Raw genomic sequence first — 61,345 nt, 5'->3', positions numbered from 1 at the left:
TGCTGAAATAAACAGCTACGCAGCGAGCTAGCAGCGGTGCCTGAAGTGTGGCAATATTTTCCTAAAAATGAGACCGGTAGCATGGTCACTTGCAAAATTTACAAGGCTATCCTAAAAATATTTTTTAAAAAGCAAATGCACTACATATGCACACACCTCTGAAATAGCCAATGCTAGCTAACAAGCAGCCCTGAATCCTCATGTCAGTCGTCAGCGATTTCAACAAACACCCTCCTGTAACAGTGAAAAGACACAATATACTGTAGTTGTGGCTCAATAACCTCTTTATTGTAAAACTCACGACAAAAATATCCAACTAGTCTTTCTGTCAACTGTCAAACTGCCTCCAGCAGACACGCTCGCAATCCTCTTCCTTCATCCCCTGGCCCCACCCCCGATTTACTCATCAGTGGAATTGGGGTTGTATCAAAGACTGCATCCCAGGACAGAGGAGAGCGAGCATTCGTGTGTTTGGAGGCTGGCATAGCGAGTTGACGACTGAAAAAAATTAATGGCGTCATCAATTAGTCGAAGTCGACTATTGTCACCTTAGCATCGACTACAAAAAATTGGAAGTTGTTCAACTCCTAGTGCATCCCCCGCTTAGTAAGGTATCACTCTGTTTCACATCACAGTCATGGAGTCCAGGGTTCAACCCAACTCAGTGTTGACCACACACATAAGGATTTTGGAATCTCGATAATCTGGCCTTTACTGACTTGATCGCAAGTAGGACATTGGGACTCAAAATCTGCCCGATCATCGGTGTCCCCTGCTTAAGACGAGTTTTATTTTGCTGCATCAGATAATCGGGCCTTTGCTGACTTTGATCACAACGGCGAAATTGGACTCAACTTCACCTTGATTATCGGTATGTGTGTACCCCCGCTGAAGACAAGACAAAGGCTCCTCAGCCACATTTATTCTGGACTGCGTAATTGGAAGTGGCTTGCTTGCTTTTTTTATTTAAAATAACATGCTTGCATGGTTTTCTGGGTTTAGTCTCCATGTCTGAACTTTTGGTTAAGAAGAGGAAAAAGAAGGAGAAGAAGAAATGTGTTTGTCCACGTCCCCTGAAGAGCGGACAAAATGACATGCTGGCAGGGGCAGATTGCAGGGTTGCCATCGGCCTGGAACTGTAAACACGGCAGCACGGCCTCGTTAGGACATTCCAGAAAGGTCCTCAACTGTGGATTCTTGGAAGAGTTTCCCGCTTGTTTGCATTCCTCCTGTGGGACAGCAGCAGTGCTAACAGAGTGTAGCCTGTGATCAAGGCTGTAGCTTGCAGGCCACTCGCAATTAGACCAGAGAGGAAACCGAGGCCAGCAGATGTCGAGCATTCCAACAAAACTGTCAAATGGGCCCGGCTGATCCTTTTACGGATAAAACACAAGCTCTTATTTCTTGCTGTTTTGAGGTGAAATTTTATGTAATCATATCATTCATGGAAGATTAAACGTGTTAATTGCCACTAGACCAGTGTTTCTCAACCTTTGTTGAGCCTACATAGTAGACATTTTTATGTAAGAAAATTTTCATCGCAACCCATGACACAAAAAATATCACAAAAAATATAAAATGTAAGGGTGTGCACACCACTCAGATTTTCATACATAGAAGTGTACTCCCTTTTGTTGCCAGTAGTTTAAACGTTTAAACAGATTACAATTTAAAAGTTTAATTAATGGCTGTGTGTTGAGTTATTTTGATAAGACAGTAAATTTAGACTGCTATACAAACTGTACACTGACTTTCTTTACATTGTAGCAGTGTAATTTCTTAAGGATTGTCCCATCAAGATGTGAGTGGTGCATTCACTTTTGTGAGATACTGTACATTGGTACCTTGACTTACGAGTTTAATTCGTTACGTGACCAAACTAAATTTACTTGTCTATCCAATCCATTTTCTCCAATAAAATGAATTGAAACGCCATTAATCTATTCCAGTAATAATACGTTTTTGTATAAAACATAAGACATGAGAGAATGTAACAAAATAAACGGGTTTTATAAAGTGTAATTACTTGACATCTTGTTGTAATTGTGTGTTGAAGTGTGCCTTTAAGGGGCGTGGCCTCTTGAGTAACATCAGGAGATGGAGTCGGAGTCAGTCGTTGTGAGCGTTCTTATGGCTGAAAGTGTATCAGCAACTGTGGCTCTCCTTACCCACAATTCTTTTCCACTTCAATACGGCAGCGTATTTGAAGGTTGCTCATAACTCAAATTCTGGCTCACGACAGAAAATCAACAAGTGACAGCTTGTAAGACAAAAAAAATGGTGAATTGGGGCACTCATAAGTCAAGGTACCACTGCATACTGAAATGATGATCTCATCTCAATTTGCTCACACATACGTACTTACTTTGTGTGAAATGCGGGCCTATTTAGTTGAACACAAAGCTATGACTCTCTTTTATGAACAGCATCAGGTGGATACACAGGTTAATTGTACCTTCTACCATCTAGCAGAAGGCATTTAATTGCTCTTTTATATATATTTATTTATTTTATTCAAAGCTACTTGGCCCTGTGTGAAAAAATAATCCCCCCCCCCGTCTTGTTAAATCATGAATTAACTGTGGCTAATCACATTTTTTTGGGAAGCTAATGTCACGATTTGATTTTGACTGGACCCAGAAGCAAGCGGAGGCTGAGAGGGTTGTGGTGAAAGGTTTATTGAAGAGAATATTAAGGTGGATCCTTGGGGCGTATTGGCAGGTCGTCGAGATGGGGAACGTGCGGCAGGCAGTGGCGTGAGCAGGTGGATGGCTTGGCGGCATGGTGGATGAGGTCAGCACAGCGGGGAACATGGAAGGAGCACTGAGGAGAAGGAAGAACACGGAGGTCAGAAGGATATCTAAGACTGGCGTAGCTTACGTGCAAGTTTGAGAGCCGTTGTACCACAGGAGAACATTAATACTCGGGCGAGGATTTCCGGGATCTGGCAGGCTTTAATGCAGGTGGTAATGAAGGCTGATTGGTGACAGGTGCCCGGCTGAGTAGGTGTTGATTACTGGGAAGAGAGAGGGGAAGGGAGAGAGAGAGAGGGCGAGAGGGGCGTAAAGCGCCACCCAAGCTCCTACAAAAGTACTGCAGGGCACAGCTCATGACAGCTAAGTTCAATTTCGCTGACCACATTCAAGCCTGATTGCCTCCAGACCTGTTCAATCAAGTAATCACATAGAATGTCTCTGACAAAATGAAGTCCGCCAAAAGATCTCAAGAAGCTGCAACAAAACGTCACGATTCAAATAAATTCAAGAACAGATAATTTAAAAAACGTAATCAGAATCATCTTTATTTGCCAAGTATGTCCAAAAAACACACAAGGAATTTGGAGCCGCTCTAGTACGACAACAGACAATTGACAGAGAACACTTTTGAGACACAACTATCAGACTGGAAAAGGGTACAAAGCCATTTCTAAAGCTTTAGGACTCCAGCAAACCACAGTGAGAGCCATTATCCACAAATGGAGAAAACGTGGAACAGTGGTGAACCTTCCCAGGAGTAGCTGGCCTACAAAAAATACCCCAAGAGCACAGCGACAACTCATCCAGGAGCTCACAAAGGACAACATCTAAAGAACTGCAGGCATCCTTTGCCCCAGTTAAGGTCAGTGTTTATGACTCAACAATAAGGAAGAGACTGGGCAAAAATGTCATCCATGGCAGAGTTCCAAGACAAAAACCACTGCTGACCAAAGAGAACATCAAGGCTTGTCTTGAAAAAAATACACAAATTTTAATATTTCCCAAGGTTTTTGGGAGAATATTCTGTGGACTGATGAGACGAAAGTTTAACTTTTTGGAAGGTGTGTGTCTTGTTACATCTGGTGTAAATGTAAAGCAGCATTTCAGAAAAAAACATAATTCCAACAGTCAAACACTGTGGTGGTAGTGTGATGGTCTGGGCCTGCTTTGCTTATTCAGGACCTGGACGACTTGCTGTGATAAATGGAACCATGAATTGTGTTCTTTACCAGAAAATGTTGAAGTAGAATGTTTGGCCATCAGTTTATGACCTCAACTTTAAGCGCACATGTGGGTTCTGCAGCAGGACACCGACCCAAAACACACCAGTAAGTTAACTTCTGAATGGCTTAAAAATATATATGAAGGTTTTGGACTGGCTTATTCAAAGTCTAAACTTGTATCCGATTGAAACACTGTGGCATGACCTTAAAAAGGCTGTTTGCGTGCGAAAACCCTCCAGTGTTGCCGAATTAAAACCATCCTGCAAAGAAGAATGAGCCAAAATATCTCCACAGAGATGTGAAAGACTCATTGCGAGTTTTAAAAAATGCTCGATTTCAGTTGTTGCTGCTGAGGTTGGCCCACAGTTATTAGGTTTAGGGGTCCATTACTTTTTCACAAAGAGCGATGTAGCTTTGACTAGTTTTATTTTCCCCTAATAAATAAAATCACCATTTAAAAACTGCATTTTATGTTTACTTGGGTTATCTTTGTCTGATATTTACATTTGTTTGATGTTCTTCAACATTAAAGGAGGGAAACGATGCAAAAAAATATATAATAATCTGATAAAGGGGTAAATACAATTTCAAAGCACTGAGCATCACTGGCATAGATAATGAACAAAGATTACATTATTTTTAGTGAATAAATAATCATTTTCTAGCCATTTAAGTAAAATTGCATAATTATCCGCAGTGTTGGGGAATGACTGCACTAGACGTAGTCGCCAAAACTAATGCTAACGCTAGCTGTCTCAAAACCACAGATTTGTCAGCATAAATCATTGTTTTGATTGATTTTACCAGTATCTTATGCTTCCAGAGTCATGTTGCAGAGGGAATAGCTTAAAAATGTTCAAGTGTAGTGGCTAGAAATGTCACTGTGTCCAGCCTTGGTTGACAAATAGGTTGTAGTAAGGCTCTATTTTCTTTTTTTTTTGTTTTTTTTTGTTTGTTTTTTTTTACATGTAAGACATGTTAACTGTATATCAGTAATTATACAATTCCGCTAAAGACATCCGCTAAGCTACATGTGATGCTATCTATGTCAAACCACAAAGTTATTAGAGCATAATTTAGTGTTTTCTTTGCTTTTGTGAGTACCCGTCACTCGGCGGATTGTGGTCATGTTGCAGAGGTAAGAAATGTACAATACATGACTGTCATTAGGTTAAGAATTGAGGTTAAAAAAAAGGTTGAGAAAATAATTTCTCACCATTAGCTGTAAAATTGGCTATAGAGAGCCACATTCTTACAGATAAAACAGAGGTATGTTATGTTAGTTTGTTGTGTTATGTTATAACTGTATTATCAGTATGACAGTGTGTCTAATCTACTTTTCTGCATTGTTTTTTTAAACATCAGATTAAGCTTGTAAATCTCCACTAAACTAATTTAACTAAGCTTACAGTGAAGCACCCTGGATGTTATCGCAAACAACTGTTTTCCATTTCTATAGCTGAGATTAGCATTATTTACTGTTTTGATTAAATTCCTGAGTATCGTATCGTGTGGGTCAAGAAATCGGGTTGCAGAGGAAAACATTTGTCAGTTTGTTTAATATGAACTGTTAGCTTCAATTGTGGTGATGGAAGAAGTCGAGCTAGAATTACTTAAATGTTGACATCAGCATTTATTTTGCATTGTAATGAATATTTTAACGCTTGACTCATTTGTTCACTATTTTGTAATAGTGGACCAGAATTCCAAGAAAATCCTCGTTGGAGGTATGTTAACATGCTGATTATTTAGGATAAGTTATCCTGTTCTTGATAAGGTTGAAAGATACCTTGACATGCATCAGAGAACATCACAACAACATTTGGGTCATTTGTGTTGAAATGTCATTAAAAGAGTCAACATGTTACTGATTGAACACGCACAAATCTATGTGGGTCATTGCACAACAGTGCTTTTCTCCTCCTATGTGATGTATTTTTGGCATTTGGATAGACCTCAGATTATTCCCCCTTTTTTTTTGCCCTTTCGTTTTTTTAAAATAGACAAAATAAGACAATGCTCTTCTTTTAGTCCACACAATTCCCGCTTTGTGTAGTTGTGTGCGGGCCCTAACATATCTTACAGCTGAATCATCAGCAGTTCTAGACGTTAATGCTGGGGGTCGTCTGGAAGATAATGCATTTTTACACTTGACACTTTTGGCAATGTGTCCAGTAAGTTAATGCAAAACATACTGAGTGCTGACACAGGAGTTTTTATTTATTTATTTATTTTATTGAGCAACACAGTGTGGGTAATGCGGGTGTGGAAGGTTCTCTTTTCTTTTCTTTTCTTTTTTTGTGTGGAAGGTTTTCTGGCATTCCTGGACAGAAAAGAGGCTGAAAAATGCAGTTTTGAATCGTCAGTGCAGGCAAAGTGACAGGACCCCTCCGCCTCCCATTTTGGTGCGAGCAAGGTTACATTGATATATTACTATAATGCTATCTTGAAATGAACGTTTGCAACCAGCTACGAGAGCTAACGTGTCTACAGTTGGTGAAATAAATACTACAGACTCGTCAACCAGGCAGATAAGTACTTACACACAGTATTTAGAAACATTCAAGTGTTTGTTTGCTACCGGTATGTACCAACAAAGCGCATTCACTCGAAAAAAGGTTCTTATTTACCCAAAATAATACATTTTAGAACTGGTTTTCTGGACCTCCTGTCCCAAATAGTGGTCATGGCAGCACTCTGGAAACCAAGTCAAAAATTGAACTACAACCCCAATTACAATGAAGTTGGGACGTTGTGTAACAGAATACAGAATACAGAATACAATGATTTGCACATCATGTTCAACCTATATTTACTTGAATACACTACAAAGACAAGCTATTTAATGTTCAAACTGATGAACTTTGTTGTTTTTAGCAAATAATCATTAACTTAGAATTTTACGGCTGCAACAGGCTGGGACAGGTGGCAAAAAGACTGAGAAAGTTGAGGAATGCTCATCAAACACCTGTTTGGAACATCCCAGATGTGAACAGCCTAATTGGGACCATGTGGGTGCCATGATTGGGTATAAAAGGAGCTTCCCTGAATTGTTCAGTCATTCACAAGCAAAGATGGGGCGAGGTTCAACTCTTTGTGAACAAGTGCGTGAGAAAATAGTCGAACAGTTTGAGGACAATGTTCCTCAACGTACAATTTAAAGGAATTTAGGGATTTCATCATCTATGGTCCATAATATCATCAAAAGGTTCAGAGAATCTGCCGAAATCACTGCATGGAAGCGGCAAGGCCGAAAACCAACATTGAATGCCCGTGACCTTCGATCTCTTTGGCGGCACTGCATCAAAAACCGACATCAATGTGTAAAGGATATCACCACATGGGCTCAGGAACACTTCAGAAAACCAATGTCAGTAAATACAGTTCGGCGCTACATCTGTAAGTCCAACTTGAAACTCTACTATGCAAAGCAAAAGCCATTTATCAACAACACCCAGAAACGCCGCTGGCTTCTCTGGGCCAGAGCTCATCTAAGATGGATTGAGCCAAAGTGGAAAAGTGTTCTGTGGTCCGACGAGTCCACATTTCAAATTGTTTTGGGAAATTGTGGACATTGTGTCCTCCGGGCCAAAGAGGAAAAGAACCATCCGGACTGTTATGGATGAAAAGTTCAAAAGCCAGCATCTGTGATGGTATGGGGCTGTGTTAGTGCCAATGGCATGGGTAACTTACACATCTGTGAAGGCACCATTAATGCTGAAAGGTACATACAGGTTTTGGAGAAACATATGCTGCCATCCAAGCAACGTCTTTTTCATGGACGCCCCTGCTTATTTCAGCAAGACAATGCCAAACCACATTCTGCACGTCTTACAACAGCATAGCTTCGTAGTAAAAGAGTGCGGGTACTAGACTGGCCTGCCTGCAGTCCAGACCTGTCTCCCATTGAAAATGTGTGGCGCATTATGAAGCGTAAAATACGATAACGGAGAACCCGGACTATTGAACAGCTGAAGCTGTACATCAAGCAAGAATGGGAAAGAATTCCACCTACATAGCTGTACTCAGTTCCCAAACGTTTATTGAATGTTTTTAAAAGGAAAGGTAAACATGACCATGTCCCAGCTTTTTTGGAACGTGTTGCAGCCATAAAATTTAAAGTTAATGATTATTTGCTAAAAACAATCAAGTTTATCAGTTTGAACCTTAAATATCTTGTCTTTGTAGTGTATTCAATTAAATATAGGTCAAACATAATTTGCAAATCATTGTATTCTGTTTTTATTTCTGTTTAACATAACGTCCCAACTTCAGTGGAATTGGGGTTGTACATTAGGCTAGTTTTACAGCCAGATTTAAAAAAAATGATGCCTTACAAAAAGGACAAAAGCTTAAATGTTAAGCAATTTTTGGGTGTGAAGGGTTTCCCAGGCTTCCTGGCGAGAAAAGCAGTTGAAAAACAGAGCAGTGCCTGTCCTTACACAAAAAAAAAAAAAAAATTAAAAAAACATTTTAGGCAATTTTCCTGGACCTCTTTGGGGCCTTGGAAACACCCTTGAAATATAAACAGACAAAAATCGAACCGTTTTAGATCCTTTTTGCAGCAAAAGAACAATAATATGTGATGTCCCTTACGAAAGGGACAAAAGTCAGTGAGGATGGTTGCCTGGACCTCTAGGCTGAAGGCATTGCCAGTGCCCTGGAAAAACTGGAAATTGATTTTACGCCAGTGTACAAAACCGCCCCAAAACAATAAAACAATTTTAGTCCATTTTTGAAACCGAATAACAGGGTTATGTGACAGTGAAAATCAACATTCTTGACTGTGGAACATTTTCAGGCCTGACTGGCCCAATAGCCACCCAAAAGTAGCATTTTAGGCCCGTTTTGGGCCGGGTTTGGTCGAACTCCAAATGCAGGTGTGAATGGTTTCCTGGACCTCCTGGCTCAAATAGGGGCTGTGGCAGTGCCCGAAAAGAAAAAAAAGCACTTGAAAATATGGATTTTCTGCTAGTGTATAAAACAGCCAAAAGTCTAACCATTTTAGGCCATTTTTTGCAACTAAAGCACAGGATTATATGATAGTGCTAATAATACAATACAATATACCTGTATGCATACAGCTACTATCATAGCTCAGTTATTGTATTGCACAATTACCGCTTAACATTCAATGGTCACCAGTGTTACTCTATCTGACATCCCTAGTAGTACAGGAAATAAATAGCTTTAGTCCATAGAAAAGCCTCCAATACATTTTCAGAGCTCATTTACAAACTAGGAACACGCTCCCTTTCTCTCGCTTTGCATCACATGGCGTGCCAAAGCCGGCCATGGGATAACATGCTATGTGCAAGCTCAGCAACAGAGGGGCACAGATAGTTATTTGCCGGGGGTGGGGGGGTCCACATGCATGCCTGGGGGGGGGGGGGGGGGGGCCCGAATGAATGGCTGGCATTCTAGTGACCTCCTGGACAGCCGCAGGGGTGGGAGGCTGTTTTTGGGACATGGCTGTCATGTCTTGTTGCTGTGTCATTGGTCTGCGGTATGCATGTTGTCTCCAGGGCAAAAGATAGAAGCACAACCCTTAATATAGCTGTTTTATATATAAACGCCTTATTTTCCAACATTTGCCCTAGAGCTTGGAACCACTTTAGTCTTTGAATGGATCACTTTTATATAAGAGCAGTTGTTCTATTCTGGGAGCATGTAAAAACATGAAATATTAGCTTGAATTGTATTTTTTAAATTTCTTTTTTAACTTGAGCTGTTCAGATCAGATGCCTAAGCGGGGTACACACATACCAGTAATCCAGTGGTGGTCAAAGGGGGAGGGTAGGGGCATCTACCCAGAGGGGGGCATCCAAGCAGTCTAAATGCTGCTCCTTTTCAATCTTCCTACGTGCAAACACCAGGAATGCAGTGAGAAGTCATTTTCAGTTTGGCGGGAATGGAGGTCAAAGACAACAGCAAAAACATCATTACAGTGACGCTCAGCTATTCGCCCCCAGCGCCTTATGACTAATATGTCTGAGAGTGGAGTCCACATATTCTGTTTGGAGAGGAAAAAAATAATTGAGTTGCTATGACAGTCTGTAAATATGTTGGCTTGGAGGGGAAATTTACATCAGTTAACGGACGTCATGAGCTCTAGGAGTCAAGTCGATGAATGTACGTGCTAACAAAGTCCATATGTGTCTGAACAGTACCGTTAAAGCTGATGCTAGTGCTAACACACAACATTAGAGGTGTTTGGTTTGGTTCAATGATACATTTGAACTTCAAAAGTGGAACATAATCTGTTTCATGACTTTGGTTGACTATCAAGTTTTTTTTTTTTTTTAATTATGTATGTTCCACTTAGTCGCTAATGCTGAGACCGCTGTTACTATTTCGCTAATCTGTACTAACACTGCTTACCTTTCCATACCTTCCGATAGTGCTGTAGACCGGCTGTCGCTTGAAAGTGGCTCTGTAATTTTGGATCCCTTGATCTCTAGTGACTATTACTGAAAAAATACATTCTGTTGTTGTGTTATTGAAGACTACTAGAGATTTCTAAGACTCCCTCCAGAGCAGATGTTCTTCCCCCCGCACCTTTTGTTACCTTCCGTTTATGCTTCTCTCTCACCTGGCTGTTGTTGAAAGTGGCTCTGGATCATCACTGTGGCCTTTCTGACCACTCTAGTGATTTATTTATTTTTTTACAGGAAAAGCAATTAGCATCAAATGTATCAACTTTGTTTGTGGCGGTATTGGAAATTTCTGGAGACTTTGGACTCCCTCCAGAGGAGCAGACATTCACCCTTCTGTGTCCAGACTGCAAATGAATGGCTAATGCGCAAAGAAGCCACCAGTGGCTAATTTAACCAAGAACTCGAGAGACCCAACTATTTGTATACAAGTAATTTAAAAAGTCACTTTTCCATAATGTCCCCTTTAAGTGATAGGTTGAATTTGATACTGTAGTTACCAACGGGTGTGAAACGCATTCTTTTGATAACTGTGACTCTTCAACAAACAAAGCACTTCTCAAGTATCATGGCCAGAGAGAGAAAAATGTGGATAGACCAGTCAGGCGGACAGGGTACATGTGGTCGGGTTTAAACAAACCTAGACACTGTACATTGTTCCAACATGATATACAATACTCTTGAATGCCTTGAAGGTTTTGACATTTCATTTTACCCTGCACAGATTCAAGACGAACTGTGCCGCATCTAGAAAAGCAGCCCCAGAACATAACCCAGGAAAAGCTTTCTGACACTTGACAATATAGTTCTCTCCCAAATATCTTAATAGCCTTAAGATTTCATTGTACCGTGCACAGATTTAAGATATCCTGTGCCGGATGTAGCAAAAGACACATTTTCGCCATTTTCTGACACAGCACAACACATTTGTCTCACAAATGCCTTGATAATCTTGAGATTTCACTGTAGCCCTGCACAGATTCAAGACAAGCTGTGCCAGATCTAGCAAAGCAACCCCAGAACAGAACCGCGACCAAGCTTTCTGACACTGGACAGTACATTTTCTCCTGAATGCCTTGATAGTTTTGAGTTTTCATTTTACCCAGGAGAGATTGAATTCGCCCCCATGCACCATGCTAAAGTAAGTGGCTAAGTGACTCATAAATGTGTCTACATCTTTTGAAGCGTACTGGTTTCTTGAGCAGGGAATGACGGGTCTATTCATCAAGACCTGTCCTCATTACGACCGCACATCTGTTTTATTTTCACACACACACTCAACACTTGTGAGTCATTATCTGAAGTCTGCAAATGTCTGGAAATTCCCTCCGAATACTTGGAAGTTGACTTGCTGCGACACGCAGACGTTCCTTAACTTCTCTCCACTCTCCTTATAACACTTTATGTCACCCCCCCCCCCCCCCCCCCCCCCCCCCCGCTTCCGATTCTAAAAAGCACTTAAACGTACACAGTACACACACACGGACAAGAATCAGAGCTGTTGTGAAATATGAACACATGGGAAGCTCACTCAACCGCCGTTTCCTGAGAACAGGATACGGGCCTGGCTTTAAAACACCTTGATTCCCCCCTTCATTGTGTATTGTGTGAATGACTAAGTCCTACATAGATGTGAGAGCAAAAGAAAGGAATCCATCCCACTCCTTCCAACACTATCAGTTACATTCCTCACCAATCCGGCTGCATCAAGTGGCCTCGCTGTCTATTTTGCCTGGATCTTTCCCACACAAAGCCACCGCTTCGGTATCTCCCCAATGCTCCCATCCTCAAAGGCATAAAAGAGATCAACCAAAAGAAGCGAAACTACTGAGCCGAAAGGAACAGAAACAAATGTGAGCAAGATTAGGAGAGAGACATCTTGGTTTGGTCTGGTTTTCTACTGCTTTTTAATTCATGTGACTTATCTAAAAGCAGTTAAGAATTGTTTTCGCTCAAAACAATTCGAGAAAGATACGTTTCAACTTTGATGAACAACATGGGTTGAAAGTGAGACAGCTGGGTTTTAATTTTTTACATCTTTGCAATGAATTAAAGGAATTCCGTAATCAACGTTTTTGATCATCATACATCCTTATTTAATTTTATTATTATTATTATTTTAATAAAAATGTCACTACCCTTCAAATGGGTACCATGGGCCTAAAATGACCCATACCCATTTCCATGTTATTTAACGTACGTCTGGTTGGATTTTAAATAAATGCATTTCATCATTTACTACTCTATGGGTACAGTAAATATATTGGGCAATAAAGCTTTACAATGGTCGGGCATGTACGTAAACATGTAAAAACTGTTCACTTTTTGTGGCTTTGGTGGAAAACACGAGCACAACTGAGACAACAGTGAGTGCAGTCAAAGTACATGTTACACAATTGGAAACGCGCTGCTTCCAGCCCTGTGGTCAACTTTCTCTTCCTCATATAGAAGGAGGATGCCATGACTCCACTTTTACACTTTAGAAGGGACAACAGTAGGATATTTTAGACATTTCTCAAAAACATTTTTTGTATGCATTTGTCTTAGTCTTTTTAGGGCCTCAACATGCTCTAAAACTCACCATTTTTTGTATTTCTTTTTTTTTTTTTTGCTTTGTTATATCCCCGTCACATGGTACCTGGAATCTGTACAACATCTCAAGACTATCAAAGCATCCTGGAGTGAAATGTGCTTTCCAGGTATCAGAAAGCTTGGTTTCAGTTGAATCTGTGCAGGGACAATGAAGACTTAAGACGATCAAGGGATTCTGGACCAAAATGTGCTTGCTGCCCCGGTGTCAGAAAGCCTCGTCTCGGTTATGTTCTGGGGCTGCTTTGTACATCAGGCACTCGGTGTTTTGAATCTATGCAAGGTACAATGAAAACTTGTGCAGTCGAGTGACAGAAAGCTTGGTCTTGGTTATGTTCTGGCACTGCTTTGCTACATCAGTCAAAAGCTCTCTTGAATCTGAAAGGATAAATGACCCAAAAGACTCTGCTAAAAATAGTCAAGAATGCTTCACAGTGTGAAGTATAAATGTTAATTTTACAGTTATGCTCCAGTACAAAGTTTTATTTATATAAGGTGCCAAATTCATCTTTTTTCACACGGTTAAAAACGACATTTATCCTAGTCTGGGGATTTAATATGGGAAATTAGACAAAAGGGGAATTTTTGTGTGACACACAAGTTTGGATATTAGAGCTCATGTAATGACTTTTTAAAAGGCTCCAAAATGAAGAGTCAGCCTTTGCATTCCTTTGGAAGTTCACAGGAAGCATGGCACAATGGAGGACAAAATGGCCCAGAGGCGTAGTCCACCAGCAGAGACAAGGCCAAGAGTACACATGCACACACACGCGCACACACACACACACGCACACAAGCTGCTTCAATACTTTTCTCGTTAGGAGCATAGATTTTTGATAATCAGCCGTGGGCTGGCAATCACATACTGTAAAACAATCAATTCAAGTGGCCTACTTTGCACCACTTTTAAGTAGGACTGGGTCATCAATTTTATCTATTAATTCTTTTTTTTTTTTAAAGAAAAAAGTTTTTTTGCAATTTCCATGGTTCAAAACATGTCTCGCTGATGTACACTGCTTACACTAACAACATAGCTGCGAACAAAGCGAATCTTGTTCACAAAAGCAGAGTCCGTGTTGGCAACTTAGATTTGGTCACTATATTTAGCAACTTTTCTGAACCCCTAGCAACTTTTTTTTATTTTTTAGGCGATTTGCACTTTCAAGTTCACACTAAGAAACAGACAAGAAGGGCCAAATCAGTGTAACATGAATTCAGGACAGAATTGTGAGGCAAATTTTCAAATATACCTATTTTATTTTACGTCTTAATATGTTTCACAGTTTATTCTTTTTTTCAGAATTTGATGAGTTAGGGAACACATGTTCAATGTGTGTGATTGTTTTGTAAAACAGATGTCACTTAAATTTGCAGCGTTAATAAACAATTTGATGCGTTAATTAAATGTGTACTTTTGTGTAATTACCATATTTTGGTAATGAATTTATGACTGTACATTGGAACCTCTGATTTCGTATGTGCTAGTATTCATCCGATTTGGTCTTCAAAGATTTTTTTACTGTATGCTTAGATTTTGTCCCAGTTTTGACTAAAGGGTCATGTTTCCAAGCAAAAGCACTTATTGTTACATTGTCTATAATGGGAATATATATCTTGTTTCTCAAGGGAAAAAACAGTTTCAAGCTCGTTTGGTATAAGGAGAAATAAAGCAAACCCCAGAGGAGGAAACCAAAACCAATAGCAAAACTTGATTTCAATGATGTCATTATCTTTTAGCATTTTGGAGGAATTAAGGAGGAAAAACATCTTTTAAAATCACATCATAATTTTGTGACACACACAAAAAAAAAAATACATTTGAATTGTTTTATCTGTGAATGACCCTCCTTCCTTCTTTCACGCTTATTCAGCTCATGTGACTGACTTGTCTGTTATGACAAACATCTTAGCTATTTTCACGCCCCACGCTTAAAAGCCCGTCATAAAGGACTTAGCGCCAATCAAGCAGTAAAGTAGTAAATAGCTCTGTGTTGTTTTCTCTGCACTTCAAGTGAAATATAGACAGTCATAAACATGCGCCTTCTTTCTTCCGCAAGGCCCTTCGAGGAGCAAAAACACACACAAAAAGGACACTAAAGGCCTGTAATTGACACTTGCCAATCACTGTAGGGAAGATGTGAGGAATGCTTGTGCCCGAGAAGCATTCGGTGTTATACACGTCTAACATATGCATGATTTCTCAGGTTGAAGCTCTGTGTTTGGACGAAGGATTTGACACGCTTTGAGATGGTCACACGCACACACAAACGCACAATAAGAAGACTCAAACCACGTTTTTCAAGCAGACATCTCCAGTGGATATAGAAAGTCTACACAACCCTGTTCAAATGCCAGGTTTTTGTACTATTAAAAAAATGAAACCAATAAATATTTTCATGTGTGTGTGTGTTTGCGGGGGCTATTTGTCTTTGCGTGGGGCGGGAGGGGCGTTTCTTTTTACATTGTTCTATTGCTGTAATTTGTCTTCTTGTGAAGCACACTGTTGCATTTTTTTATGTATGAAATGTGCTATACAAATAACGTTTGATTTGATTTGATAGGGAGGGAAAATGCTCCAATTTGGCCAGAGTGTCGGAATGTGCGTACCCTGCTTTACATGCATGCATATGTGAAACATCTCTTTAATTACTTTACCTTAACCTTATCCGGATTACCTTTGATTACACAATCAAATCCCAATTCCAATTTAGTTGGGATGTTGTGTAAAATGTAAATAAAAACAGAATACAATGATTTGCAAATCCTTTTCAACCTATGTTCAACTGAGTCGACTACAAAGTAAAGATATTTAATGTTTAAACTGATTAACTATTTTTTGCAACTATTCACTCATTTTGAATTTGATGCCTGCAACACGTTCCGATAAAACTGGGACAAGTGCACGTTTACCACTTTGTTACATCACCTTTCCTTTTAACAACACTCAGTAAGCGTTTCAAAACCGAGGACACTAATTGTTGAAGCTTTGTAGGTGGAATTTTTTCCCATTCCTGCTCAACAGTCTGGAGTCTCCGTTTTCGTATTTGGCACATCATAATCCGCCACACATTTTCAATGGGAGACAGGTCTGAACTGCTAGCAGACCAGTCTAGTACTCGCGCGCTTTTACTATGAAGCCATGCTGTTGTAACACAAGCAGAATGTGGCTTGGCATTTCATTTCTGAAATAAGCAGGCATGTCCCTGAAAAAGACATTGTTTGGATGGCAGCATATGTTACTCCAAAACGTGTACGTACCTTTCAGCATTAATGGTGCCTTCAGATATGTGCAAGCTACCCATGCCACGGGCACTAACACACCCCCATAACGTCACAAATGCTGGCTTTGTAGTTTTGCACTAATAGCAATCCGGATTGTCCTTCTCCTCTTTGGCCTGGAGGACACAATGTCGAGGATTTCCAAAAACAATTTGAAATGTGGAGTCGTCAGACCACAGAACACATTTCCACTTTGCGTCAGTCCATCTCAGATGAGTTCGGCCAAGAGAAGCCAGTGGCGTTTCAGGCTGTTGCTGATATTTGGCTTTTGCTTTGCATGGTAGAGTTTTAACTTGCATTTGCAGATGTAGCGACGTGCTGTATTAACTGACAATGGTTTTCTGAAGTGTTCCTGAGCCCACGTGGAAATATCCCTTACACAGTGATGCCGGTTTTTCATGCAGTGCCACCGAAGATCACAGGTATTCAATGCTGGTTTTTAGACTTGCTGCTCACATGCAGAGATTTCTCCAGATTCTCTAAAGCTTTTGATTATATTATGAACCGCAGATGATGAAATCCCTAAATTCCTTGCAAATATACATTGAGTAACGTTGTCCTTAAACTTTTGGACTATTTACTCACGCAGTTACTCACAAAGCGGGGAATCTCATGCCATCTTTGCTCGTGAACAACTGAGCCTTTTGGGGATGCTCCTTTTACAGCCAATCATGACACCCATCTGTCTCCAATTAACCTGTTCATCTGTGGAATGTTCTTAACAGGTGTTTTATTTAGCATTCCTTAACTTTCTCATTCTTTTGTTGACGTGTTGCAGGCATCAAATTCAAAATGAGAGAATATTTACCAAAAACAATAACGTTCAAAAAATATATGGTCTATGTAGTGTATTCCTATTCAATATAGCTTCAAAAGGATTTGCAAATCACTGTTCCAAGAGTGTTATCAAGAAAAAAAAACACCTTTGTTCAGTTCTATTTTTCTTCCAACACTTTGATTGCCTTATTGAGTTAGATAAGACCAAACATTTTGATTTATTTATTTGCTTTGAATCCTTTGAGGTTCTTCGAATTTACATAAGCATTCCACACATTCCATTGTAAAAGGGAAGTGGAATGCAGGGGAGGATCGAAGATGCGCCCCTTTTCTTGTGAAACAGAGGTGGGAAGTAACTAGTAAGTAAGTACTTTGTTACTGTATTTAAGTACCAGTACCTTTTTCAAGTATGTGGAAATGCACTTGTATTATTATTTAGTACTTATTACACACGGGTAATTTGTGTTGTTGTTCATGAGCTATTTTAGCTTTTTTTTTTTTTTTTGGTCAGTTCACAACGTTAGCAAAGAAGAACACATTGTTTTGACAGCATTAAAGCTGGCCTATGCCTCCATGGGGCCCTAAATTAAATTTGATTGTGTATGAAGGAATTTCATTTTTCTATTTCTGCCAATCATATTGATAATTGATCATTGTTGAATTTCCCTTTAAAAGGTGTTTGCAATTTTAAAACAAAAATCGCTTTTTGTCATGTTTGTCGAAACAGTCATTAATGACTTGACAGTCGTACATGATAAATATGATCCTTGAAAAAAAATCTGCTAACTTTGGATTTTTAAGGAAAAACACAATGAGGGAAAACACAAATCAGAGGCAGAAGGCATGACGTCAATCATTTGTCATGCAATCACGTGCACATTCATCGCTGGCACCCACCCAGCCCCCCTTACCTTGTTAACCCTGAAAAACACCTTATACATGAAGTGTTACTATAACACTAAGGGCTCTATTTCTATAGACTGCACAACATGCGTCTGACTGCAAATGGTGGTGTATCTTGGTTTTCATGCAAGCACAGCCTGACAGACACACTTCATTCCGAAATATGTGAAGAGCACGCATTGATCCCTCTATATCATTGTAGAAAGCAATTCATTGAACGCATTATTAATGTTATCATTTTTTTTTTAAATCATCTCAGATATTGGCTGGCACGTAGCTCTATGGGTCAGGGGTGGACAATCATTGGAGGGGATTCAGATCAATGAGGTCCGCGGACATACAGTATGTAAGTTGCCAGAGGTTTTTCACCCGCACATTCTGTATCATAAGGGTACCTGCCATCGTTCAATGCTCCAGTCCCGCACATCACGCATATAGAGAGACTATTTGTGCCGTTTTTAAAGGGGATGAAATAAGCGGGTTCGATTGGACAGGGTTGAAGTCATCTGTCCCATTTTAAAAGGGGTGGGGGACGCCGTTCCACAAAATTACCAAAACCGGGTCTAGCCCGACTCCTCACTGTTACGCCAAGTGCAGCGTTGGATTTGCGGTGGTCATGAAAATAAAGCCCAATATATTATCGGTTCGAAGGCTGACCTACAGTTAAGTCAATGACTCGTTCGACAAATATGACAATGTGATTTTTTTAATTTATTTTTTTGAATTGCAATAATCCCCTTTAACGAACTGTAATTAGTATAATGAATACTTTTTTTAAAAAATACACTGCAAGTGCAGATGGATTTACACAACATTCCTGGTGGCAAAGCATTTAGTGGGATACTGAATATCATCTAGGCATAACAGCAAGAACAATAATGTGCAATACCAAATAAAATAACTTATATAAGATATATGAGTGAATGATATATGATAACCTAACATGTAACAAAACAATTTATTAGATAAAACAACCTAAATTTAAATTAAATACTTAAATAATCATTTAGCTGAACATTGGTGGGATGACAAAAATCTAAAGTTGAATAGTTATGTCTTAAAACTATGTAGAATTGAGCAAAGGCTGTAGTTAAAAATAAAAAATAAAAAAAATAAAAACTTGCCTTTTTATGTTCTTCCTCAATGGAACTTGAAGAAATTAAAAACAAAAATAAAACAAACGACTAAACAGGTGCTTATTTGGCTTCTGCCTTGGCCAGGCAGTAGATAGCATTAAACAAATGAATGAATAAAAGAGGAAAATTATTTTGTGTGCACAGGTTGTGTTTTTTTTGTAGGAAGTTATCAAACTGGATATTGTGTATACTAAAAATACATTCTTAGTCTGCGCTTTTTTTTATTTTCTTTTTTTACTTAAGTAAAGGAGTTGAATCATTACTTGTACTTTTACTACAATCTTTTATTTATTTTTATTTGTTTTAAATAAGTATCTGCACTTCAACTTAGGTACGGTACAGGGTGTGAGTACTTTTGCTACCTCCCATGTGAACCCACAGCTTTATAAACAAATGGCCAAATCGTTCACCTTGTTTTGTTTTGTGCTCCATGTTAAACGATAAAGCCCAGCAAGCCCTTCCTCCTCGTTCTTCCCCCGCTGGCTGCTTTTTACACGTCTGATCCCCCGAGGGAGCTTCAGTTGAACATTCTTGGCATTCCCGGTTGGGTCCCTCCTCCCTGCTGGCTTATTATCGGCCCGCCTGCTTTCCCCCAGCACAAGCAGCATTTCACACAGCAGCAGCAAAAGGGGAGGACGCGCGTTTTGGTTCCTCAAAGTCAACCAAAAAAAAAAAAGAAGGAAAAAAGAAAAGAAAACGACGCACACAGGGTTGGAATTAATACAAAAACTTGGATTTCCACACATTAGAGCGAACACGTCTAGTTGTTAGGATGAGAGCCTGAGCTGGTAAGACTGACTTTTGTCTTTTTCTTTTCAAATTACAAACACGGTCAACCAACACGTAAAGTATCTTTTTAACGCCTACAGGCGGTTTCAAAGCGAAGATGGAAGAAGTAAATGAGTCCCCCAGGCCAGGTTTGCTTTTATGCGCTTTTGCCTCCCTACGTGAGATTGGAATTGTTTTCTTGTTTGCCGTGGGGAAAGCCTCCCCAGTTTTATGTTGTCGCTGGTGGGAAACTGTAGAAACAGATACTCTTGTTTTTGTTTTGTTTTTTAAACAAAATGTTTTAAAAAGCTGTGTTGAAGCCCTTACGAATCATGAATGCCTCGTTTTGAGCCATACATGAGTAGATACTTTATTGATGCATAAGCCAAACTCAAGAGGGACTCCTTTCTCTGTTGGGGCTCATGGCAAATTCATTTGAAAGAGGACTCAAGGCAAAGTGAACCTGATTCACTTTGTGTTCACATAGTGCATTGAAACCACTTCTGCAGATTGCCTGAGTCCAGTTTACCTTAGCGGTGTCTGATCAGTCCCTAATGCCCTTCCGTTTGAATGCTATCCTCAAAAAGTGACTGCATTATTTTGGGGGTTTCACATTACAAGTTCATTTGAGAGAAGACTCGAGGCAAAGTGAACCTGATTCACTTTGTGTTCACATAGCGCATTGAAACCACTTCTGCAGATTGCCTGAGTCCAGTTTACCTTAGAGGTGTCTGATCAGTCCCTAATGCCCTTCCGTTTGAATGCTATTCTCAAAAATTGACTGCATTATTTTGGGGGTTTCACATTACAAGTTCATTTGAGAGAAGACTCGAGGCAAAGTGAACCTCGGGCGACTTTCCGTTTACATTGCGGCACTGCAACCAAATTGAAACCACTTCTAGTGGTGGTCCGAGTCTAGTTTCCTCTCGGAGGTTCTGATCAGTTCTCATAGCGTATAGTATTCACATATACACATGGTAGGCCTTAGAACCAAACTGAAACCACCTGTGGTAAGAGGCAAGACAAAGTGAGCTTAGGCCACTTTGTGTATGTTAAGCCTTGAAACTGGATTGAGATCACTTCTGTTTTAGCCTGTCTTAGTCTTAGCCCAGCTTGCTTTAGGGTGGTCTGTTCAGTTGTCATGGCGTGTCCGCTGATTTAAGTTTGGTACCCGGAGCTGATCTGTTTTGAGTATTATTTGAGACTCTCAAAAGGGACTTCCTGTTTTCAGACAAGGCAAAGTGGACCTGGACCACTTTATATTCACATTGTTAAGCCTTGAAATCCAATAGAGACTTCTTCTGGAGGTGGTAATAGTCTGATTTGCTTCAGTTGTGATGGAGTGTTCACTGATTTAGTTTGGGGCCCTGGTGTGAAAACACCCTTCTGCTTGAATACTATTTGCATGTGTCATGATGTGTGTTTCATCAGCCATGCTAATACAACCACATCCACCCCCTGTCGGTAGGTTTCACAGCCACTTCAGTGAAATCCAGAGAAACAGAACAGAATCCACAGTGAGAATCAGAATGACATCCACCGAGGAGCCGTCCGGTACAGTCTTGCACCGGCTCATCCAGGAGCAGCTTCGCTACGGAAACCCCACCGACACCCGCACCTTACTCGCCATCCAGCAGCAGGCCCTGCGGGGGGGCAGCGGGAGCAACAGTGGGCCCAGCAGCGGGGGCGACATGGGCAGGAGCCCCAGGTCCTCTCTGGAGAGCCTCACCCAGGAGGAGCCTCCGTTCCCCCAGCTCTCTGCCAGACAAGAGCCCCAGGGCCAAGAGCACCAAGGCGACTTCCACCACTCGGAAAGCGCCTTTCAACTCTACCAGCTCCACGGTGAGGAGCTGCCCACCTACGAGCAAGCCAAGGCACATTCTCAGTACCTGGCCACCCACTGGGCGCCGCCGAGCCCTGGCAGGCAGCCCCACGAGGGCGCCTTCCACGAGGAGGTGGATGAGATGGAGCGGAAGTGTGCCCACGCTCGCTCCCTCAGCGAGCACCGCATGCAAATCTCTCTGGAGAGGAACGACACAGTTGCCAAGGCAGAGGTGGTCAAGAGCACCTCTCACAGCTACCCCGAGCTGGCGTACTACACCCAGTGGGGCCCCCAGAGCCCAGAGAAACGCAACCCTCCACCTGAGTACTCAGCTCCCCTCCAGGGACAAGGATTTATCCCACACCAGGCCCAGGAGCCGGCACAAGCCCCACAGCACAGGTACAAATTGAGCTTAATTGCATCTATTCACTAAACGCGGCATGACATCACACTCCGTGGTGTGGCTCCTTGTTGAGTTTCACATGCATAAACACAAACCTGAGTCATACTTTCCTTCTTTTCAAAGCAGCGCCGGTCCAAAGGTATTTGTAATAGTTGGCATGCTGTGGCTGGAACTCCTCACATGCTAGCTTTGGCCTTTCGGAAATAGTATAGTTCCTCACAGTGGCGGAACGTCAGGGCCAGCAAGACCTTCTCGGCTGGCCGAAACATTATCAGAAGCACTGACCGACATTTACAACCTAAATCGAAATACTTGTTCTATGAACTGGTATGAATTCATTCCCAATAGTCTATTCTCTTTGTTGGCCGTGTTTCTATTGGCTGCACTGCTTTCAGTACATGCATATGGATGTGAAATCTCTTGTCCAATCACATTTCAGCCTCTATGTGTTGCCCTGTTAATCTTATTTCCCCAGGGCCTTAAGAATCACTAGTACTAGCCGATGTAACAAACAATAGAGTTAACCCCTGCATATTAGCTGTTTGGTATACACGATTTCACGTTTGCAGATTTTATTTTGGAACTTATATTTCAGCTTCATTTAGAAAAAAGTAGTGCTTTGCCACCATCATGTGGCAGCTATCGGCAATCATGATCCTTTTTAGGGGCGCATCAATTTCTCACGGATTTTCGCTCTTCATAGCAGGGCTCGTTATCCCCCCGTGAATAGGGACTATATTAGCAATGGGACTATTTCTTTAAGAAGCCAGATTTCAAATTCACCTCCCAGGCTGATTGGTTGGTCAGCGCAAAACTGTTTGATGAGCAAAACACACTTGTTGCGATCTGCATGCATCAATACATTTAGAAATGAGCATCTCTGTGGAGTATGGATGTGTTTTATGTAAATTCCTTTATGCTTGGGTCATGTTGTTAGATAAATATTGATTCTGAAGTGCTCCAGATGAATATGGCACAGTTCCATGCTGTTATATTTACTTTTTGCATAGTATTTTTGCAAGGTTTTTATAATTGCAACATGATGGTGGTGGTATTAAGAGGTGGACAAAGTCAAGTAGGTCCCCACTGACGCCAAGGTACCAAATGCACGGGCCGCCACGGTATAAACATATGATCGAGTCATACTTTCCTTCTTTTTAAAGCAGTGTCCATCCAAAGTTATTTGTAATACTTGGCATGTTGCAGCTGGAACACCTTACGTGCTTACTTTGGCCTTTAAAAATAGTATAGTTCCTCACTTTGCATTCTTTACTGGAGCCAGAGCGTCTGATGGCCAAGGAGCTGGAATAGAGACTTTATTGTACAAGCCTTCACGTCTTTAGACTGGCCCCAACGCTCGTTCAAGGGGTTGGGTTGGCTCCGATTCACGACTTAACAACGTCTCGCCCTCCAGGTACATCCAGTCCGGGCCGCCAGCTGACGTCTCTTGCTACAATGCTTTCACCGGCTTGCCCCCTGCTGGCTTGGAGGAGCCCAACCAAGTGGAGTTGCTGTTGATGGAGAATGAGAGGCTGAGGCACGAGCTGGAAGCTCACCGGGAGAAAACTGGTCGTATTCAGAAGGTGAGGCCAGAGAGAAACTCATACTCTTTTATTTCCCCACTTAATTGGCTATCGTTCCATTTTACGTCACAATCACAGAGTCCGTGGCTTGGCCAAACTCCCGCAAACATGAGGATTTACCATTGTAAATCATGAACAGGTTTTGCGACTTTCATCGCACGGGAGCAAAAATGCTCAAAATTCGGTCAGCCAATCAATAGACTGCCACGTGTCTTGCTTCAGCCTTTATGGTTGTCACGTCAAGGAAAAGATGGTACAGTGGAGATCAGCATTTCTCGGTATCATTCTTGATTTTTGAACTGAGAACTGAACAGTAACAAATTGTACTACTTGATAAAAATGAGCCTTTGGTCATTAGTTTATCAATAATGAACAGAACACAAGAAACCTTTTGGATTAAAAGGTGAAAGCCTATTTGCTTTTGATGAAAATTCTTTGGTTTACCATAATGACAGTAAAACAGGTTCCCATACGTTTTCACCTTTTTTGGACCTGAAAGGAAATTCTCTTCTTAATTATAGTGGGTAGAGTCCATGCTCAAGAGCACCTCAAAAAGCAAACTGGTATTACTTTCCAATTCAAATTTTACAGACATGAGTTTCTGCCACCCAATGGAGGGGGGAAAAAAGATGCGTCGTCATAAATCCAGGGTCAAAATTCAGAATGTGCACAAAGAGCAGTTGTCTGCGAACAAAAGAAACCTTTCACTTTTTAACACAGCGGCCTGCCACCTGCCACGAAACCCCCAACCCCTGACCCTTTGCTTCTCCATCAGCTGCATGCTTGGTCACCACCCAATCCAATGCTGTCTAACAAGCTGGCCTTGAAAAATCTATGCGGCCTGTTTGGAATTAAAACGAGTGCACACGTGTGCTGCCGATGACAATGAGAGGAGTGTGTTCAAACCCACTGGTGTGACCTCTGGTTGGGCCATTTCGGTATGCAAGGTGGCAGCTGCAGCGCTGCAGTGCAGATGAAGCAGCAAATGCAGGCAACTGCTCACTGGGATTGTCTTTCACAGACAAGTGTCCAAGATGGAGAAGCTTTCTTGAAATTCGGCCCATCTAAAGTGGAGTACACACATCCCTCCTTTGCGATCAAAGTCAGAAAAAGCCAGATTCTAGGATGTTTCTACAAGTTCATCCTGAGTCATTATCCTGTGGCATGGGAGGGTGTTAAGACACTACTATTACATTTTCAACAGGGTAACTTGTAATTATAACCGACATTTCCAAATCTCCCCAACACAGTTGGTCAATGGAGTTTGGCGAGCCACAGACTCTGTGATTGTGAGGTCAAATGCAACAATAGCCAGTTAAGCTGGGTACACACACAGAAAATCTAGCCATAACTTAGCATTTTACCCACACTCTTATTATCTGATGATTCTGAAAGATTATCCTCAGTGATTATCCTGTGGTTTGGAATATATTAAGAGTGATTTTTCCTCCGTGGTATGCTAGGAAACAATCATTTACGATGGAAAATCCAACACCAAGTTGAGTCAACCCATGAATCCATAATAATGACGTGAAATGGAACAATAGTGAACTAAGCAAGACACGTATCAACAATCATGTCCAATTTGAACATTTTCCCTCCCCTGCAGTCAAAGTTGGTAGAGGCGCAATTATTGGATAGTTCTGAATTATTATACTGTGGTGCAATGTGTGTTGGGAGTGATTTTCCCGGTCGGGTCCGACAAATGTTAATAAATGTTAAATGTTCAGCATTTATGATGGCAAATCATTATGTATGTGGGTTATGAGTGTAATCTGTTAAAATGTTAAAAATCGGTATGTGTGTGCCAGGCTTTAGGAATGGAATGGGAATAGTAGTACAAAAAGCGTCTTTTCCTCACACAGAGCTTATCCTCCCTTTCAGTCTTCCTTAATGTTGAATCCATTGGGGGGTTTACAGTGTGTCACGCTGCTATGAGCTAATCGAAACGACACCGCCTCCGCCTGGGTGGAAAACGTGCCGTACAACTTTTTACCGTGGTGGAAACAACTTTTAGTGCCTCAGTCAGTCTGTAAAATGTTATGTCACATGGCTCTGCCCTTGTCTCAGCCGAAAAGAATGATAACTAGCAGGGTTGGAAAGATTTCTCCCGTCTCAGGCCGCAGCCCTGAGTAAACATGCCTGTAATGGTGGGTGTCTTTTTTTTGGGCCGTTTCCACAGGCCAGGCACAGGCATGCACACCTTCCTTAAACTGGCAGCCTTTCACAGACCGCTGTGTGCTGCTCTTTGTGTATATGTATGTGAGAGTGTATGTGTGTGTGTGTGTGTGTGTGTGTGTGTTTGCACCTGGAATGGCGGCTATCAGCCCTTAGGAATGTCGATATAAATCAGTCTCATGGGGAGTGGTGCGGGCTTGAATTCCTTCTGGGAAATGTAACATGCACACACATACACACAGCTTAATGTATGTACACAAACTTTTTGAGTCCCAAGAATTTTTTTTCCAAGGAACTGCTCATAATCCTACTGCCAATTAAACTTAACTAAAATGTGTACCCCTAAATGCTATAGGAATTTAAAAACTGCATATTATCGTGCAAAAAAAAAAAAAAAAGTCATTACGATAGCATTTTTTTTATTTTCCAGAGGAAAAAATACAATAAATAATAAAGTTGTACTTTTTCTAGAAAAAAGGAAAAAAAAGACCCAAGACGTTTTTTGGTTGGGGTGAAGACATAATCTTACGGGAATAAAGTGATTTTCTTTTATAAAGTCGCAATATTATGTTATTAAGGTCTAATTTTAATGAGAAAACAAAGTCTTATTTTAACAAGTACATTTCAAAAATACAACTTTAGTCTCATAATATTACACCTTTTATTCTGGAAAAGAGGCGTTTATTCTAAAAACAGTTTTTAAAAAAGACCTTTTGTTTTGGAATAAAAATGGGACCATAGCCTAAAAAAATATGCCTTTTTTTCCTAAAGAAATTGAACTATATTCTTAAAAATCTGCCTTTTGTTTTTTTTTTAAAATGACTATATTCATATTTTTTTCTAAAAAAGAAAAGAAAAAGGAGTACACCCCCCCCCCAAAAAAGGAAATATTGTCAAAAGAAATCACCTTTTGGTCACAAAAAGGAGGACTATATTCTCAAAAAATGACGTTTACTTCTCAAATAATTTATTCCTGCCAAAATCTTATTTTTGTTCTCAACCAATAGGACTATATTCTCAAAAAATGTCTCGTTCTCCCAAAAGAATAAGACTATATTCTCAAAAAAAAATTGCCTTTTCTTCAAGAAAAGGACTCCAGCTTCACAGACCCCACTTTGAGAGCCACTGTTCTATGCAGTATAACGACAAAAAGCAACATTCCAGTTCCCCCCAGTCATGTCAGTAGGTTAACCGAAAAATTCCTTCTCTGTCTATTTCTGTCCTCCTCCCAGTTGGAGCAGGAAATCCAGCGTATTTCAGAGGCCTACGAGAAACTGATGCAAGGCAGCAGCAAGCGAGAGACTCTGGAGCAGACTCTGAGGAGGAGGCTGGTGGATGAAATCCGCCGGCTGCAGGATTTCAACCGAGACCTGAAGGAGAACTTGGAAAGCGCCCGAACACACGTCGCCAAAGAAGTGCAGGTCGCCGACCACAACCAGCACATCATGGCCAAACTCCTTGAGCAAAGTAAGTCCCAAAGACCAAATTTGAGCATTTTTACTCCCTTCCTATAAAAGTCAGCAAAGGTCTGGGCTGTGTTACGGGTGATTTGTTTCCTCCTCAATCTGATTGGAAAGTAATCAGGGGTTACTATATGAAAGATGTTCGATATTTACGATCAGAAATCCTCATGTGTGGTCAACGTGAGTTCATCCGGGATTGTGAAGTGAATTGGAATGATAGCCAACTAAGCACGGTACACACACATGCCAGGCCAAATTTGAGCATTTTCTACTTCTTCTGATCAAAATCAGCAACGACTTGATTATCGAATGCCTTTAAAAGATTGCTCGAGGCTGGCGCTTGACATGGGCTCACTGTTGGCGGGTTGTTACCTTCTCAGGTGGTAGCTCGCCCCAGCTTTTGGGCCCTGTTGTTGGCTGGGAGCCCCCATGCTTCACGGGCGTGATCAGCTCAGTAATTGATTGGCGCCAACAATCGTGAATGTTAAAGATGTTCAATAGTCATGATTGCAGATTTGGTGTGTTTTTAGAACCAAATTCGAGCTGAATTTGAGTCCATTAAGCTAAAAGTGGGCCTAGCTTCTTCAATTTCTTCTATTTCTCTTTGTTTTTCTTTGTATTTTCTGGAAGTCTGGATGCTCTGTGGCACTACGCTACCTCTCACAGGTCAGTCTTGGTACTACCACCCCGCATAAACCACAGATATTTTCATCATCGTGTGGGGTCTCTCACATTTTGGTTTGGTGTAATCAACATGCCTGATTGGATTAGGATGGCGTGGGTTCTGTTCATAGCTAAGATTCTCACACATTTTGTAATTTCCCTTGCATAACCTCAGCATCCTCTCTAAGAGGGCTTTAGAAAATTCAAGCCACGTTGTAAGTAGAGAAGTAAATTGAAGTGGCTCGAAATTGGTGCACTGTGGATAGAAATGCGCCCCCCACCCACCCAACCTCCTCTCTCATTCTGCACCCACCTGTTGTTGGACTAATTTATGTTGTCTGAGAGAGGAACTGGGCTCAAGTAGAATGTCGGTGTTTGTATGGCCTTGATGAGGAATGCCAAAGCGCTATGTGGGTCAAAAGGATAGGGTGGCTTTCTCCCCCCTTTTTCCTCCATCCTCCTCTCAGCATTCCACAAGTGCTTCGCTAAATGAACGCAGCCCAACATGGAGGAGATTTTTTTTTCTGCTGGAGTGGAGGGAGAAGATTTTTAAGATTCTAAACCAGAGGTGTCAAACTTGTTTGAATCACAGGTCACTTTGGAGTTATGATTGGTTATAATGGTGAAACCACATAAATGAATAAAATATCTATATATTATATAGGCGGCACGGTGAACGACTGGTTAGAGCGTCTGCCTCACATTTCTGAGGACCCGGGTTCAATCCCCGGCCCCGCCTGTTTGGACTTGGCATGTTCTCCCCGTGCCTGCGTGGGTTTTCTCCGGGCACTGCGGTTTCCTCCCACATCCCAAAAACATGCATGGTAGGTTAATTGACAACTCTAAATTGCCCGTAGGTATGACTGTGAGTGCGAATGGTTGTTTGTTTGTATGTGCCCTGCAATTGGCTGGCAACCAGTTCAGGGTGTACGCCGCCTCCTGCCCGATGATAGCTGGATAGGCTCCAGCACGCCCGCGACCCTAGTGAGGAGAAGCGGCTCAGAAAATGGATGGATATATTATATAAATATAAAATAAAGGTATCTTTTCCAGAATAAAAGGTGTTATGAGAATAAAGTTTGGGAAATGTACTTCTTAATATACCACGTTTCTTCCCTCGTTAAACTTTGACTTTAACGTCATAATATTACGACTTCAGACCTGGAAAAATAAGACTTTATTCAGGGCAGATTATGACGTTTTATCCAGACAAAACACGTCTTTGTTTTTGTAGAGATTGGAAAAAAAAACGGTGGAAAAAAACCTGATGTTATCGCATTACAAATTTTCTATGAAAGAATTCATATTTTTTTCAAAGAAAAGGCCATTTTTTACAGGGAAAAAAAAGTCATATTTTTTTCAAGAACAAAGTGTGTGTATTTCTTTGAGACTATGCTACTATTTCTTTAGGGGAGTAAACTCTTCCAGAGTAAAAGGCATATTACGAGAATAGTTGTATTTTTTTTTATCCATTTGTTAAAAACCAACTTTTTTCCCTAATTATACTTTGACATTGACATATTACTAACTTTTTTTCCTTGGAAAAAAAAATCTGACTTTATTATTGTGACATTGCAGCTTTTTTCTATTTTTTGTTTCTTGTACAAAAGACATGTTATCACTGGAATAAAGTCCTATTTTTTTTTAGAACAAAAGGTGCTAAAGGTCAAGAATATTGTCCTGTTTTTCAGAGACTAAAGGCATCTTTTCCCAGAATAAAAGGCATAATATTACAAGAACAAAGTTGGGTTTTTTTTAAATTCAACTGTTAAAATACGATTTTTTTTCCCTCTTTGCGCGTTGACTTTATGTATCCTACAACTTTTTCTTGGGAAATGTTTACTTTATTTAGGCACAATTCCGACTATTATAATGACAAAATACATACTTGTTCATAAAACTTTTGTGTGTGCAAAAAATCTGACTATTCCCATAACATTACAACTTTTTTTCCTCTTAAAAATTATGAATGTGATTTCAATATTACAGCTTTGGCCACTTTTTAATTTCTGTGGCATTAAGGGGTTTACATAGTTCTATTTAATTGACATTAGGATTATGAGGAGGTCCTTGAAAAAACTCTACACTCTAACCATGGACTTAAAACGGTCTTGTCTTGTCTTCCCTCGCAGACGAGGAGCAGAACGTGGAACGGGAGCGCATGGAACGGGAAGCCGAACGATTGCGGGCTGAGGCTGAGGAGCAGAGCCTACGTACCAGGAGGCTGGAGGAGGCCCTGGACGCAGCCCGGGGACGAGGCCGTCAGCTGGAGGAGGAGTTGCGTAGGAAGAGGGCCTACGTGGAAAAGGTGGAGAGGCTCCAGAGCGCCCTGGCTCAGCTGCAGTCCACCTGTGAGAAGAGGGAGAGCCTGGAGATGAAGCTCAGGACACGCCTGGAGCAGGAGCTCAGGAGTTTGAGGGCTCAGCAGGTACGTTACATTGCTGTCTTTTAACCTTTGTTGAGCCAAGGCACTTGAAGGCGTTTCCCAACCACTGTGTGTAAAAATGATCCCATTTAACTTAATTGGTCTGGAAGTATTGCTTATTTACTACAAATAATGTATCTTTGTTCCTCTAACAATGCTAGTGGCAAATAGTGACAGAACAAATAAATGCTCTTACACTAGCTGGCAGAAGGTACAATTACCTCAAGGGAGGGCATATTTTTGCACCCAAATTTGATTTTCAAATTGATTGATGGGCCAAAAATAAGGACAAATATGAATGCAAAATATATAAAATGGGCATTTTTATCATCAATAACTGCCCTGGCTGAATAAAGGTAAGGAAACACGGCATTTAAAGCATGAAAACATTTCCTGGGCAAGTGCATTTGCTCACCAACAATTGTTCACTTACCAGCGCCAGTCCCAACCACCCGGCGTGACCATGGGCTCCCTCCAAGAGCGTCTGCGGGAGCGCGAGGAACGCATCCTGGCGCTGGAGGCCGACATGGTACGCTGGGAACAGAAGTACCTGGAGGAGAGCACCATGAGGCAGTTCGCCATGGAGGTGGCCGCCACTGCCGCCGCACAGAGGTACCGCCGCTCTACCGACAATAGCAGAGTGACCTAACTTAACTTACAAGTTTACTTTGTCCTATGACCAAGCTCGTAACTCAATTTACTCAGATAGCCAATCAATTTTACTTATTGAAATGCCATTGATCCGTTCCAGTCCCCCCCCCCCCCAAAAAAACAACAATTTTTGTTACTTCTTTTCAATAAAGAAAAAATACACTGTGTTGTACAATAACTATGCACTTTAATATCATTTCAAAATCATCTTACTACATTACCCTTCAAATAAATGTCTTAAATGTCTTAAATGATTTAACTTTTGAAAAAATGCACCCGAACTACATATGTACAAGCACATGCAGAACTAACAACCCAGGCTAAACTTATCCCCCCCCCCCCCCCCACATGCAACGATCTTAAATAGTTGCAATGTATCACGTCAACAATAGTTCCTTAACACTAATTGCTACTTTCCTATTAGCCAGGGCTTTGGCGACATCTTAAGACGTTACAGAAAGAACAAAAAAAAAGTAAATAGGAAAATTTTTCAGTGAATAAATGAGGGTAGGTTTCCACAGAAAAAAACGTGAATAGGTAAATAACGATCAACAAATAGTTGGAAGCTCGCTTTTTGAATGGTTGTTCTGATTTTTGCAGAGACACCACCATCATCAACCACTCGCCCTGCCACTCCTCGAACAACAGTTTTAACGAGGACCTGCCAGTCGCGGATGTCCGCAATCAGGAAATGGAGAACAGGTGGGAACCTTTTGGGAGAATCTTGGGCTTACGTTCCCATCCGCTAGCCAGAAGCTGATGCCTCCTCTGTTTTATTCATGGATAGAGCACCAGGTAGTTGCACTTGTTGTCACTTATCTAATACTGTATGTTCCTACGTTTTCTCTCAGAATCCGTGCTCTCTACGCTCAAATCCTGGAAAAGGATGCCGTGATCAAGATCCTCACCCAGCGGCTGCACCAGGACCAGGGGCGGAAGGACGAGCAGAGTTCCCGCACGAACCTCCTCAGCGCAGCCGGGGCGCCCCTGAGACTGGCCTCTTCCACGCCCTCCATTTTCACAGCCAAGAGCGGCGCCAAGAGTCGAGGTGAGGAGCGGAAATCCAGCAATCCCTCCGTTTTCTCGAACACTAGCTGGAGTCTTACCAAAGTTGACTTTGGGCGAGAGACGGTGCTCACCCTAGACTGGTCGGCAGTCGGATCGCAGGGCACATACTGTATAGACAAACAACCATCCACACTCACGTTCATTCCTTTGGACAATTTAGAGTTTTCAATTAACCTAAACTCACTTTTGGTGAGAGAAGCAGGATCCACCCTGGACTGGTCACCAGTCAATTGCAGGGCACATACAGACAGACAACACCCATTCATGGTCACATTCACACCTATGGAGAATTTGGAGTATTCAATTAAGCTAGCATGTCTGGGGTCTATCCCAGATGACTTTTGGCGAGAGAAGTGAGATACATCCTGGACTGGTTCAGAGCATATATAGCCAAGCAACCATTCACACCTATTGACAATTTAGACTTCAATGTACCTAACACGCATGTTCTTGGAATGTGGGAGGAAAGCTGAAGTACCCGGAGAAAACCCAACTCTAGCACTGGCAAACTCCATATTGGAATGTCTGAGCTGTGATTCGAACCCAGAACATTTGACTGCCTAGCGTACATGCTAACTGCTGGAACCACTTAAGCAAAACAATAACTTAATGGAAAATTGAACTGTAGATTTTAACTAGGCAAGACAACACAGTTATTGGGTGAAAAAAAATTATGCTGGCAAATTTTGTTGGTAATCCTGATTGATGATTTAAATGCTGATGTTGTTCCCGTAGGTAAGAGTCTTTCCGACGATCAGACGTTGCCGAGCCACCTGTTTTCCGCTCAGTCGGAACCCAACACGCTGGAACGGCAGACGGAGGGAACCAAAGGCAATGAGGCCTCCGGCATCGCCAAGCTCAATGCCGGTGAGTCATCTCCCCGATATGCGCCTTTTGTTTACGAGGGGCTGATCATTCACTCGGCGGGCAATCATTGTTTTTTACGAGCGTTGCATGAGGGAATCGTACAGGATTTGGGAATCTGCGGCATAAAAAAACACAGGCGACTGTAAGGAGTGTTGGACTTCATGGCTGCTCTCATTGATTAACCATGCGGTGGTTTATGAGATACTATCCGGAATGTGCATGCCATCGGAAACTATGAGGATCTTGTTGAGTGAGCACATTTTTCCACATAAGCCTGTTTGAGTGTGGAAAATCTCCGTTGACCTTTAGTCACTGATAGTGGACCGGCCTGTATTTTGCCACCATTATTTTCTTTAATAGAGAATTTAGGCACACATTACAATAGAATGCAGCTTCTGTAGAAATTGCACATAAATGCTGCGCAACGAATTGAAATTGTTGGAATGTAAAACATGAGACTTGAAGTTGGAACGGTTTGACTCATTCAAGAAATGTAGAAAGAAAAGGAGAGAGGAGAAATATCCTTGATTTGGGAATTTTATTGTAAAAATGTAAGTATTTGGAGAATGTGATTGTTTATTGTGTGTCCTGAAAGAACTGAATGAACTCTGAAGTTAGAATGGTTTAATAGCATAATTGCCTACGTCATTTTTAACTTACTGTCACAATATCAAGTATCACTATCAATGCGTAGTTTGTCAGTCATCCAGATTGTGGTAATCCACAAAAGTTGAATTAAGGACACTTCACTTTTATTGGTTTTTGAATTTGTTGTTTTGACTTGTATTCCTAAAACATTAAAAATTGACTTTGACAATTATGCTTATGCTTATGTTTCATTAGCAGTATCTACCACTTTGACAATTATGCTCTTATGTTAATGAAATGTGAGTTTTTCGAGATTTCCATGTTTTATTAGCAGTATCTACCGATTTTTTTTTTTGTTATGCTTTAGTTCAGTCTTTTCAGTTGCAATGATTTTTGACCATTTCATACAATTCCTAATCAGTAATTGTATTCCCCCCCCTTCTCCCCCCACAGGTAAGACAACACCAAAGATGTTGCTATTAAACCCCTTCAGAGGCCTGGAGGAGTTGGAGTCGGAAGCAGTGGAGATTTTTATTTAAAAGACCTGAACAGTGTGAGAAAGAATTCCCGAAATGTGTGAAGTCTGTCACAGGAAGAAGATATTGGATGTAAGAAACTGGAATATTGTGGGTAATCAAAAGGGTGGTGGTGGGTGTGGGGTGGGGGTTTCCCATATTTAGAGGAAGAGCTGTGCTCTGACTCAGGGCTGCAGGCAGTCGGCCCAGGACTCTTCCAGGTACTTGGACAGTATTTTGGACTGTGGTTGGCGCCTGTATGCCAACATATTTATATACCGTATAAATGGATATACAGTAATTGCTGCTTCCTTCCTTCTTTTTCTGTCCAATCTTTTTCCCCCAATCCAATGAATGACAAAGTTGCATATTTATCTTCCCAAATATGAATTTAAGCCTCATGCTCTCGCTCCCCCCCCCCTCTCTCTCTCTCTCGGTCTCTCTCTCTCTCTCTCTCTCTCTCTCTCAGATACTGTAAATATTCAGCATTGCCCTCCGACAAAATGTGGATTTTTTTTAACCTGAGTAACCTCAATTTCGTCCCCGTTGCTCACTAATTTATAACAGAAACACTGTTGAATCGCCCAGGTTTTGCGTGTTTTCGACGTCTCAACAGCTGGTTCTGCTGAGGCCGAGAAGCACGTGACCAGATGTGATTTATTGTATAAATGTTTCTTTTTTTTTTTTTTGCCAAACTGACACAGACCTGATGTTGTTTGTAAATGTGTGTGAGGAGGGTTGAGTTTATTCATAGCTGATTTATGTGTGTATGCATGTGTAATCTCCCTCATACGGCCAATCCGCTGGTTCGGATACCGTTGTGTGGGAGTTTAAAAACGTGTTTTTTTTTTGTGTGTTTACTGTGAGCTTTTTAACTAACAACCACAGGTTAATTATTATTATTGTTATTAAGTATATTTTTTATTCAGAGATCTGTATTATTATTATTATTATTATTGTAGATAATATAGTGCTTTGAGCAGGACGCCAAAGAGTTTATGTATGTTTTTTTGTTTTTAAGTTATGTGCCGACAATCGCGGTCAAAGTCAAAAGTTGGACACAACCGAGCGAGTGTTGACTTCCAGCAGTCATTTCTGTCAACTTCAGAGCATTATGAAGGTTTTTACAGTTGAATTTCAATCGACATTTCATAAAGCAATAAAACATTTGAATTTACACGACCTGGCTTGCCTGTTTTTGAATCGGAAGATTCCATCCACACTTACTTACGTTAAAGCAGAGTAATCACATGATAAATGGGGGTTAAATCGATTAGTCGACTTGTTGAGGGGACCTCTGTACTGTTTACCCCTAACGATAATCGGATCAAATCATGTGCTATTACTGTTGGGTGTGTTAAGAGAGATTTTATTTTTTTTTTTTATCCATGAGCTTCTCAGAAAATGGTCAGGATCAACAGTCATAAATGTCTAGTGGGTACACATTCAAAAATAATTGGGCCAAATTTGAGCGTTTTCCCTTCTTGTGATAAGTCAGCAAAAACCTGGTTATCAGATGTCCCTAAAAGATTACCCTGACCGATTATCCTGTCGTGCTGGGTGTGTTAAGAATGATTTTTTCCCCCCCTCCCCTATCTGCTCAGAAAATGGACGGTGCTAACAATTGTAAATGTTAAACATGTTCAATTTATGTTCAAGTTACATTTTACAATCACATATCTTTATGTGAGGACTGACTGACTTTCTGATTTTTCCTTGTAATTTGTGGGGTCTCTCACTAAAATTGGTTGATATGTTAAGTGTGTACCCTGCTTCACTGACCACACAAATTTAAATAACATTATAAAAAAAAAATGGACAAAACATGGCGGCACGGTGATTGACTGGTTAGCACAGCTGCCTCCCCTGTGTGGAGTTTGCATGTTCTTCCTGTGACTGCATGGATTTTCTCCGGGTACTCCAGTTTCCTCCCACATCCCAAAAACATGCATGATAGGTTAACTGTAAACTATAAATTGCCTGTAGGTATGAATGTGAGTGCGAATCGTTGTTTGTGTCTATATGCCCTGCAATTGGCTGGCGACTAGTTCAGGATGTACCCCGCCTTTCGCCCAGAGTCAGCTGGAACAGGCTCCAGCACGCCCTCGACCCTAGTGAGGAGAAGCGGTATGGAAAATGGATGGATGGATAGACAAAACATTTCAGTTAAGACCAAAATAATAAATTCCCTGGGCAAATTTTGAGTTAGTGGATGCTTTAATTAACAAAAGAAAACAGGAAATAACTCCCAACAGACTTCAAAAGGTTATATTTTGAGATATTTATTTTAAGAATATATGCTATTTTTTTCTTAGGTTTTTTTTCCACATCTTGAAAATTATGACTATTTTTTTGCCCCAATCTAAAGGATAATTGAAATGTTAACATGAAATTATAATTACTATAAATTAATCATTTAATTTAATTTAATAACAATAATAATATGAATATTTCTGTGTTGCAATTACATTCTTGTGCCATTTCAAGCTAAAAGACAACCATTCAACAATTAAAAATTAACTTTAAAAATACATTTTATTATTATTATTATTATTGCGTTGGCCTTCTTGTGTAATTTCCAGCTAAAAGACAACCATTCAACAACAACAACAAAAATAAATAGATATTTTTTAACTCCAAATTTGGCCAGGGTATGATTCATTTTGTGTATTACATGTATATACTGTAACATATGTCAAATATAAAAATACTATTTAAGATACACTTGTTAACAGTAATGCTTAGGGGGTTTTACGCTTTCAGAGAGGTATTAATATATCAATAGGTTACGTTATATTTAAAATAAATTGTGGCTCTAGTTTTCAAGGTAACACGGTGATCGGTTAGCACATCTGCCTCACAGTTCTGAGGACACGGGGTTGAAATTCAGTCTCTCCTGTGTGGAGTTTGCATGTTCTCCCCCGTTCATGCGTGGGTTTTCTTCAGATACTCCGGTTTCTTCTCACATCCCAAAAACTGAAAACTCTAAATTGCCCGTAGGTGTGAACGTGAGTGCGAATAGTTGTTTGTGTATATGTGCCCTGCGATTGTCTGGTGACTAGTTCAGGGTGTACCCCACCTCTCGCCCAGAGTCAGCTGGGATAGGCTACAGTATGCCCGCGACCCTAGTGATCCCCACTAGGCTCCATACTAAGTGGTATGGAAAATGGATGGATGGATATTGTTTTCAATACACTCCATCACACTAAGTTGTTTCTAGTATTTTGTGAGTATACTCTGTCAAAAATATGCACTATTACCTTTGCAAAGGCAACTTTATTCTTGTTGCATGTTACTGGATTGTGCTGGTGTGCCTAATGATGTGACCTTTCAGCACAGGCATATAAAAAGAACCCTGAGTGCTGAAAATCAGTACTATTCTTGCCCATGAGACTCTTCCTTCCTCACGTTGATACTTCACATCCTCATTCCTGTTCTTTAGTTCCACCACCGAGCGAGCGAGAAAGCAAGACTATCATTCCTTATTAATGACTACCAGAGCGGCATTCTTCTCAGTTCTTGGGGCGGCCTCCATGCCCGCCACCATAAGAGCGTGCTTGTCATGTCTGGCATTCCCATTGCGACACCCTATATGGGACAAAGAAAGGCATTTGGTCCCTCCCAGATTAGCCGCTAACGCCAATTGAAATTCCTTTTAGCCTTAACCTTCCCAAGCAACGTGCTGCATTCCTCCACACTTTATTTTTTTTAATTACTGCTTATATACCAGGCCGCAGACCCCCCAAGTGTTTGTTTATAAGCTATTTTGGCGATGCGGGTCACAGGATCACATTTGACATGGTCAAATCCAGAGCACTTAAGTTTCGGTTCTGATGAAACACCCTCACGCTTTAGGGTTAGGGGCTAACCCCTTCTCTGACAAAGACGCATTTCAATGAAATGAATGTGACTCACATGCTTTACAAGTCACTTTAAGGACAGTCAACACATAGCGGTATGTATAGTGAAAACAAATATGTCTTCTAAATTTGACACACCACAGAGAAGAGTGTTGTTAACAACCCGGCCAAATTTGAAAGATTAAAAGAGATCACCACGTGCATAAAATGAGGCTTCAAAATCATGAAAGAAAATCAAGCGCTGTGGGTGTGTCCTCTGAATGCAGGAAAACAGCGCCCCGCTCAACTGTCAACTGTCAATTAAATACTACTGCTGTGCCCTGGAAAAATGGATGCAACTTCATCTAGCATCTTTCTTATGCTTACACACACTGTAACTACACATGTTTCAGCCGTCAAAATATATCTGCTTAAAGCCTTAGGAGAATGGAATATACCCACCGGATCATCGTGGGGCTTTTTCACACTGTGACAACAAGGCGCTCTAAAGCAGTCACACCAGCGCGAAGCGCTTGTTACCCCTGCCTCCTTCGTTCTTCCCTCTTTCTCTATGTGACGTCCGTGCATTCACGGCCGACAACGGGGCGCTCTAAAGAAGCCACGTCAGTCTTTAACTGATTCTAATTTGTGAGAGAACCCACAAAGACATTTTAAAAATGAGCATGTTCTTACTCCTCTTACACAAACATGGGGATGTCCGTCATAGTACTGAGACTGAGTTGTTAGAAACATACGGGTACAACAGAGCATGTTTGCAGAGCAACTTGTCGGCCTCAACAGTTTTACAAGCAGATCGGGGGGCCACAGTATAATGACTCAGGGTAATCTTTGAGAGACATCTAATAATCTGTCCTTTATTGACTTTGTTCAGAAAAGGGAAAAAATACCGAATGATTTTTGGTATTTCTGTACCCCGCTTAATTGGCTATCACTCCATTTCACGTCACAATCATGGAGTCCATGGCTCACGCCAACTTCACCACAAACATAAGGATTTATGATCATTACTATTAAATAGGTTTAACATTTACTAACACACCCCACACCACAGGATAATTGGGCAGGATAATCACTCAGAGGCATCTGATAATCAGGCCTTTGCTCATTTTGCTCACAAGAGAGGGAAAATGCTCAGATTCGTCCCAATTGTCGGTATGTGTATACCCTGCTTACATTTAATATTGTCAACAATGACTGTTTTCCAGAGCTCATAGGGATGGGACAATCACTCTTAACACACCCTGCACAACAGGATAATCACTCAGGATAATATTTCCTTGGTCTTTGTTGACATTGATTGATATGTGTACCCGACTGGATTACTCCTCACGCCCCAGATCAAATTGACGCTTACATTATTGCTATTACTAACAGCCGATGAGGATGTTAAACTTGTCTGAACCTGGACAGAGTGGATATGAGGTGGCGGTGAGGAGATTGTGCGGATGCTTGGGGATTCGGTGGAATGCAAAGGCCGTCAATCTTATTTATGAAGCTTTGTGCGTTCTTATCTCGCCTCCTGCCTGACTGACAACATCATGAGTTCCTGGCCAACATTCCTCAGCTAACGTGAAAGGCAGCTGACATGTCACAACCGCCTCAATCTTGCTCTTTCTTACCCAGCGCCAACATGAGGAACGAAAATGGAACGTAAAATGAGAGCCAGAGGTCAAATTCCATCGTGCTTCGACATCCAGTGCAAATTATTCTGTACTTTTTTTTTTTCTGCAACCTCGTCACATGCTAACTTCTTCCTTAGCACAATCGCCATGAAAGGAAATTGATAGTTGCAAATGATCTTCTCACAGTGTGTGCTGGGGATTGTTATCTCCTTGTTTACACTTCTAAGGGACATTGCCGAGGATTCCAAGTCTCCTTTCAAGGCGCACCGAGGGTGAAAATAGTTGTGTTTAGACATGGTCTCTCTGCTTCACGTTGGAGTGTATTCTCACTCTCTTTCTGAAACTGGAAAGCACATTTCACTACAGAAAGCCTTGATAGTCTTGATATTTTTTTGCAACCAGCACAGATTTCAGAAACACTGTACTGGGATTTCATTGTACACTGTAGACATTACGACCCATAATGCTGGATTTGGCAAGCAGCCCCAGAACATAACCACGATCAAGCTTTCTGGCACTGGGAAGCACATTTTGCTCCAGATTACCTTGATCGCCTTGAGACCAAACTTTGTGACATTTTGTAAAACATTTTAGTCCAGAATGCCTTGATGGTCTTGAGATTGTATTGTACCCTGCACAGATTCAAGACAACCTTGCTTGACGCAACAAAGCAAACCCAAAACATAACCAAGACCAAGCTTTCTGGCATCAGGAAGCACGTTTTGCTTCAGAATGCCTTGATAGTCTTGAGATCTTCTTGTATCCTGCACAGATTCAAGATACACTGTATCGGATGTATTTATATATGGTATATCACAGTATGTATGTATGGGGAAGTGCAAAAATAAATATAATAAACATAAGAACAGAAAAAAGGCAAACAGCTAATGATTTATCAAAATTTTACAAATATTTGTAAAATATTTGCTCTTGTTAAACTTTAAATTGGATGACTTTGACCCGCAACATAACAGGAGGGTCAGTAATGGACATTGAGAAGCATATTGGCCTATTGGTTAGTATGTCTGCCTCACTGTTCTGAGGTTCTGGGTTTTAATCTGGGCTCTATTGCCTTCCGGTGTGGGCTTGTCATGTTCTTTCCATGTTATCTCGTTGCGTGTGTTTTCTGCGGGTACTCCGGTTTCTGCACACATTCTGAAAAACATGCATGATAGGGTCAGTTTGGTACAATTTGCTGGCAACCAGTCTCTCAGCAAATCTCACTTTAGGTTAACTGGAGACTCTAAATTGTCCATGAATGCTTGTGTGTCTATATCTGCCTGGCCATTGACGAGTGACTAGTCTGGGGTGTACCCCGCCACATTAGCAGAAATGAACAGTCATAAGAAATATCTGTCCAATACACAAATCCTCAAAACACACTTGTGCATATGAATTCCCCAGATTATTTCTTCACTCTTTTCAATAAAATACAAGAGTTGTTTTGGACACTGCACATGGCCTGCCCGAGGGACACAGTGAAGAGGAGGCTGCACTTGTGAATAACACTGCTGCCTTCTGTGTGTCTCCATGTGCTTTAATCCACAGAGATGACCCTCAAGTCTAGTGCAATGATCAGCTTTATACCACACAAGGAGGTCTTTTATGGTCCTCCTCCAGCATGTTCCAGATGCTCTTTCGTACGCATATACAGTGGGTACGGAAAGTATTCAGACCCCCTTAAATTTTTCACGCTTTTTTTATATTGCAGCCATTTGCTAAAATCATTGAAGTATTTTTTTTTCCTCATTAATGTACACACAGCACCCCATATTGACAGAAAAAAAACGTAATTGTTGAAATTTTGCTAATTTATTCAAAACAAAAAAATGATTTCACACAGCCATACGTATTCAGACACTTTGCTCAGTATTTAGTAGAAACACCCTATTGAGCCAATACAGCCATTAGTCTTTTTGGGAATGATGCAACCATTTTTTCACACCTGGATTTGGGGATCCTCTGCCATTCCTCCTTGCAGATCCTCTCCAGTTCTGTCAGGTTGGATGGTGAACGTTGGTGGGCAGCCATTTTCAGGTCTTTCCAGAGATGCTCAATTGGGTTTAAGTCAGGACTCTGGCTCGGCCATTCAAAAACAGTCACTGAGTTGTTCTCAGTTGTTCACTCCTTTGGTATTTTAGCAGTGTGCTTAGGCTCATTGTCTTTTTTGAAGGTGAACCTTCGGCCCAGTCTGAGTTTCTGCGCACTCCTGGAGCTCAGCCACAGTGATCTTTGGATTCTTCTTTACCTCGCTCACCAAGGCTCTCCTCCCCCAATTGTTCAGTTTGGCCGGACGGCCAGCTCTAGGAAGGGTTCTGATCGTCCCAAACTTCTTCCATTTCAGGATCATGGAGGCCACTGTGCTCTTAGGAACCTTATGTGCAGCTGAATTTTTTTTGTAACCTTGGCCAGATCTGTGCCTTGCCACAATTCTGTCTCTGAGCTCTTCAGGCAGTTCCTTTGACCTCATGATTGTCATTTGCTCTGAGATGGACTATGAGCTGTAAGGTCTTATATAGACAGGTGTGTGGCTTTCCTAATCAAGTCCAATCAGTATAATCAAACATAGCTGGACTCCAATGAAGGTGTAGAACAATTTTAAGGATGATCAGAAGAAATGGACAGCACCAGAGTTAAATATATGAGTGTCACAGCAAAGGGTCTGAATACTTATGGCTGTGTGATTTTTCAGTTTTACTTTTTGAATAAATCATCAGAAATTTCAACAATTGCGTTTTTTCTGTCAATATGGGGTGTTGTGTGTACATTAATGAGAACAAAAATAACTTAAATGATGTTAACAAATGGCTGCAATATAGCAAAGAGTAACAAATTTAAGCGGGTCTGAAAACTTTCTCTACCCACTGTACAGTATACGGTATTGTGATGCAACAAGAAGATGTGTAGCAAAGCAGGCCCAACTTCCTGACACTGCTTTCTAACACCTAGACAGCACATTTCTCTCTGGAATCCCTCAATAGTCCTGAGATTTTGTTTTACCCAGCGCAGATTCAAAATACCCAGTGCCGGATGCAGTAAAAAGAAATAACCCAGTTTCCTCCATATTTCACAGTAGCTAATGATAGGTGAAAATACTACACCGTTTTCAACCTACAAAAAGGTTTATCCTTCTTCGTACTATGCCAACACTTCGCCATCATTGTTTTTCTGTTTTGTTATTTTGTTTGTTTGAGGAATTTGAGATAGTTTGTATCATATGGATAGGAAGTTATTTTTTAAGAAAAAATACGGGATACATGCAAACAAAGCCCTTTAAATACCACATAACTATACAACACTATAAAATGGTGATTAAAAAAAAAAAAAAGCCTGTATCTTTTCAAGATGAATTGGTTGTTGGTGTCTAACAAAAATATTTTGAAGCTAAACCATGACATCTCCTGGTTGAGCAGAATACGTGCACATACAGTAATGTACCCGGGTGACTTGAGGGATTTTCACCTATTAGCTGCTATCATGTTCAGTTCATGTTCAGTTATTGTATGGATGAATACTGAAATTAAATACAAACTATTTTATTGAAAATAAACAAATTGTACCTTTTTCTGCCGCTTGCGAGTAGGAAACAATGGCTGGATGTTGATTGGACGAACGGACTGTCAATATAGTTTGACTCTTTGTATGACGCCCAATGCCTGCGACTCCGCCAAAAAAATAATAATCACGAAAATTGTATCATTTTGTGTGCAACGTAAAGTCTGAACGACCGAAGAGTATCAAATAGTAGGGGAAAGTGTGTAGTTAGAAGATCGCTCTTATAAAATAGACATGTTTATTTAGTACTCATTTAATGCAGGAGATGTTGTGTGCTCCAGAGGTTAAATATGCTTGTCAAGTCACTCTGAATGATAAGTGGAATCTACTATTACATTATATTGGAACACATTGATCTTATTTGTCCACATTGACAATTATTATGGTGTATTTAGGAATATATATGTATCAGTGAAAATTTATAATTGCTGAAAGTAGTTCAGAAGAAATATGTGCCAGCAGGAACGTAATTTGAATCATTTATATTTGAATTTGAATTTCTACACTTGAATATCCATCCATCCATCCATTTTCTGAGTGCTGGAGCCTATCCCAGCTATCATCGGGCAGGAGGCAGGTTACACCCTGAACTGGTTGCCAGCCAATCGCAGGGCACACATAAACAAACAACCATTCGCACTCACATTCACACCTAGGGGCAATTTAGAGTCTTCAATTAACCTACCATGCATGTTTTTTGGGGGGATGTGGGAGGAAACCGGTGTGCCCGGAGAAAAACCACACAGGCACGGGGAGAACATGCAAACTCCACACAGGCGGGGCCGGGGATTGAACCCCGGTCCTCAGAACTGTGAGGCAGACGCTCAAACCAGTCGTGCCACCGTGCCGCCTACACTTGAATAATTGCATTCAAAAACTAAATTTGAAAAGCATAATTAGAATTTTTATTCATCCATTCACTGAGCCGCTTATCCTCACAAGGGTCGCGGGAGTGCTGGAGCCTATCCCAGCTTTCAACGGGCAGGAGGCGGGGTACACCCTGAACTGGTTGCCAGCCAATCGCAGTGAATTTGTATTGTTTAATTTGAAACATTACATTTAAAAACTGAATCTGAATAGTACAATTTGATTTTTATCTGCAATGAAAATTCAAATGATATATTTTCACATTCAGTTTGATCATTTTAGATTCAGATTGACAAATAAAATTCCAGTTTAGCTGTGACAGACATCCGGGGACTGTAAGGAATAGCAATCGTTTGGCGATACACAGATCTCCTCTTAGGCCAATCAGCGCCTTCGTTTTTTATCATCTGGCGTAGGCACTCTCCGGAAAGTCAAATCTTCTAACCGGCTACAGTATTTTAACCTTTATACCACTTTTCCTTAACCTTTGGAGAATGCATCACATGGTCAGAAAGAGATAAAAAGGTGCTTCCTTTCGAACATAGGAAAGGACATATCACACCAATGTGACTAAGTCGTCTTTCCGTTTTTTTCGCGTCATCCAAACATTGAACTCTATGCCTAAGGCTTTACTGCAGTGATTCCCAACCAGTGTGCCGGGGCACATTAGTGTGCCGTGAGCGCTCCCCAGGTGTGCCATGGGAAATTAAAAAAATTTATGTAATTGTTCAAAACGTTCTTTATTTACAAGAAATAAGGTATCTTTGTTCATCTATTTATTCCAGTGAGGCATAGTGACAGACAGAACAAATAAATGCTCTTGTATTAGATGGCAGGAAGTAAATACAGTAATTAATGTATCCACTTTTTGTGATATTTTTGTTTGTTGGTGTGCCGGGAGATTTTTCAGTTGTAAAATATGTGCCTTGGCTCCATAAATGTTGGAAATCACTCCTTTACTGACACCAAGGGGTAGAAACAGCACACACCACATCTCGATACAGACAGTACTGTTTCAGATGAATTGTGGGGGTTTACATGAATTACTTGTAGTCCAACTCTTATGCATCCCTTGTCCATTTTCTTTTGGACTTTTTTTGGGCTTTGATGTTTTCACCAACGGCAAAACTGTTAAAGTCAAAGGTTAGAGGGGTGAAATCTGGCCACACAGTTTTGAACAAGTTAAACTTTAAAACTATGGCGCCATTTCCAAGTAGAGCCCAAACGCTTTATCGCGAATCCGAGTTGTTTGTGCTACAAGTTGGAAAAGCTTGTAAGATGTGCTCTACTCTGAATCCCAATTGTTCCACTCCAATTTCAGGAAAAGGCTTCAGACACACTCTATAGTCAATCCAAATGGTTAAAATGGCGATTAGGAAAGTAGTCATTTGTATTTTTACGGGTTGCAAAGCGGCGGCATACAGGGCAAGATCCTTGCAGTTCTGGCGCATTCTTTCAAAATCAGATCATTGGTAAGCCATGCATTTTTAACGCTAATGTTGTGAGAAGGGTTTCAAATTATATTAAAGCATTTGTGATCATGGCTTGGGGTATCGTTAGAGTTTAAATTTACTCACAAATTGTTACTATTCTTGTGAGGGCTTGGTCTCTAACCCCCGCAAATTGTATTTACGTATGTTTTTACACTTTAGAGGATCACATTGTACTTATACAAACCCCAATTCGAATGAAGTTGGGACATTGTCTAAAACATAAATAGAATCACAATACGATTTGCAAATACTTTTCAACTTATATTCAACCTAATACACTACAAAATGTTCAAACTGATAAACTATTGTTTTTTTCTGGATATTCCCTTTCCCTTTTCACTCATCAAGCTTTTGATGATATTATGGACCGTAGATAATAAAATCCCTAAATTCCTTGCAATTGCACATTGAGGAACATTGTCCGACTATTTTCTCATGCACTTGTTCACAAAGAGGTGAACCTGACCCCATCTTTGTTTGTGAATGACTGAGCAATTCAGGGAAGTTCCTTTTATACCAAATCATGGCACCCACCTGTTCCCAATTAGCCAGTTCACCATGTTCCAAACAGGTGTTTGATGAGCATTCCTCAACTTTCTCAGTCTTTTTTGCCACCTGTCCCAGCTTTTTTGGATCATCTATCCATCCATTTTCTGAGCCGCTTCTCCTCACTAGGGTCGCGGGCGTGCTGGAGCCTATCCCAGCTTTCATCGGGCAGGAGGCGGGCTACACCCTGAACTGATTGCCAGCCAATCGCAGGGCACATACAAACAAACAACCATCCACACCTACGGGCAATTTAGAGTCTCCAATTAATGCATGTTTTTGGGATGTGGGAGGAAACCGGAGCGCCCGGCGAAAACCCACGCAGGCATGGGGAGAACATGCAAACTCTACACAGGTGAGGCCGGGGATTGAACCCGGGCCCTCAGAACTGTGAGGCTGACGCTCTAACCAGTCGTCCAACGTGCCGCTTTTTTGGAACGTGTTGCAGCAATAAAATTCTAAGTTAATGATTATTTGCTAATAAAAACTAAAGTTTATCAGTTTGAACATGAAATATCTTTTCCTTGAAGTGTATTCAGAATCAGAATCATCTTTATTTGCCAAGTATGTCCAAAAAAAAAAAACACACAAGGAATTTGTCTCCGGTAATTGGAGCCGCTCTAGTATGACAACAGACAGTCAATTGACAGAGAACACTTTTGAGACATAAAGACATTGACAAAAAATATTCAATTGAATATAGGTTGAAAATGATTTGCAAACCCGACTGTCAAACTCCGGAAGTTTGCAGATGACACCACTGTCATCTGCCTCATCAAGGACGGTGACGAGTCTGTATATCGACAGGAAGCGGAGCGGCTGGAGCTGTGGTGCGGCCGACACAACCTGGAGCTGAACACGCTCAAGACTGTTAGAGATGATCGTGGACTTTAGGAGGCATCCTTCGCCACAGCTGCCCCTCACGTTGTCCAGCTGCTTTGTGTAAACCGTCGAGACCTTCAAGTTCCTGGGAATTACAGTTACTCAGGACCTGAAGTGGGCGACCAACATCAACTCCGTCCTCATAAAGGCCCAGCAGAGGATGTACTTCCTGCGGCTTCTGAGGAAGCACGGCCTGCCACCGGAGCTGCTGAGGCAGTTCTACACAGCGGTCATCGAATGAGTCCTGTGTTCTTCCATCACAGTCTGGTTTGGTGCTGCTACAAAAAAGGACAAACTCCGACTGCAAAGGACAATCAAAACTGCTGAAAGGATTGTCGGTACCCCCCTACCCACCATTGAGGACTTGCACGCTGCCAGAACTAAGACAAGGGTGTGCAAAATCCTCTCGGACCCTCCGCACCCCGGTCACCAGCTCTTCCAGCTCCTTCCCTCAGGTAGGCGCTACCGATTAATGCAAACTAGAACTAGTAGACATTCCAACAGCTTCTTCGCTCTTGCGATCAACTTCTTAAACACCTGACCTACAATTCCATTACAACATGCTGGCAATTTTTTGACTTGATTTCGTTGTCACATTTCTGTGGGGCCAATTATGTATTACTCGTGCACTCACTGTAGTTGTCTCGCCATGCTGCACTATTTGCATATACTGACCACTCATGCCAGAGTAGCATCTGCTTCATTTGCACACTGATTGAGGAGTATCTGTAACATTTGCACAACCAACATTGTCCCAGATTATCGCACTACTCGTCACTTTAAACCGCATACACTCCTTGAAGTCTCAGCGCCCTTTGCACAATGGTCATTGCACCGCACTATTGCAATATTAGTCATTCGAACTGCTCTAAGTGCTAGAGGACTCTGCATCTTTTTGCACAATTGTCAAAAAAACAAAAAAAAATGTACCGGCATTACCAGATAACTAGGAACCCTTTACTGCTCAGTGACTGTTTTTTTTTTTTGTCAATGTCTTTCTGTCTCCAAAGTGTTCTGTAAATTGACTGTCTGTTGTCGTACTAGAGCGGCTCCAACTACCGGAGACAAATTCCTTGTGTGTTTTTTGGACATACTTGGCAAATAAAGATGATTCTGATTCTGATTGAATTGGTTTTATTTAGGTTTTACACAACGTCACAACTTCATTGGAATTGGGTTTTGTACGAAGTGTGTGTTTCAGTATGATTTTGCATGTTGTCCATCATCGAGATATGAGCAGTGCAAACACAAACGCCATACGGTCCATCCCACTCACATAATTGCTCTTTTGGCAGTGGTTGCGGCGGCACGGTGGCGACTGGTTAGAGCGTCAGCCTCACAGTTCTGAGGACCTGGGTTCAATCCCTGGCCCCGCCTGTGTGGAGTTTGCATGTTCTCCCCGTGCCTGCGTGGGTTTTCTCCGGGCACTCCGGTTTCCTCCCACATCCCAAAAACATGCATTAATTGGGGACTCTAAATTGCCCGTAGGTGTGAATGTGAATGTGAGTGCGAATGTTGTTTGTTTGTATATGCCCTGCGATTGACTGGCAACCAGTTCAGGGTGTACCCCGCCTCCTGCCCGATGATAGCTGGGATAGGCTCCAGCACGCCCGCGACCCTAGTGCGGTGAAGCGGCTCAGAAAATGGATGGATGGATGGCAGTGGTTGCCACTCTCAACACATTTATTTTTCACATGGTTACATTGACTCCTGCTTCAAATCATCTTTGCTCTGCTTTGCGCACAATTTTTATGAAGACCTTTCAGCTTCCTTTAGACATCACACTGATGCTTTGGGCAAATTCTACGTTAACTACTGAATGATACGACTAAAATAATTTGAAACTACTTAACCTTTGAAGAGGCTTGACTGATGTCACTGGAAAGGCAAAAGAAAGGTTTTTTTCTAAAGGACCAAGGCTCATAAATTAAATGGAAAGTCTGACATTTTAGGGTCATTTTGACCTATTCAGGGTTCTTTCAAGGACAAACTTGTACTACAATTTTTTTGAGGTTACTACCAAATAAGAAGTATGTTGTGACGTCACAACCGTCATTGCATCATGTCCCCAGCATTTATGTTGTATAACATCATCTTTGGGGATACATGTGACCCAAGCCACTGCCTCTATGAACAAAGGAAAACAATGGGTGTCACTAACGGTCATTTCTGATCACACCTGTGAATAATTTCCCTTCCGACTACACCCCGCATCTATGGCGCGGTATATGACGTCTGACCGCGCCCCGTGGACTTTGCCAAGGCAGCTGCAAAGGATTAACGCCTACGCATATTTCCCAGGTCAAGCCTCCATGTTTTCCCAAGGTCACAACGCCACATCTGAAAAGAATTGGGTACTCACGTGACTCGTGCACGGGACTTTGGGTGTTTGAGATGTTAGGGTTCATGGAGTCTGAAAAAAATCTTTATCAATGAGTGTTTAGCAAAGAAAATGTGTTTTTTTTCTAAAATTCCTTCTTATCCAGAGAACTCACCACATGGCATGGGTTGTGCAAAATGCTGACAGGTCCTACAGTCTGAAAAAAATCCATATCAGTGAGTATTTAGTTCCCCTTATGGCTGTGGCATTTTCCATCTCTCTTATGTATACAAGAGCGATGGGTGACACTAAATTGCAAAACACTCGCTTTTTCGTCACTACATGTGGGTGGAGCATGGTGGCAAAGTTTGATGATTCGCCATAAAAATTTTAAATCTGAATCCAGTTTGACTTGATTTTGGTGGTCTATCACAAGTAGACATAAAAAAAGTCTCAAGAACGTGTGGCCATAAACACACAGGAAGTCTGCCATTTTGGTTTGAAGCATGGCAACAAAGTTTAATGTCTCACCAGACAACACTTTTTAAAAAAATTCAGTCCCCAGAGCCAGTTAACCTTAGCAACATGAATTTTGGCGGGTATTCCAACAAAAAAAGTCTCTAGAACACGGGCCAGAAAACACACAGAAAATCTGACATTTTGGTTTGAAGCGTGGCAGTGACGTTTAATGACTCCCCATAAAACACTTTTTCGAAAATTTTACCCCCAAAGCTAGTTTCACTTAGCAACATGAAATGTGGTGGGCATGTCTGTCATGAGTAAACCTACAAAAATGTCTCGAGACAAGACTCCTATTTTGGTTTCAAGGATGGCGGCAACTTTTAATAACTCGCCATAAGATGCTTTTTTTTTTTTTTTATTCAGCCCCCAAAGCCAGTTAACTTCCATCCATCCATCCATTTTCTGAGCCGCTTCTCCACACTAGGGTCGCGGGCGTGCTGGAGCCTATCCCAGCTATCATTGGGCAGGAGGCGGGGTACACCCTGAACTGGTTGCCAGCCGATCGCAGGGCACATACAAACAAACAACCATACGCACTCACATTCACACCTACGGGCAATTTAGAGTTTTCAATTAACCGACCATGTATGTTTTTTTGGGATGTGGGAGGAAACCGGAGTGCCTGGAGAAAACCCACGCAGGCACGGGGAGAACATGCAAACTCCACACAGGCGGGGCCGGGGATTGAACCCCGCTCCTCAGAACTGTGAGGCTGAACCTCAAAACAGTCGGCCACCGTGCCGCTGCCAATTAACTTTAGTGGGCATTACTATCATGAGTAGAACAACAAAAAAATGTTTTAAGACCAAAAACACAAAGGAAGTCTGCCCTTTTGGTTTGATGCATGGCGACGAAGTTTATTGACTCACAATAACACTTTTATTACAAAGTCAGCCCCCAAAGCCAGTTAACCTTAGCAACATGAAATTTGGTGGGCATGTTACCATGAGCAGACCAACTTACAGTACAAGTTTCAAGAACATGTACCCGAAAAGTCACATGAAGGCGGCTATTTCTAATTGAATCAGACATTTTAGGGTCCATTTGTCCATTTGCAGGGGTCCTTCAAACACGAGCTCATCTTATACATTTTGTTTGATTGCTACAGATTTTTATCACTTATATGTGACAGATGCGCAACGCTAACCTGAAGAGCCTCAATTGCAGGTCCTACTGGCAGAAAAAAATAAATGCGATATATAATGCGTTCATTGTTCATCCCCACCGGTTGAGAGGCACACAAGCATACCAGTTGTACTTGTTTCTTATTGTTTTCCATCTGAGATGTGTCAGGCATCCTTCAAGCTGCACAACCGGAAATGTGAGTGCTGACAAAGCACAAACCGCGATGGCAAGTCCTGGCAGGACACGTTCTAGTGCATCAACAAGACCCAGACCTGGCATCTCAAGGAAATGAGCAGGATTGTCATTATTGGGATACCTAACACGGCCCTTTGCCATTTGAGTGCCGTGGAAAGATGTAATTAGTCCATTGTGTTAGCTAAAGAACAGTATAATAAAATAGAAAAGTAGTCTTGAGTTAGCTGTGGGGGAGGTGGGGTGGGCTGGTTTGTCTTCCGGCCCGCAGGAGTACTTACACTTACTCTTCACATTTATTTATTTTGTTACTCACACTGTACATATTTCGCACATTGGGCACATTCAGGGTCCCCTGGGGGGCTGGCGCGAGACATGATGAAGCGGACGCCGGGCCAGGACCTGGCAAATCTTTGCTGGTCCCCTGACCAGTGGCTCCCCTTTGCTGCTCAGCCAGTCCTCCAGTTTTAATGCATCATACACCCGTCAGTGGGGGCAGGGCAGTGTCAGGCTGGGGAGGACACTCGGCCAGGTGTTCTGGCACTCCTGCCTGCTCTCTAGCCCACCATGCCTTGCATGCCATTCATTCACCATGCCCCCGCTGATTTTTAATGCACTACAGGCTTGGGTGAGGGTACTTCAGGCCTGGGTGAGGGTAACGGTTGTGAGTCATAATTGCCCCATGACCGTCTTGCGGGTACTACAGGCCTGGGGGAGGGTAATGGTTGTGAGTCATAATTGCCCCATGACCATCTTGCCTCACCCCCACCAGTCTCCCCAATTATAATGCATGACATCCCACATCACATGATCAGGGTACAGGGACAATGTTTGCCAGTCGGAGACCTGGTATCCATCCATCCATCCATTCTCTACCGCTTATCCGGGTCGGGTCGCGGGGGCAGTAGCTTCAGCAGGGACGCCCAGACTTCCCTCTCCCCAGCCACTTCATCCAACTCTTCCGGGGGGATCCCGAGGCGTTCCCAGGCCAGCCGAAGGATGTAGTCTCTCCAGCGTGTCCTGGGTCGTCCCCAGGGTCTCCTCCCGGTGGGACATGCCCGGAACACCTCACCAGGGAGGCGTCCGGGAGGCATCCGAATCAGATGCCCCAGCCACCTCATCTGGCTCCTCTCAATGCGGAGGAGCAGCGGCTCTACTCTGAGATCCTCCCGGATGACCGAGCTTCTCACCCTATCTCTAAGGGAGAGCCCGGACACCCTGCGGAGGAAACTCATTTCGGCCGCTTGTATCCGGGATCTTGTTCTTTCGGTCACGACCCACAGCTCATGACCATAGGTGAGGGTAGGAACGAAGATCGACCGGTAAATTGAGAGCTTCGCCTTTCGGCTTAGCTCTTTCTTTACCACAACGGACCGATACAAAGTCCGCATCACTGCAGACGCTGCACCGATCCGCCTGTCGATCTCCCGTTCCATTCTCGTGAACTCGTGAACAAGACCCCAAGATACTTGAATTCCTCCACTTGGGGCAGGATCTCATCCCCGACCTGGAGATGGCATGCCACCCTTTCCCGACTGAGGACCATGGTCTCAGATTTGGAGGTGCTGATTCTCATCCCAGCCGCTTCACACTCGGCTGCGAACTGCTCCAATGAGAGTTGGAGGTCACGGCTTGATGAAGCCAACAGAACCACATCATCTGCAAAAAGCAGAGATGCAATACTGAGGCCACCAAACCGGACCCCCTCTACGCCTCGGCTGCGCCTAGAAATTCTGTCCATAAAAGTTATGAACAGAATCGGCGACAAAGGGCAGCCTTGGCGGAGTCCAACCCTCACCGGGAACGAGTCCGACTTACTGCCGGATATGCGGACCAAACTCTGACTCCGGTCGTACAGGGACCGAACAGCCCGTATCAGGGGGTTCGGTACCCCATACTCCTGGAGCACTCTCCACAGGACTCCCCGAGGGACACGGTCAAACGCCTTCTCCAAGTCCACAAAACACATGTAGACTGGTTGGGCGAACTCCCATGCACCCTCGAGGACCCTGCCGAGGGTGTAGAGCTGGTCCACTGTTCCACGGCCAGGACGAAAACCACACTGCTCCTCCTGAATCTGAGATTCGACTTCCCGACGGACCCTCCTCTCCAGCACCCCTGAATAGGATTTTTACTTTGACATGAGTGTTTCACACAGTCTCAGGTGGTGATAATGTAAATTGGCCCCGCTGTTACACATCACAGTGGGGAGAATTTCACAAGGGGTCACTCACAGACACATTTCCAGTGTTTTATTGTTTTTTATGTTACAATTATACAGCTGTTAATTCATGGGTGAGCAAGTGCCTGTCCTAGGTGAGGCGGGATTCATTCTGGACTGGTTGGCAGCCGATCGCGGGACACATATTGTATAGACAAACAAACATTCACACTCACATTCACATTATCATATTGTCCTATGGACGAGTTAGGCTACAGTCACACTGCAGGTCAATTCCAATTTTTTGCCCAATGTGACATGTATCTGATTTTTTTTCATGTCAACGTGAACAGTAAGTACAATTGCGATTTTTTTCAAATCTGACTGAGGCCTCTATTGTACAGTATGTGGATATAAATTGGATATGCATCCGATAAGACTGCAGTCTGGATGCTCAGGTCACGGTCATCCGACCTATACGACCTATCAGGCGAAAACTGTCACAATTGTTCGACAAAACAGACACACACAACAAACAATGGCAGACAAAGAACCAGAAAACAGCCAGTGGCAAAAAGAAGATGCTTTAAAACTGATAAATACAGACCCGTTCCAAAAAATTAGAATATCATGGAAAGGTTTATTTCCATAATTCTAGTCAAAAAGTTAAACTTTTATAGATTATAGATTCAGGGCCCACAATTTAAACCATTTCAAGTATTTATTTGTTTATTTTTACATAATTTGGGCTTCCAGCTCATAAAATCCACGAAATCAAGAATTCCAAAAATTAGAATACTGTGAAAAATATCGGCCCAAATTTTGCAGGCCATAAATGTTATAAAGTAAGTGTCGCACACTGATCATCTACTAAACTCAAAGCACCTGCACAGGTTTCCCCAGGTGTCATTAAATTGCTTCAGTTTGGTTCAATTGTTGGGTTCAATATGGGGAAGACTGCAGATTTGACAACTGGCCAGAAGACAATCATTGATACCCTCCATAGGATGGGTAAGCCACAAAAGTTCATAGCTAAGGAGGCTGGCTGTTCACAGAGTGTTGTGTCCAAGCAAAACAATGGAAAGTCTTTTTGAATGGAATTATGGAAATAAATAAACTTTTTAATGATATTCCAATTTTTTGGGGAAAGGGTCTGTACTGTATATGGGGGAATTGTTTTCAGTTAACCTAACATGCATGTTTTGGGAATGTGGGAGGAAGCCAGAGTACCCAGAGAATACCAGGAAGGCCGTAGATTCGAACACCAAACCAAACAGTAAAGGCTGATTTAGCATCCTTTGCGGCTCCACTCTTAGACACTCCCGAAAAATCCTAAACGTCAACCCTCGTGGTCCGAGTCGTCCAGTTGGATTCCCGGCACCAGGCTGTAGTATTCCGTGGACTGAGTCATGTAAGCTTTTTCCCGGTCGGTTGAGTCTTTCAGAACTTCTGTCACACTAACTGCATCTGGCTCAGACCTGCTGGGTCTCCTCCCATTAGACCCTGAGTGAAGCGACTCCATGGACCCCAGCGGGACCTCCTCGTCTTCATTGGTGCTTTCCAGCATCTTGGAAGCCGGGATCAGGATCCCCTCCCCAAGGTGGTCTGCTGAATTCTGCGTCAGGTCCCTGTCCCCCTTGGACCCGGTGCCTCTGGAGCTGGAGGTCTGTTTTTTGGATGCCCCAAATGCTGGGGCCTCCTTTCTCTTCCTACCGCAGCACCAGCACACCAGAAGTGTGGCGAGGATGAGGATTGGTAGTGCCACGAAGAGGGCGGTAAGGCTGGTCGGCCGGCATGCGTCGCTCAGCTTGGCCGAGCGCGCCACCCGACCCGCCAGGGTCCAGGGCGTGGCGCACGTCAGGTTTCTCGCCAGCTCCTCCGCTTCCAAGATCTCCAGAAAGGAACAGGAGCACTCCCAGGGGTTCCCATCCAGCTCCAGGCTCCGGAGGACGGGCCTCTGTAGCACCGACGCCGGCAGGGAGCGCAGTTGGTTCTCTCGCAGGTCCAGCCGTAGCAGGTTATCTGAGTCCTGCAGGAATCCCACAGGGAGCTCCACTAGCATGTTCCGGCTCAGATCCACCACCTTCAGACGGGGCTGTCCTGCCAGGAAGTAGCGCGGTAATGCTGCAATTCCATTGTGCGCTAGGTAGACTTTTTCCAGTAGGGATGCCCCCACGCTGGATAGCTCCAGGGAGGTGATGTTGCACCTGGAGAGATCCAGAATGTGAAGGCCGGAGTGGTTGGTCAGACGAGACCAGGGCACAAGGCCCAGCGTGGAACCTGAGTAGTTGAGGCAGCAGACCCCAACGGGCACCTCAGAAGGGAACTCGGACAAAATGGTGGCCGGCGGGCACAAGCAGGTGCTGGCGACGGCCGCCCTCAACAGCGGGAAGACGAAGGCAGTCCACCCACCAAGCATTTCTCACAGGAGAGATCACCAAGCTTGTTCAGCAAACCACCTCAGAGGGCGGAAGTGGGCTCGTAAAGATCCAGGCTTCTCAGAGGACGCCCAATTGCCACGGAGACATCAGGCATTGGCATGGTGACCGCATCGCTAGGGATCGGGAACGTTGTGCTGGGCTGCAGAGAGGAAGCAGATGTGGAAGTTTATTTAGCATTATCTACAGTCTCCAGTGGCATAAACTTTAATAAAATATTATGTAATTTGGCAAACTTTGTCTGGTAAAAAACTTTGTCTGTGAACACTAAAATGTTTCCAATGTTTACTCATTAAAAAAATATATCTTTTTGATAATTTTGGTCTAGAGTTATATTTATTTATTGTATCGTGTACTTAGCATCTGTCTTGTAAAGAACTTCATGCAATTTTATCAACCCGGTTCTCATAGGTAGGTTTGTCTTAAGAATAGTGGAGGCTGAAGTATAAGGCCACTTTTTGAGGAAATACGGTATTCCCTGGCAGGGAGTTAGGGACTTCCTGTCATATGCAGAATGATTGTCCTTTTATTCCAAGGATGATGTGTGTGTGTGTGTGTGTGTATGTTAATGTGTGATCTTTAAAACTGAGAACCGGGATGACCTCATTCTCCAACAATGCCACATCCTCTCCCTTTTCCTGCGATACGCCTGCATTCTCCTTATCAAACCTCCCTAACCATAACACAACATCAACATAGTTTTTTTTTTGGCATGATTAAACATGTTGGGAAGTCAAGATGAACAATCCAAGATTTTAAAACACGCTAGTTTGCCCTTATTAGCTTTATGTTGTAGTCAGCAACATCTTTGTTTTTATATGATATGATTAAAACATGTTCTGTCGGCAAGTCAGAATGCTGTTTTGCCTTATAAGATGCACTTTGTAGTCAGAAACAGCTTTGTTTTTATGACGATTAAACATGTAGGCAAGTCACTATGAATGATCACAGTATTTAAAACAGTTTTGACCTGATAAGCTGCACTTTGTAGTCTGACATTGCTTAATTTAAGTCCAAATGAACTATTCAAGCATTTCAAATTTTTTTTATCGTTATTTGCTTCACTTCGTAGTCAGAAACAACTTTGTTTTTATGACATGATTAAACATGTAGATAAGCCAATATATTGTACATTTTGAGCATTTTTGGGCTTATTTTAACACTTTCTCTTGAGTTTTTGAATTGCATGGCGTGCTGCGTCAAATGCTCTCCATGGCCCACGTGCTTTATGTTGTTCACCTAAGACTTTCATCCATAAAGCAACAGTAACGTGTATTCCGAGGATGTGCTACATACGTGTGCTAGATAACACTTTAAAGTGACACTCACCTGAGGTGGCCATTTGGAAGCTCAGAGCCAATTCCCAAGATGCGGAATTCCAAATATGGATAATTTCCAAAGAATACTTAGAAGCTCGCCTTTCGACTGGCAGAGTGGAACCTCTCGTCTTTGTTCTTTTTCCTCCTCTTCCTCCTCCTTGAGTAGGAGGGTGTGTCTCCACATGTGTATACAGTTAGACTAAACACAAGGGACAGTAGCTCCCCCTTGTGGCTCTTTCAACCTTCTTACCCCAAACTTTTGCAAAAAAGAAAAACTGACTAGGTGGCAGTCACTGATGGTGTAGTGGTACACTCGCCTGACTTTGGTGCGGGCAGCATGGGTTCAGCCCCCACTCAGTGACGGTGTCAATGTGAGTGCGAATGGTTGTCTGTATTTATATGTGCCCTGCGACTGACTGGCGACCAGTTCAGGGTGTAATCCGCCTTTTGCCCGAAGTCAGCTGGGATAGGCTTCCAGCGCCCCGCGACCTTAACCAGGATAAGCAGTGTTGAGAATGGATGGTGGAACGGTGGACAACTGGTTAGCACATCTGCCTCACAGTTCTGAGGACCCGGGATCAAATCTGGCCTCACCTGTGTGGAGTTTGCATGTTCTCCCCGTGCCTGCATGGGTTTTCTCTGGGTACTCAGGTTTCCTCCTACATCCCAAAAACATGCATGCTAAGTTAATGGAAGACCGTAAATTGCCCATAGGTGTGAATGTGAGTGTGAATGGTTGTTTGTTTCCATGTGCCCTGCGATTGGCTGGCGACCTGTTCAGAGTGTACCCCCGCCTCCCGCCCGAAGATAGCTGGGATAGGCTCCAGCACGCAGGCGACCCTAGTGAGGATAAGCAGTACAGAAAATGAATGAATGAATGAAAAACTGACTAATGATGTTGATTGAGAAGTTAATGTTGTAAAAGTAATAGTGTTCTTTAAGTGTCTTAATTAAGTGTCTTCTTAATGCAGGCTTTTTAATTTAAATGTACATAGGATGATTTTTAAATATATACCTAAATACGGCGGCACGGTGACCGACTGGTTAGAGCGTCTGCCTCACAGTTCTGAGGACTGGGGTTCCCGCCTGTGTGGAGTTTGCATGTTCTCCCCGTGCCTGCGTGGGTTTTCTCCGGGAACTCCGGTTTCCTCCCACATCCCAACAACATGCATGGTAGGTTGATGATAGCTGGGATAGGCTCAGCACTCCCACGACCCTTGTGAGGAGAAGCAGCTCAGAAAATGGATGGATGGATGGATACCTAAATATATTTAGTAAAGGTGGAATGGTGGGCGACTGGTTAGCACAGCTGCCTCACAGTTCTGAGGACCGGTGTTCAAATCCTGGCTCCACCTGTGTGGAGTTTGCATGTTCACTCCATGCCTGCGTGAGTTTTCTCCGGGTCCTCCGGTTTCCTCCCACATCCCAAAATGTGTGGTAGGTTAATTGAAGACTCTGAATTGCGCCTAGGTGTGAAAGCGAGTGCACGCCCGTGACGCTGGTGAGGATTAGCAGTACAGAAAATGGATGGATGGATATTTAGTAAAGATATTTAAAAAATAATTAGAATATTGTAATATATATATATATATACACACAATATAGAATCCATGATAAGCATAACTATGTATCATGTATACTTTAGGATACCCAGCTCGACTTAAACATTTCTGTGTAAATGCGTGTGTACAAATCATGTGACTATTATTCAGTGCATGGCGTACCTCCTCGTCTGTTACCCAGAGATGTACTCGGACAGAGGTTGTAGTCAACCGGGGTCACCAATAGCCGTGCTCTCCTCTTGAGAACTCTGAACAACAAAGGCGATAAATTCACCGAACATGCCTCTAAAGTACAATGTGGAGCATTGATATTTTTAGCTTTTATCAAAGCTACTTGTTGCTAAATTGGGGCTAATAATTAATTAGATGTAACGTTCATGCTAATAACGTTCTAACGGTAATGCCACGAGTTAGATTGCCACGAAAATGGCAAAATTGCTTCTCCAAGGTGACCACGGTAAAGCCAGCTAGTGTATTGCGCGTGCAAGCCTACAAGGGACGTGGATTCGACCAGAGGGGAGGGGGAGGGGGAGGGAGGAGTGCAGTCAGGCTACATTCAAATCTTGCTAGCAGTTTTAGCACTACACACTGCACCTTGAAAGGTCATGGATATAATTTCTTAAATACGGTCATATATAGCAAATAATATTTAAAATGCAATTACATTTTTCATAAAATATTTATTATAATATTGTATTTTAATTATTATTGAAGAAAAAACTGCATTTTATTCAAATGTGCATATGGTAAAAACAACATAATATAATACAGTACAGGCAGCACGATGATCTAGTGATCCCCAAAAACATGCATGGTAGGTTGATTGAAGATTCTAAATTGTCCTTAGGTGTGAGTGTGAATGGTTGTTTGTTTATATGTGCCCTGCGAATGGCTGGTGACCGGTTCAGGCTGTTCACCGCCTCTCGCCCGAAGGTGCCTGGGATAGGCTCCAGCACGTCCGCGACCCTTGTGAGGATAAAGCGGTACAGTAGATGGATGGATCTCTGTTTTCCAAACTGGAGTTTCACTCGGCGATCGATTCGTTAGCTCTGCGCCTGCGCAGTTTGGCCTCAGTCCGACTCTCCACATCAGGCATTGTTAATCAAGCGTCGAGTCGCTCACCTCGCTATTCGCTGCTGTCGTACCGTATGTTTGTTGATTCAACCGGGACTCAACGTCAACCCTCGGAATGTTTTTGTCCTTTCTTGCTCGATCTGCGGTGTCACAGACGGTACGAAAGACAATGATTGTGCCATTTTACGTGCATTTGTAGCAAATTTAGTATTCGTGTTTGTTATGAAATAGAATGACTCCTCACAAGGGCAAAGCGGTGGAGGCCGTTTAGCTAACGTTAGCATGCTAGCCGGTTTTGCGAGTTGTGTATAGTCTGAATCTGGGCAGTTAATATATTTAGCGGAAACATGGGCTTAGCTGTTCGTTCTCTGCTTCCCAGGTGAGGGGTCTTCATCGATCTGCTGCTCGCACCGGAGCTGGTGGCATATTTGTGGTGAGTTGAATGTAGTAATTGACACTCGTAATTATCATATGTAAATAACTCTTGATGAATACTTTGAATGCAATCCGTTGACTGTCCCCAGAAGTCCCATACGACAAATGTAACGTATGCTTCCATAATCAAACTGTCGCCATCGTGCAATCTTTATTAACCGTACATGTGATGTTTTCATAAACATAGTAACATTCGTAACTCATACAAGTATAGGAAAAAAAGTTAAATTAAAGAAGCCATGATGATGGGCCGTGGCATCCCCTTTCCCATGGCTAATCCTCGAAACTATCATAAATGTTTGATGCTATAGTTTACCCACACTAGATGGCGTAAGGCAAAACAGCTTCACCATTTAGTATCACTCATCAGTCTAGGTAGGATACCTGCTTTTGGCTCGTTTGAACCCTAGCAGCAGTTGGTCAAATGGCTGCTTCAAACTAAAATGTTTGACTTCCTGCTCAATTTTGTAAATGGGTCTTTGAGACTTTTTTGTGCATTCTGTTATTATAAATGCATCCAAAAAATTCCATGATTTTTTGTTTTCTTTAAACATTCCAAGGGGGTACGAGTGAGTGCGAAATGGCTTTTTTTAAACTCTTCAATGGTCTGTGGGCATGAGTCCTTGAGACTTTTTAGTGCCTCCTGCCATGATAGTCATGTCTTCCCAGTTTTGTATCCATCCATCCATCCATTTTCTGAGCCGCTTATCCTCACAAGGGTCGCGGGAGTGCTGGAGCCTATCCCGGCTATAATCGGGCAGGAGGCGGGGTACACCCTGGACTGGTTGCCAGCCAATCGCAGGGCACATAGAAACACACAACCATTCACACCTACGGGCAATTTAGAGTCTTCAATTAACCTACCTCCATCGTTGAAAATGGTGTGTGGGCAAATTTTTTCTCACGTAACCTGATGTACGACTGACTGCGAAATGACTGCTTCAGTTCAGACCAAAATAGTCAACTTCCTGTTCAATTTCTGGCATGGGTCCTTTATAGACTTTTTGGTGCGTCCTGTCATCATAGACATGCCCACCCAATTTTGTATCGATCGGTGAAACTGGTGTGGGAGGCTATTTTTTTTCTAACTTCACAGGTGGAGCTACTGACTGACTTTTGGTCACATTCGCACAGACAAATGTAAAGAAAAAGACCAGCACATTTGTGGCAATTCTTTCCATGCCCCCTGAGATGAAGACTCACAAGATTTTCTTTGTGGAGTGAATAATATTGCACGATTGTCATCACCAAACAAACACCCAAAGGTCACTACTTTCCACT

The 61,345-nt window shown here is 42.2% G+C and overlaps 3 protein-coding genes and 2 long non-coding RNA genes across 7 annotated transcripts in view; 2 read left to right on the top strand and 3 right to left on the bottom strand.

Moving 5' to 3' along the window:
- Positions 1-2,695: 2,695 nt before the first annotated feature.
- On the bottom strand, positions 2,696-23,512 carry LOC133489002 (uncharacterized). 2 transcript variants are annotated; one of them, XR_009791788.1, is made up of 3 exons: positions 23,350-23,512; positions 2,905-3,016; positions 2,696-2,823 (listed from the first exon to the last, which is right to left on the bottom strand). It is a non-coding gene; the product is annotated as an uncharacterized LOC133489002 (long non-coding RNA). The 2 variants fall into 2 exon arrangements; XR_009791787.1 differs by lacking the exon at positions 23,350-23,512 and adding an exon at positions 19,508-19,605.
- Positions 19,707-35,268, top strand: LOC133489001 (angiomotin-like 2a). Its single transcript, XM_061797605.1, has 10 exons — positions 19,707-19,885; positions 21,334-22,086; positions 23,505-23,673; positions 27,084-27,318; positions 30,110-30,405; positions 30,839-31,014; positions 31,654-31,755; positions 31,905-32,101; positions 32,857-32,988; positions 34,030-35,268. Exons 2-10 carry the CDS (start codon positions 21,395-21,397, stop codon positions 34,113-34,115), a joined length of 2,085 nt encoding a protein of 694 aa, XP_061653589.1. The 5' UTR covers positions 19,707-19,885; positions 21,334-21,394; the 3' UTR covers positions 34,116-35,268.
- A 5,238-nt stretch (positions 35,269-40,506) lies between these two features.
- Positions 40,507-59,037, bottom strand: LOC133489428 (uncharacterized). The gene is made up of 4 exons (XR_009791902.1): positions 58,718-59,037; positions 49,412-49,453; positions 49,279-49,329; positions 40,507-40,728 (listed from the first exon to the last, which is right to left on the bottom strand). It is a non-coding gene; the product is annotated as an uncharacterized LOC133489428 (long non-coding RNA).
- si:ch211-106k21.5 (leucine-rich repeat-containing protein 38) lies at positions 53,313-57,843 on the bottom strand. Of its 2 annotated transcripts, XM_061798373.1 has the most exons (4): positions 57,767-57,807; positions 57,588-57,652; positions 57,004-57,482; positions 53,313-55,816 (listed from the first exon to the last, which is right to left on the bottom strand). In XM_061798373.1, exon 4 carries the CDS (start codon positions 55,653-55,655, stop codon positions 54,576-54,578), a length of 1,080 nt encoding a protein of 359 aa, XP_061654357.1. In that variant the 5' UTR covers positions 55,656-55,816; positions 57,004-57,482; positions 57,588-57,652; positions 57,767-57,807; the 3' UTR covers positions 53,313-54,575. The 2 variants fall into 2 exon arrangements, with proteins under 2 accessions (XP_061654357.1, XP_061654356.1); XM_061798372.1 differs by having other exon boundaries at positions 57,588-57,843.
- Positions 59,038-59,630: 593 nt separating the features above from the next.
- Positions 59,631-61,345, top strand: part of ndufv2 (NADH:ubiquinone oxidoreductase core subunit V2) — an 11,689-nt gene continuing 9,974 nt past the window's right edge. The window contains exons 1-2 of the mRNA XM_061798708.1: positions 59,631-59,786; positions 60,009-60,062. Coding sequence (XP_061654692.1) covers positions 59,745-59,786; positions 60,009-60,062 — 96 coding nt within the window. The 5' untranslated portion in view covers positions 59,631-59,744. The remainder of the gene's footprint in view (positions 59,787-60,008; positions 60,063-61,345) is intronic.

This window comes from Phyllopteryx taeniolatus, chromosome 14 (assembly GCF_024500385.1).
Source record: "Phyllopteryx taeniolatus isolate TA_2022b chromosome 14, UOR_Ptae_1.2, whole genome shotgun sequence".
Lineage (NCBI taxonomy): Eukaryota > Metazoa > Chordata > Actinopteri > Syngnathiformes > Syngnathidae > Phyllopteryx > Phyllopteryx taeniolatus.
This window is presented reverse-complemented; position numbering and strand designations above follow the sequence as displayed.

Coding starts and splice junctions, on each gene's coding strand:
- LOC133489001 (XM_061797605.1), top strand. CDS start 21,395: ATGACATCCACCGAGGAGCCGTCCGGTACAGTCTTGCACCGGCTCATC. Junction 31,015..31,653: donor GCCACTGCCGCCGCACAGAG/GTACCGCCGCTC, acceptor TGATTTTTGCAG/AGACACCACCATCATCAACC. Junction 31,756..31,904: donor AATCAGGAAATGGAGAACAG/GTGGGAACCTTT, acceptor GTTTTCTCTCAG/AATCCGTGCTCTCTACGCTC.
- si:ch211-106k21.5 (XM_061798372.1), bottom strand. CDS start 55,655: ATGCTTGGTGGGTGGACTGCCTTCGTCTTCCCGCTGTTGAGGGCGGCC.